A 72,089-nucleotide genomic window follows, 5' to 3' on the forward strand; every position below is an offset into this window, starting at 1 on the left:
GGCGAGGCTGACCAGATGCATTTGAGTATTTGCTCCACGCATTAGATATTTTCTTCTTCTGGTTCACACTGATAACTGGACATGATTCAGCCCTTTGCAGCACTGTGCATGTTGGCAGGAGCTACACAGCTGTCAGCCTGCTGTTAAACAGTAGTCAAAACATGTTTAGACATATATATATTGGGGTTTGTGATTACAAAGCTACTCTTTGAGTTTGCAAAGAAAATGAGCATTAAGGAAGCAAAGATGTTAGTAGATTAGATAACCAAGAGAGGAATGTGCTGACTGCGAAGAATATGCAAACTAATTTTTTTCACGGTGAAGAAACAAAGTCACTGTGATGCATTTGCCCACTGTCCGGGTTCTGAACTAGGTAAGAAACTCAGCCACAGCTCTGCCTCACTTGGCACAATGAAGTTTATTTTAATTTACTTTTCCTGACTGGGTGACGGGCACTGATGAGGGCACTTGACAGGATGAGCACTGGGTGTCATACTATATGTTGGCAAATTGAACTTCCATAAAAATATATTAAAAATAAAAAAAAGCAAAAAATTTTTTAAAAAGAAAAAAATTAATTCACTTTTCTGCTCCTCTTCCAATATCAGCCTCCCACCCCCAGGTGGAACAATTCTTCCCAACCAGATCAGAAATCTCTCCAGTCTGGCCAGAACCCTGGCAAAGCCTCAAGGATCTCACACAGCTGCCACCCTCCCTACAAAGTGCCCCAAGCAAGGGTAACCCAGTGGAGTGCCAGTAAACCAGTTCTCTCACAGAGGAGGAGGACCTACAACCCCAATTCATAGTGTCTGCCCATTTTGGAGGTGCAAATACTCCCACTGTGGCCAGTTTCAAGCAACCAACAATGTAACCAGCAGCTTGTAATATTCCTGGACATTTAACCATCCGCCAGTATGAGCAAACTTCGGCACAGCCCTGTAAGGTCCCCTTGACCCCAGCCACCCCAACAGCTTCCAGGCTTAGGCAACAGTTGGTGCCCTGACCCATGCACAGTCTTCACATTCACCGCTCAGCCTCTGGAGCTTGTGGAACAGTAAGAACCCAACGTGCTCCTTAATCAACATCTTGTTCAGAAAGTGTCACTTGCCATAAATACAGGCTTTTAACCTGTCTCCGTGGCAGCTACCTTTGGGAGTAGGGACAGGGAATTCATCATAAACTTCAGAGCTGGTGGATTTCAAGGGAGCAGGACAGGCTCTTGGTCCACAGGAGCTTTGGCGTGAGCACGTGTCTCGAGCCCCTTCGTAGAGGACTGGGCAACTATCCAGCTTCCTCCATGTCCACCACCATCTTGGGTACCCGGGCCAGGGAAAAACCAGCCTGGACTCTGTTTCCCTAAAGTACAGGAAGGAGGCTAAGAGAACATGAATCTCAGAGGTGTGGAGATTGGAGATGTGTTCGGGTTCAGAGTTGGAAACCCATCAGTAGTTATTAAGAGGATTACAGGAAATACTTTGTAGGCATTAAAGCTGCTGCCAGAGGCGAGAGAGGAAACAAACAAGACATAAAAACGGGGAGAAGGAAACTGTGACAGGGCAGAGACAGGTGGATGGAGATGGTACTGAACCAGGTTCCGCTAAGCCTAAAAGCCTGAGATGGTCATTATTTCTTTAGTGATTCCAAGCTCTTGGGTACAGTTCAAAATCCAGCCAGCCAATGTTCAACTACCCCATATCTCAAGTCACCATTTAATTTTTCGTGGTAGCTGACAACATACCCCCCATTTTGTTCAAGCTCACAGGCTCCAACAAGTGCTCTAACTTGACTCTGGCTTTGTCTAGGCCATTTCCTCTCATGAATGTTCTCCTCCCTTCTGGGTCACTTTCTCATTCTCCACAATCATTCCAGTCCTCACCCCGCCCGGAAGGCATCCCTGGCTAACTGATTGGCTTGGAGCATTTTATTTCCATCTTGCTCCTGCAGTTCCATCTGGAAATATGTTTATGTTGGTGATCTGAGGACGATTCTGCAACTGCTCAGCAGTGTGACTGACCTTAGACAAAGTCATGGTCCTTCCCTGACCTTCATTTCTTCAACTCTACAAGGAGACCAGACTTTTCGTTTTCTTGCAGCTCTGACCCCCCATCGGTTCTGAGTGATGGTGGCCATGTAGAAAAAGATGAATGGATGGAGGAAAGCACTAAAGACAGAATGACAAATGGACGAAGTGGCCAAATGCGGACTGAGAGCAATGGGTGATGACAGTGATCCCTAGTTGTTCCAGTATCCCCTCTTCCATAGTGACAACTGGCTACGAAGAATAAAGGCTGTAGATACCAATGTATTTTGCACTTGACTAGATTCTGCCTAACAGACAGAAACAAAAGTGACATGTAGCAGCTTCGGGGAACCTCCCTTACAAGATGGCTTGTAATCCTCCTTTGTTCCTCGTTCTTCTTTATTCTATCCTTCTCTATTCTACTCCTGCCTGGAATGCGGATGTGATGGCTGAAGCACTAACCTCCATCTTGGTCCACTGGGATGAGAACCACAGAGGGCTGGAAAGAACCCACATCACTGAGGATTTCATAGAAGAGAATCTCCCTACCAGACCTAAACTATATCCCTATGGACTCTTCCTAAGTAAGAAAGAAATAACTCTCATTTTTTAACCATAGTTATTTTGAATCTCTGCTACTTATAGCTAAGCCTAATCCCAAATGAGACAAAGTTTTAAGGTTGAGGAGGAATTACCCTTAGGCCCACACAGTCTGATGGCAGAGGTGACTGATGGAGGGGAAAGGTGATAGAGGAAGAGTTGACAACAAGACCATGCTTTCCTCAAGCCAACTCCCAAGTTCTTCACCACAGAACCGGCTTGGGACATCTCTGGGCAGTTTTTCAGGCCCATCCTTAAAACATGTCTTCTGGAAGCCTTCCCCTTTTTGACCAGCCCCACACATCCAGAATTTCCCTTTCCTCAAGTTTCTGGGGGCACTTCCTATTACTTAGTTGGCCATGGTCAAAGTACCTGGTATTGTTTTTGGAAGTATTTCCATCTTCCCAATGTAATTGGACCAAATGCCCCTGGAGAAATAAAGGTTTCCTCACTTTTCCCCCAAGATGCAATGACAACATCCCAGAATGTCTGGGACAAATCAGATTTCAAGCATTCTGTCCTGGTGACCCTTGAATTTCGAAAACTTTCATGTTTAAACTATATCAGCCAAACAATCTTTTTCATGTGGGACCATAACAAAAAAAATCCCAATTTGGGATTCAGAAAATCCTATTCCCATACCCATAGAGCCTACCTAGGTGCCAAGTTAAAAAAAAAAAAAAAAAACAATGTTTTTTCTTTTTTCTCTTTTCTTGATGGATTGGAAGTATCTTGACGAGGGCCCAAGGCCATTTAAGTGGAAAAAGTGACACAGAGGACTAGGGAAAATGATGAAGTACGACAAGTGGAAGGAAAGTGATTGACGGGGGCAGTATCAGGACGGGGAGAAGATGCTGGGCCCGGGACAGTGACCAATGGACCATCAAGACAGGGCCACGAGCAGCTCTTCTCTGCTAGCACGCAGCCTGCACCACGCAACTGAAGCCTTGCCACCACAGGAAACTGAAAAGGTGTTTCTTTAAATTATAAAAGTAAATGGCCTGATTTTCCTGGCAAAAGTGGTAAACTGAGTGCACACATCTAATTTCACTTTCTCCCCACACTCCACTGAAGTACCACAACGGGATTGTTTACAGAGGCATAAACCCACAAGGGCAAGGCAGAATGGGAAAGGAGAAAACAGCAATAAAATTTTGGAAGCGGCAAAGTGGATGGGCAAAGGATAATGAACTTGACAGACTCGAGACATCCAGCTTACTGCGCGTCGTGAGGGAAGCTGAAAACCAACCTGATTTATACCACAGGAGCTTCAAAATGCCCCAGAATCGGCAGTACTGGGGATTTGGGGGTGGCTAAAATAAGAGAGAAGGAAGACAGCGGTGTGAGTGGCCACAGCTTCTTTTTTTTTTTTTTTTTTAAGATTTTTTATTTATTTATTCATGAGAGACACAGAGACAGAGAGAGAGGCAGAGACACAGGCAGAGGGAGAAGCAGGCTCCATGCAGGGAGCCGGACAAGGGACTCCATCCCGGGTCTCCAGGATCAGGCCCTGGGCCAAAGGCAGCACTAAGCGCTGAGCCCCCCGGGCTGCCCGAGCAGCCACAGCTTCTGGAGCACCCCCACCCCGGGCACCTGGGTGGTGCCCATGCCCGCGCCGGCTGCCCCCAGGACGCGCACTGCAGCAGGTACCCGCAATGGCACTTACACTCCTCCAACCCGGGGCCACCGCGGCCATCCCCGTCCCCATCCCTGTCCCTGTCCCCGGCACAGCAGACATCTGACAAGAGCCTTGGAAGCGCAAAACAGAGATTAAAAGCAAAAGACAAAAATTAACTACAAACAAACTGAAAGTGTGAAGGAAGAACATGGTATGACCAGACCCTGCTGGAAGGAGCCAGTGTTTCAGGCCCATGTCGTCGGCTCCCTGGAACCGTGGCTTGCCCGCCAGTGCCTAAGAAGGCCAGCTTCACAGCCCTAAACGTCACAGGCTGTCACAGGCCGAGGAGGCTCACACAGTGTGTGCACAGAGGTTCTCCAGGCTGAGGAGCCCAGGCTTCCCCACCTGCAGGGGAAGAAAGGCAAAACAAAACAGCTCTGCTCCTTAAACTTGGGTTTGCTTGTTTTTCAAAAAAATTGTATTTATTTATTCATGAGAGACACAAAGAGAGAGACACAGGTAGAGGAGGGAGAAGCAGGCTCCATGCGGGGAGCCCCGTGTGGGACTCCATCCCAGGACCCCAGGGTCACACCCTGGGCTGAAGGCAGACGCTCAACAGCTGAGCCTCCCAGCTGCCCCCTTAAAGTTGTTTTTAAGACTGAGGTTCCTTATACAATTTTGTTTAAAAAGTAACTCGTTCTCCAATTTTTTTTAAGATTTTATTTATTTATTTACTCATGAGAGGCAGAGAGAGAGAGAGAGAGAGGCAGAGACACAGGCAGAGGGAGAAGCAGGCTCCATGCAGGGAGCCCGATGCAGGACTGGATCTGGGGACTCCAGGAACACGCCCTGGGCCAAAGGCAGACGCTAAACTGCTGAGCCACCCAGGGATCCCTCTCCCCTTTTTTTTCTTTTTAAGGCTGCAGATCACAGATCATATCCAGGCCCTTTTTTCGGAGACGAGGAGTCCAGGAGCTTGTTTGCAGAGGGGCTCCCGCCCAGATCTGAGACGGCCATGCAGCAGCTCCAGCAGATGCTGCCATCGTCAGATTGCCAGGCAGGGGTCCCTGGGGTTCAGACAAGGGGTGCAGTCTCCCTAAAGACCCCTGACCTGTAGCCTTGCCACTCCAGTGGTCGCTCTGGGGTGGTCCCTCAGGCCCCACAGCCTGGCAGCTCCTGCTTCATCCCCTTGGCCTGAGACTCCCCCCGCCAGTCCCAATGACACCTCATTGGGCTGCTGCTTGATGGTGAGGGGCTGGGCACACCGGCCCCCCCGAGAAGGTGGATGCGGGGGAGCCAGACCCCTAAGCCCACTTAGGGATGAGTCCTTTCTGACTCCATATCCGTGGCTCCATCAGCCTCCTCCCACCCCAGGGATAGGCGAAACCCCCTGCCCCCAGGCCCACCCTCCTGACCTCCCTTCGTCTCCTCCCATTTCTGGGCAGCTCTCCCAGTCTGCCCCCTCGAGGCTGGGTGAGACTGGTCCCTGGCCCTCTCTAACAGATAAGGCAAATGCAGTCACCCTTATCCAGGAACTTGGTCTCAGAGCTCACTTGGCAGAGGATTCCACCTCTCTAATCCAACCAGAATCTTCCACATCTAGTGGGAACCTCAGACCAGAGAAAACAAATGCTAAAATAAAAAGGCTTCCCTTTGCTCTGAAGGATCTGTCCCTGTCACACAGATAAAACACGCACACTCACATTTCCCTCCAGCCCTGGGTCCCCTTTCCCTGTGACCTGCCGACACAGACAGGTGTAATTGCTCATGCTGCCTTCCAGCCTCATCCTCACCCAACTGACTTCGAGTAGAGGAAAAAGTAGAGGTAAAGTGATAGACGTTTAGCAACATCCTCCAAGCCCCAGGCCACCCCTCGGAGAGGCAGGGGTGTCCAGTGATGAAGACTCCTATGTGTGGCCACCCGGCGTGCAACCCCCTGCCTCACTCTCTGCCTCTGTTCAGCACAACTGTCTGGATCTGGCTGAAACGAGAACACAAGCACCTTGAGGGCAGATTCATGTGTATGTTGTTCAGGGCTATTCCCACATAGACAGAGCCGGGTCCGAGGCATGTACTCAATAGAGAATGAGTAAACAAATGAATGCAGGACTGGTCGAGCCAGTCTTTCCCTCAGTCTGTCCCTCCCCCCAAAAGCCTTGTCCACATGAGTCCTGGTCCCCTCTCAGAGTGAAATCCTCTTTGTGTCTCTCATGATGGAACAGGACAGGTCAAGGGCAAGAGAACATGCATGAGGCGGAAGAGGCAAGGCGAGAAGAGCTCCCCGCAAGACCCCGCCAGGCTTCAGTGATTAATGGCTCCACCAAAGTGGCTCCCTTTAAGTCCCAGGACCATTTGCTCAAGGAGAAGGACAATCTGGTGATTTAGAAATGAAATAAAATGACCAGAACCTTCCAGAGAGTCCAGAGGGAGCTGGAGTCAGGGAATTAAAGCCTCCCTCATAAAACATCCTCAGCCTCAGACTGTGTGGCCTCAGAGCTGGAATCCGCATGGTCCTGGCGGGTCACTGCCACCCTCAGCCACTTCCCCAGCATCCGCGGGTGGCGAGGTCCCTGGGGTACGCTGGCGGAGAGCACTCTGTGAGGATACACAGTCTCCAGCACTGGAGAGGACCGCTGGCTCTCCCCGGCCCTGTCATGTGCTCAGCCACTCTGGCCAAACTCTTCGTGGGCCCACCCGAGGCCTCAGGTCACCACTGCAGGGGAGACCACAGCATCCCGGGGGCACCCGGGCAGTTTGGCTCACACAGGTGCCACTGCTCTCACCATCTCACTTTCTGAACACAACCTCTCCTTCCCTTTCTTTGTTTTGTTTAAAAATGTAAAGAAGAGACACTGGCTTAATTCTGCCAAATTCCCGGGATTTTGTCTTGCAGTAACAACAACAATAAAACACAATAACCCAACCAGGACAAAGAGTTTTCCTTCTACCCAATGATCCAGATCAGTTGGTGATTGGTAGGAATGGAGTTGAGATGGGGGAGGAAGCGGGGGCATAATACAGAGGGAGAGACAGCCAACCTAGACCGCCCCCTCCCCAGGGGTGGCCTATGTCGTCCTTCCTACCTTCCATCTCTCTGTTCTTGGTTGAGCCAGTAGGTCATGCTTCCACCTACCCCCAATACACACACACACACACACACACACACACTCCCTCAGCGTGAGGCTTGTGTCCCTCATGAGTATGGATGACCCTGGAAAGAGCCTGGCCTCAAACCAGGAGCAGGGGGCAGCAAGGTTAGCCACTAACACACAGGCAGCAAGGTGTTCCGGGCAGGCAGCTAAGTGTCCTGCCCTCCGGGGAGGACAAAGGTGACATCGGAAGGGCAGGAGAGCACACAGGGGAGGGAGAGAAGGATCACAGGGATGAGCTGCCCCTCTCCAGAAGGCTAGCAGCAGTGGGAGCACCGCCGCCCTCCCTCAGAGGACGCCCCCACCGCTCCCGTCCATCTGGCCTCCATGCGCACCTGCAAGTGTTCATGATGTCACCCTGCCGGGCATTATGGAGATTGAGATGCGGAGACCCGCCCATGGTCAAGGCTGGGGGGACAGGGTGGCTGGTACAATCGCTGAACCTCGAGAGGGAACGAAGGCAGTGCTGGGGCTGTGGAAGCACAGAAGGAAGTGGGGAATTTTTAATGAAGATTTGGGTGGGGGGGCTGGGTGGCTCAGCGGTCGAGCATCTGCCCTCAGCTAAGGACACAATCCCGCGGTCCCGGGATCCAGTCCCGCATCGGGCTCCCCGCAGGGAGCCCGCTTCTCCCTCTGCCTGTGTCTCTGCCTCTCTCTCTCTGTGTCTCTCATGAATAAATAAATAAAATTCAAAAAAAAAAATTCAGGGAAGCTCACTAAGGATATGACATGGGAACTGAAACTGAGAGAGAAGAAAGTTTTGCAGGATATTATGCGCCAAGGGCAAATGGCAAGGGACATTCAATAGGTTAAACATGGACTTCTTAGGGCCACCATCACAAATCACCTCCAACAAGGGGCTTAAAATAGCAGAAATTTCTTCACTCACAGTATGGGAAGCCTGAGATCCAAAAATCGAGATGCAAGCAGGCTTGGTTCCTCCTGGAGGCTTCAAGGGAGGACTGTTCTGTGCCTCTCTTCCAGACATGGATGGCTGCCAGCAATCCTCGACATCCCCTGACTTGCAGGCTCATCACTACAATCTCTGCTTCCAACTTGACACAGCCGTTTTCTGTCTCTCTGCATCCCCCCTCTTCTAGTAAGGACACCAGTCACTGGATTTCATGCCCACCCTAACTCCAGCATGATTTCATCTGAAATGATTGGATCCTTAATCCCTAATTATATCTGCGAAGATTCTATTTCCAAGTAAGGTCACATTATGAAGTTCTGGGTGAATATAAATTTTAGGGGCGGGTGGGGGTGGGGACACAGTTTAACTTACTAGAGGTGATAAACAGATGTAATGGGAAATGGTGTGGTTTCTGCTGTGGGGTCTCATATTCAATTATGCAGATCTCTGCCCCACGTGTTTAGGTGGCCCAGATGTGCATCTGCACCCCAGCTGGACATGGGCACGAAGGTGGTGGTCATTCAGCCCCTGTACCCCAGTGCCCAGCTTTTGGGAAGCGACTCATGGATTCCACCCTCAGGTGTAGGCTAGGCCAGAATCAAAGCTCCAGGCAATTAAAATTCCTCCTCAAGTCCTCAGGTTTCTGTTCACTCAAAGCTCAAACTTCAATTTCAACACTTCTCAGAGTTTGCTAAGAAAACAAGGGATGCTCTCTCAAGTCCCACCCCCCCAACTGGGTACAGCGCGTTCTGAACAGAGAGAAGCCTTCAGTGAGGTATGAAATGAAACAAATCCGCAGGCAAACAGCAAAGAACGCTGGTGTATTTTTAATATGCAGGCACCATTTCGGGGATTGTGGAGAAAGTTTTGCCTTTTCGTATTGAAAAATCAGCGCGCTGGAAAGGGAGCCAAAGGGAGGGGGTAGGAAATACACAGCACTCTGCCTTCACACAGCCACTTCTTAAAGAAGCAATTGATTAAAGAGAAAATGCAGGAAACCAACTGTTCACCCTCGCCAAATATTCCTAGAGGCTTCAAAATCACTCAAGGTAGTGGATTTTTTTCCTATACTGTGTCTACAAAATCTGTCACCTCAACACCCAGTGTTCAAACAGGGCAGTGTCTTGAAAAATGACTTTGTTCTCTGGATCACTCACAGTCCTGGCCTGACACTGCTTCTATTTTCTGCACCAGTGTAAACCTGCTGCAAACACAGCTGCAAGAGGGCTCAGCCTCACAGCTGCCAGGAGCCTGGGAGTGGGGCCTGTGGAGGCTGAGAAAAATCAAGGCCATTCCACCTCAAGTTTAGCATTAGCACAAGTATAGCCATCTTAAGATAGGCCCCTGTGAATAAGAGCTGAACTTTACGGGGGAAAAACTGCAGAATGTCCTCAATGTCCTCGGGCAGGTAATCCCATATCAGAAAGACAACAGAGCCCAGGCCCATGGTAGAAAGTCCCATATTAGAATGAGAACAGAGCTCAATGCTCTTAAGCCCCATATCAGAATGTAAACAGAACTTGAGAAATTCTTCCATCCCTTCTGAAAATCCCCTAGACCAGCCCATAAAAAACCCAGCTGTAACCCACTTCGGGATCCAAGTCCCTGTTCCGCTGTGTCCTGTATACTTGGACCCAAACTCGAGCTTGCATCGGTGTCGGCTCCTTGATGGTTTCTCAGATTCACAATCTTGGGCATAACATGGCCTTCACCTCCTCAGACAGCCCGTCTCAAGCCAACAACCCTCTGTCCCCACCCCCTCCCACCTGTGACTAGAGTAGTACAAGGACTCATTGCCTTTCACTGGAACAGTCTGATCTGGGATTTCCTACTCCACAGAGGACAAAGGGGAATGTCCACGCCACAGAATGATAGATCCTGGAGCAACCTTTAGGACCATCTATGCCAAATCCTTTCTTCTACAGATGAAGAAACTGACACACACAGAAAAGAGTGACTCAGTGGGAGCTAACTGACATTTACCATTTGCTCGGGCTGTTTAGCAATCCAGTTCCTTCTTTTATTGGGGGAATTTCTGGCCCTCAGAGTCTAGGCAGGGTGTAGAGCCCATCTCCCACTATAGAAGTTAAAATGCCAGATTATTACTCCCTATGCTTCTTTTGTAGCCAAGGGCATAGGCACTTGACCTAATCTTTTGCCAACCAGACTCTCCTGCTCCATATCATGATATAATGATTGTGGGATAGTGATTCAATGGAAAGGGGACAGAAAAAGATTTTAGCCCTAAAGACATGATTTTGGACATTGTTTTATAACAATGATTATAATGATTCAGTGAACTATCCAATATCCTTTTCATCAACCTTTTTTTTCCTCCCTGACTTAGCCATGGTCTCTTTCTGTTGTTTGCAAGTAAAAACCTTGGCTAATATCAAAAATGGTACCAAGAGTTGGGTAGAAACAGACCCTTCAGAAATTAGCAGGAATCAGGGATGGTCTGGGGCATGCTCAGGATTGATTGTAGTGAAAATTTAGCTAGGATTAAGAGGTGTGACTCTCCCAAAACATGGTAAACAATAGAGAAAACTATTATGTTTTTTTCTGTAGTCACCTATACCTATTGAAGTCAAGGTTTAGGATATAAAAAGAACAATATAAGGAGCATGAGAAGGGCACCTGAGTGGCTCTGTGTTTCAGCGTCTACCTTTGGCTCAGGTCGTGATTCCCGAGGTCCTGGAATCAAGGCCCACATCGGGCTCCCTGCATGGAGCCTGCTTCTCCCTCTGCCTATGTCTCTGCCTCTCCCTCTCTCTGTGTCTCTCATGAATAAATAAAATCTTTAAAAAAAAATAAAATTAGCAAGATGGTCCTTAACCTCCACGTGTTTGAAGTCCTTCCAAACTTCTTGTTGTGATTTAGTTCTAATTTCAAGGCATATGGTCTGAGAATACGCAGGGGACGATCCCAATCTTTTGGTCTCGGTTCAGACACATCCGTGCTGCTCATCTGCCCACAGGACGGCATGGTGGCCATCCCCAACCCCTTCATCCAGCAGCAGGACTCCTAGCTGGCGCAGAGACTCGGGCAGGGCTGTTGGAGGACTCAGAGCCCCTCCCCCCCATGCCCACACTGCGTGCCATCATAGGAACAGAACTCTCCTTTTTGTATGGGTTATGTTTTTGTTTTCTTAATAAAACTGCAAACCTCTAAATAAATAAATAAATAAATAAATAAATAAATAAATAAAATTAAAAATCAAAAGCATGAGAAATTCAAGATCTGAAGATGAAATGCTTACTTCTAATAGTGTTAGGTGAATTTTTTTAAAAGAAAGAACAACAAAAAAAAAACCCAAAATTCCTAAGTTCTCAGTCCAAGACAAAAAAAATGAAAACCAAGGATTTTCTATGACTATACTAGAATAATCTCTTTTGTTCACAGCCACAATATTGAAATAGACAAAAATCAAGCTCAAAGTTTTATCCTGCAGGTTGTTGAATTACAAGATTAATTGAATTTGCAGCCTTGCATTATTGCTTTGGTGAAAATTAGAACATTGATCAGAAAGCAGGTAGACTTGGGAATTGAAACAGAGATTTATGGGAAGATTCAGATAACTCAGAGAGCATTGAATTTCTAAACTTCATTGATTCTTATCTCTCTTGTCAGCCAAAGCAGCCCCTCCTTTTCTTCTCATCTATCTACTTCTTCCTTATTTAAAAATCCCAATGATCTAACATGAGGGTGTTACTTTGCAAGGGGAACCCAGTTAGTTCTCTCTATCCTCAACCCCCTCTTCCCCTCATTGTCTCCACACCAACAACTATAGTTAGATCTCAACATGTCCCTGGGACAGGGTAGGGGGAAGGCAGGGAAAGGGGATGAAGTCCACATCTAATATATGAAGGGAAAACACTACAGACAAAAGTATGTGTCTTTGATCATTGATATTAGCAGAAACCTGGAGAGTAGATTCTAAAAGTGCTATACCAACAAGGGAAAACTATAATTTTAGGTCAGCTGAGTTTACTGATATGGTGGCATCTGCCAGTGACTCTGCATTTGATGTACTAGCTTCAGCATCTAGAAGTCAGTTTAACTGTTTGCTGGGTAGGTTGACAGAAACCTGGACTCATTTGTGTTCCATACTAAATGTAGTTGAGATGCCAGAAATTACAAGGTATAACTTGGAGTAAATTTGAAGACCAAGGAAGATAGGAATGTTGGAGTATATTTATTATGATTGTTTACTCATCTCCTAACTATGCCTCCCAAGAGAACTGAAAACACTCTTCTTTTGTCAAGACAATGGTAAATACATTGTTAAGGGAGTGCCAGCATCTTTATGAAAAGCCAGAGCAGTTGTTATGTCAGCTAAGGATACTGATGGAGAAAAGCTGTAGTTGGAAATGAGATGCACAATTTCAATTGGATTGGATGTCATAAGCAACACAGGCTTGGGAACAGCACTAATTGCCAGCCATAGTGAGTTTGGCTATCACAATAGGCAGCTGGTCAGCCCAATAATCAGAATAGTCTGACCCATAGGGATCATTATATGGCAGCTTATGGTATCCCAAAAGAAACAGAGATGGACACACCAATAAGGTCCTTATTTTGATTTGACAGACTTAATAAATGGAGGCTTGACTTATGCCATCATGATGAGAGTTGCACTCTATAGCAAAACTTGTTAATATCTCACCCAACACCCTTTTATGAATCACCCTGCTTCCTCCTTTCTAACAGAAGTCTGAGGTTCCTGAAAGCAGATTCCTTACTCCAAAAAACAAATTATAAGGAAGGGTCCCTCTTCTCTTAAACATTACCTGATGTATATGGTTCTGGCAGCCAGGGTGGCAGACAACTTGCAGCCATGAAGGGAAATAAACCAATATGCTGAGAAGGGCAGAGCAAAGAAATGTAAAGAATCCAAGTCCTTAATGACATTTTGAGCTGTTGAATTAACCAACCATGCCTTCAGACTTCTCATTATATGAGATGTATCTTCTTATTGTTTAAGCCAGTCAAGATTTTCCATTACTGAAACCTAATATCCTAATGCTATGTGGTCCCTCACCCAATCCTCATACCTAAGTCAGTTCACAGATTCAGTTTTCCATGTATGAAGGGGAAGCTAAGTACCCTTGAGTAAGAAACCTGCAGTTATAATAACTATAAATCTTTTCCCCAGAAAAGATCCCAAACTGCCCTGCAACCAGTTACCAGAGGATCTGTATACTAGGGAAAGGGAAATACCTAGAATTCCTTCCAAGATTACTAGACACTGGCTTGGCTCTATGAGAATAGCAAAATCTGAAGATTCACTATTCACCACAACACTATTGTGGTGTCAGAGCAGGTACCAATGGGTGACAGGCAATAAATGGAGTTTTACCTAAGTCTACCTCATGGTAGGCCTACTGGGACCTCAAGCCCAAACCCTTGATCATTTACCCAGTTCCTGAGCAGATGGCTAGAATAGACATATTGAGTGACCAGCAGCACCCTCACACAGGTTCTTTTACTAGAGGCAAGGGAATGAAGGCTCCTGGTTGAGAAGAGTCAAATAGAATCACCTGGAGTTTCCTCCCACTGCCAAATGGTAAATAAAATGCAAGCTTTCCTCGATAAAATATTCACAGAGATTTAGTATTACCCTTAAATATCTGAAAGATGCAGAGGTAGTGATTTCTCTTACATTCCAATTTAACTGGCCAGTTTGGCCAATTCAGAAGACAGCTGGACCTTCACAAATGGCCATGAATAATTATAAACAATCAAATGGTAGTTCTAGTTATAATCAGACCTTCAGATGTAGTCTTTCTACTGAAACAAAACAACATACTATCCAGCAAATATTTTTTTTCTCTCTTCTTAAGCATAGAACACCTGAAGTTCACCTGGTCAGGACAAGCCTCAACACAATCTGGCTGTAGGAGTTTGCTGACCCTCAGACATGTACCACAAATTAGTTTCCTGAGAACTTGATCATCATACATCCACAGGAATGTTGACATGACAGGATATGAACAGCAAGAAGTAATGGTTCACTAGATGCCCTAGTGAGATACATATATACCAGAGATATGAGGGGAAAAATGTGAAATTATAGGTGACTTCTATTATAGGGGAGAAGGCCAAAGGTGGACTACAGTTATTTCCTCTAAAATAAAAGAAGACAAGTTTTCCTACCATGTTCCTCTTAAAATCAAGAAAACTGGCATAATATTTCAAATGTCTCTTTGCATTTTAGAAGCAACATATATTACATTTTGACTACTGCTCCAGTTCATTTGCCAGGAGACCAGAAGGCTACAAGCTTCTAATAGAGTTCAGAGGAAGAAAACGTTCTCTAATTAGTTCAGGTTGCAATGTAAGCATCTCTTTAGTTGGTCCCTATCATTTGCAAGATTTAATGCTACTTGAGGTGTCTTTGGAAGATCAAGATGTTGTATGGCATTTGAAGCAGGGCTAGAATTATGGAATAGGTCCTTGAGGTTTTGGAGAAAGCAAGGTCCTATTAGGAACTTTGTAAAGTTACTATTATCCTTTTAAGAAACATCTCTTAGCTTGCTACTAGGCCTTCGTTGAATGCATGGCCACTAGACACCAGATAATCATGCAACCTGAGCTACCAACCCTGAACTGGACTGGATGTTACCTAAACCACCCAACTATAAATCAGGCAGGCCCACCAACACACTGTTATCTATGGAAATGATATAAGCATGACCAGGCTCAAAAAAGTCTTAATGGTACAAGTGAGTTTTGTGAAGTTATATTCCTAATATGCCTGTTCCTAATATATGCTACTCCTCACTCAACTCACTTGCATAGCTGAGGTGCCATGAAGTATACAGGATGAGGCAACATACTTCTTACATGCCTAGAAATCATAAGTCTAAAAACCAAGGGGGTGGATGTGGGGATGGCACTATCACACTAAATATGTTAGCTAAGTTTATGCTTCCAATCTTTATGACTCCAGGTATTGCATACTTAGAAATTTTAGCATCCTAGAAAACCCAAAAGACTCCACCCCAAAATTGCTAAAACTAATATAGCAATTCAGCAATGTGGCAGGATACAAAATCAATGCCCAGAAATCAATGGCATTCCTATACACTAACAATGAGATTGAAGAAAGAGAAATTAAGGAAGCAATCCCATTTACAATTGTACCAAAAAACTATAAGATACCTAGGAATAAACCTAACCAAAGAGGTAAAGGATCTGTGATCTAAAAACTATAGAACACTCATGAAAGAAATTGAGGAAGACATGAAGAGATGGAAAAACATTCCATGCTCATGGATTAGAAGAACAAATATTGTGAAAATGTCTCTGTTACTTAGAGCAATCTACACATTCAATGCAATACCTATCAAAATACTATAAACAATTTTCAGAGTTGGAACAAATAATCCTAAGATTTGAGCAGAACCAGAAAAGACCCCAAATAGCCAGGCAAATGTTGGAGGGGGAAACAAAGTTGGGGGCAACACAATGCCTGACTTCAAACTATATTACAAGGCAGTGATCATCAAGACAGTATGGTATTGGCACAAAAACAGACACACAGATCAATGGAACAGAATAGAGAACCCAGAAATGGACCCTCAACTCTATGGTCAACTAATCTTCAACAAAGTAGGAAAGAATATCCACAGGAAAAAGGACAGTCTCTTTAATAAATGTCATTGGGAAAATCAGACAGCCACATGCAAAAGAATGACACTAGACCATTCTCTTACACCAGACACAAAGATACACTCAAAATGGATGAAAGACCTAAATGTGAGACAGGAATCCATCAAAATCCTAGAGGAGGGGATCCCTGGGTGGCTCAGCGGTTTAGTGTCTGCCTTCGGCCCAGGGTGTGATGCTGGAGTCCCGGGATCGAGTCCCGCATCGGGTTCCTTGCATGGAGCCTACTTTTCCCTCTGCCTGTGTTTCTGCCTCTCTCTCTCTCTCTCTCTCTCTCTGTCTCTCATGAATAAATAAAATAAAAATCTTAAAAAAAAAAAAATCCTAGAGGAGAACACAGGCAGCAGCCTTTTTTACCTCAGCTGCAGCAACTTCTTGCAAGACACATCTCTAAAGGCAAGAGAAACAAAAGCAAAAATGAACTCTTGGGACTTTATCAAGATGAAAAAAAAAGCAAACTTCTGCACAGCAAAGTAAATAGTCAAGAAAACTAAAAGCAACCTACAGATGGGAGAAGATATTTGCAAATGACATATCAGATAAAGGGCTGGTACCCAAGATCTATAAAGAATTTATCAAACTCAACATCCAGAAAAACAAACAGTCCAGTCAAGAAATGGGAAGGAGACATGAACAGGCATTTCTCCAAAGAAGACATACACATGGCCAACAGACACATGAGAAAATGCTCTGCATCACTTGCCATCAGGGAAATACAAATCAAAACCACATGAGATGCCACTTTACACTGGTGAGAATGGCTAAGGTTAACAAGACAGGAAACAGCAAATGCTAGCAAGGATGTGGAGAAAGGGGAACCCTCTTATAATGTTGGTGGGAATACAAGTGGGTGCAGCCACTCTGGAAAACAGTGGCACACCCCAATGTTCACAGCAGCAATGTCCACAATAGCCAGACTGTGGAGGGAGCTGAGATGCCCTTCAACAGATGACTGGATAAAGAAGATATGGTCCATATATATACAATGGAATATTCCTCAGCCATCAGAAAGGATAAATATCGACCATTTACATTGATGTGGATGGAACTGGAGGGTATTATGCTGAGTGAAGTAAGTCAATCAAAGAGAGACATATGGTTTCACTCCTAGGTGGAATATAAAAAATAGGGAAAGGATCATAAGGAAAGGAAGGGAAACTTAATGGGGAAAAATCAAGAGAAAGCAAACCATGAGAGATTCTTAATTCTGGGAAACAAACTGAGGGTTGCTGAAGGGGAGATGGGGGGCATGGGGTGACAGGCATTAAGGAGGGCACGTGATATGATGAGCACTGGGTGTTATATGTTGACAAACTGAATTTAAATTTAAAAAAGAAAAAGAAATAAATTTTAGCATCCAAAGAAGAACATGCCTACCAGGAAACTACAAATAGCTCACTGAATTGAAATTTGAGGCTCTAACTTAGCCATTTGTGGTTCTTAATCCCTCTGAATGAACAGGCTAAAAAAATGGGATTACTATGTTGCTTAGAGTACTTGCTCTAGATCATCAAAGGGAAATAATATTGCTGTAACACATTGAGTCTGGAAGAAGTATGAATTGAACACAAGAGATACCATAAGGCAACTTACGGTACTTCTATTTGCAATAGTAATATAGATTGCTGGACAAATCGTTGCAACTCAGTGCATATAAAAACCACTTAAAAAACCACTTAAGGATAAAATCCCTCAAAAAAATGAATATTTGCATCCCCTACCAATATTTAAGAACTTGGACTGAGTACTGAATGAAAACAAAAAGAAACATGGGCAAGTTAATGCAGGAGGAAAATTTAAATACAATCCATAAAGAAACTGAATTTCAACTATAGTACAAGCAAGGCTAGAAGTATCTATGTGAATCATCTTCTATGTTGTATTATGCACATATTTATACATTTTAACTTATGTGACTTTCTTTTCTTCACCCTTCCCCCCCACTTTTTCATATAGTGTATGTTTGTTGTGATCAGGTTCACAATTTATTCTGTAAATTACATAATATTAATGCAAATTCATGCCAGTGCTAGTGGAGCAATAGATATCAAGCAAAACTAAAGTATGTTTTTATATTCCACGTATGAGTGAAATCCTATGTCTTTCTTTGATTGACTTACTTCACTCAGCATAATACCCTCCAGTTCCATACACATCAATGTAAATGGTCGATATTTATCCTTTCTGATGGGTGAGAAATATTCCATTGTATATATGGACCATATCTTCTTTATAGGGATCCTTAGCTTGAAGCTGGGCATACTATCTGATGAGAATTTGGGGAGGAAATAAGCTGTTTGGGGTAAAGCAATACCGGAATTACCTTAGGGTCTTTTTCTTTTAGAAGTACAAATATAGAAAGAAGAGTGTACATTGATCTGGAAAAGAGGTGAACTGTAAAGGACATAGGTCATTCTTTTTGGACCACTTCCTACATTTGGAAAAATCCACCTTCTTATGAGTCTGCCTCCCATTGTAACAGCGGAAATAACAGACACTTAGTTTCCCAGACTCCCCATAGCCTGGATATAGATGCGTGACCTAGAGTTGATCTATCAGAAGCACCCACTCTGGACTTTGAATCAGGAGCTAATGATACAAAGAAACCAGCAGGTAGTAAGGGATGTTCCCTCTGGTATTACTGGTACAATTGACCTCCTGGCACAGCCATGTCAGGGATCCTGATGGAGGGTATCTAATTTAAGAGTACATTTCTGGCTGAGTAGCTTTGATCTTGATACTTCAGCCCTCCTGATGGCCCAATATCTTTTAGATAAATTATTATACAGATCAAATTAGCAAAAGCTAATTTTGCTTTACATGAAATAAAAAACTACAATTGATGCACAAGTCACATAACGAGCTGGTGACTGTATTTTCATGAATCAGATATCTATTTTTGCATAACAAAACACTCCCCAATGTAGTGACTTAAAACAATAACAATTCATCCTTTCTCATAACTCTGTGAGTTAGTAGGTGGTTCTTCCGCCACTCACTGCAGCTTCATTCAGCTGGCAGGCTGGCCTGGGCTCTGCTGAGATGGCTGGGTTGGCTGGGCCTCTCTGTGCGTTTTCTCATACTCTAGGAGCTAGACCAGGCTTATTCACAGCACAATAGTCTCAAGGTTTGAGAAGGTTGAGAGCTGAAGGTGCAGGGCCACTTAAGACCAAAGCTTGGAAAGCACTCTGCCACATTCCATTGGCCCAAACAAGCTACAAAGCCAACCCAGACTCAAAGAGAGGGCAAATAGACTCTGTCTATAACAGGAGACAACATTACGCTGCAAAGAAACATGCACACAGAGACGGAAGAGGTTGCTGGGGCTATCTTTGCAGAAAATCTGGTGTTCATGGAATCTCATGACAGAAATTTACAGAATCCAGCACAGCAGGATCCAGGTGCTCAAGCATGATTGTCAGAATTCTATTTTTTTTTAAGAATATTTATTTATTTGAGAGAAAGAGAGAGAGAGCTCAAGCAGATAGGAGGGGCAGAGGGATAGGGAGAAGCAGACTCTCCATTGAGCAGGGAGCCCGACATGGGACTCAGTCCCAGGATTCCAGGATCATGACCTGAGCCCAAAGCAGATACCCAACCAACTGAGCCACTCAGGTGCCCCTGTCAGAATTCTCTCTTCTTCTCTACACTTGATTGGAAAGACAGTCAGCAGCAGCTCCGAATTATAGGGACCCTTACAGACAATGGCCATGGCACAGCTCCATAAAAACCACTTAGTATGAGTACCCTACAGGAAAGAGGGACTCTCTCAACCAGAAGAGAGAGGGAAAAGTGCAGCAGAGACAATGGCAGAGGCGAGCCTTGAGTTTAGATGTCATGTCTCCTGGACCTGGGCTCTCTCTACTATAATAATTGCCTATAATGCTTCACATTCCAGATGGAAGGAGAGGAAGGGGACTGGGATACTAATACCCTGGAATCTCTGTCCCAGTCCTTCAGCTTTGGGAGGATTTGTCCTAACTGTTGAGAGGAGTGTCCCATCTTAAGGGAGCCTGGAAGGCAAGAACTTAGAAGGTGATTCATACCTGCATATAATTCACAGCCTCCTGATAGTCTGTTTTTTCTACATAGATTGGGAAATTAGAAGGAAGATATTACTCATATTACATCAATTATACTATATTACTTATATCAATATAAACTAGCTTCTTTAAACATTGAGATTTGATTTTGAGCCCTCTCCATCCATCTATGTTTTTCCTCTGCAAACTAAAGCTTCAGAGACAGGCAATCCAAGTCTCCACTTACTTGGTTTGGTGACTATTGGCAAGTCACTTATTCTCTGTGAGACTCAGCATGCTCATCTATAAAGTAGGGTTGAAACTCTCTACCTTTTAGGGGAATTGTGAGGATTAAATGAGATAAGGTACACTTTATCAGTTTACCTCCCTGTTACCAAAAGAAAGCTCTGAACCTTCCATCTTACCCACCTTAAACACACATTCAAGTCCTCTCTATCTATACACATCCCTTCCTTTCTTTATAATATTCACACAATTCCTGCCCATCAGAAAGCTCCTCCTTACCAGATCCTTCCTACTCCATGACTCCTGAACCCAGTGCCCCTATCACACTCATGTTCTCAGTTTAGCCTCCTTCTTCTTGTATTCAGTGTCCTTCCCTCTACATGGGTTCTTCCCCCTGGGAACCTCCATATGCTCACCCTGAACATAAGTTGGAAGGGGAGGGTGGGGATGAGCTCCCTCATGTCTCCAAGGAGGCAGCATCCTGTATGCAGGGAGAGCCCCAGACCCTTCGGCACAGTGGCAACCTGACAGCAGGCACTCGCCGTGTCTTTCAGAGTTCAGTTGTCTCAAATGCTTCACAAAATCCCCAGCCAGTGAAACAAGATCTCTTGCCTACTTCTTCTCAATAAGGCCTTATTCCATGTCTCCAGATGCTCCCTTTGATCTGAGCTGATGCTTTCCCCAGTCTATGGGTAATATTAGTCTCCATTAAATCCTGCTCCAGATCCCTCTAGAGCCATGTTAATTAAACACTGAGTTGTCACCATATTCTCAACCCAGCCTCCTTCACAAGAGCTCACTGACCCAAGAGCCCTTTCCATGTGCCAGCAAGCTTTGTTCTGTCCTACTTAGACAATTTTAACTGCGTGTTGGCTGGGAACCAGACACAGCGAACTCCATCCCTCACTGTCCAAGGCGGAGATAGTTCTCTCAATGCTCTTCAATCATCACTTTATCGGGGACAATTGATGAAATGATAAGCAAACATTCAGCAACGTGCAAAGGATTCACTCATTCATCAACAAATGCTTCCTGAACAAGATCTTCTATGTGCCAGACACCTTTGTTGTTGCTGGGAACATAGCAGGAAACCAGAGAGACCAAGTCCTTGTTCTCATAAAAATTACATTCCAGCATGGCCTTAGTAAGACCAGGTTTTCAATCTTGGCCATACGCTAGAATATCTGGAGACTTTTAAAAATCCTAATACCTAAGCAGCATTATCAGACCAATTAAATAAGAGTTTCTAGTATTTTTTAAAGATCTTCAAATGAATCCAGTGTGAAACTGCAAATACTTCCTCTGATGCCTGAGATTATCAGTCATAAGCCCTTTAAGTAGCCTGGGATGAAGTGACTCTCACCTGAAGCTTCTTTAATTGAATCTCTGCAAGGAGGGGAGGGACTACCCTGCTATGCTTTGTTCTTACCAGGCTGCATCTCAGTGATTCATTAACAGGAATGTGGACAAGCTATTGAGAGGCTAGGTTGGTCCTGTAGCTCTGTCATAGGAGAAAATGAGAAGGTGTCATGTGGGAAAGAGAAGATTCTGGGTATAGGTAGTGCTTTCTTCAAATTTTTAAAAGGTTGCTTGTGGTTGAGGGCCCAGATGTGTTCCACCAGTGGACAGGAGCCTCAGTAAGGCAGATGCCAGCCCCCATCCTCAACACACAATTGGATCACAATTATCCAAAGATGCAAAGAGCAGCTATGTGAGACAGTAAGGTCCCCATCACCGGAGACTGTTCAGCTTTGCCAGGGCCACTGCACAGTGTGGACTGGTGTGGAGGGAAACTAGCACTGAATTAGTCATGACCTATCTGCAAGTGAGAATGACCTGTATTTTATAGACTTTGGGGGAGGCAAGTGGGTGGCTAGTAGTAGTGGTCAAATCTCCTAGAAACAGCATAGTTGGGTGGTGGTTTGAGGATGTATCTAGGGCAGTCTTCTCCCTGACAGTCATCCCCAAATAGATATTGAGTTAACCGCACAGATTTCAGATTCTATAGCAGTAAGTATCAGAACAATTATTCAGACATGGGCCTTAAGGAGAAGTATCAAAAAAAGAAGAAAGAAAAGAAGAACGAGAAAGAAAAGTAGTAGTAGTAGTAGTAGTAGTAGTAGTAGTAGTAGTAGTAATATCATATGACAGCTAAGAGCTAGGAAGGACCTGGAACCAAACAGCAGAGTTTAATTCCTGGTTCCACCTCTTGCCACCAGTGTGACTTGGACAAGTTACCTAACCCCTCAGTGCCTTGGTTTCTTCGTGATTCATACAATGAAGAAAACAAAATTACCTACCCAGAATCAAGAGAAGGATTAAATGAGTGAATCCTTAGTGTGTGTAGGGCTTATAAGAATGTGTACCATTGAGTACTTGCCCAGTACCTGTGAGCTATAATCTTTTTCAGGAAGGATTGGATTTTGTCATTTTTCCCTCTAGTAAATCATTGTCATATTTGTTACTACAGTAAAGAGATACCCAGTTTGGCCCTCAAGTGGGGCTTAACACCATGCCTGAGAGATGCTCTATATTTACCAAATACCCAGAATCTACCAGTGAAGATTAAACAAGGTATAGCTCTGGATATTGAAGGTTGCTGTTCATCCTGAGCTGCCTTCGAGTAAGCACACACACATGGCCACACACAGACACATGCATGCACACACACACAAAATGCACCAACTAAAATAGTTTCTTTTTTTTTAAGGTTTTCATTTATTTATTCATAAGAAACACAGAGAGAGAGAGAGGCGCAGAGACACAGGCAGAGGGAGAAGCAGGCTCCCAACATGGGACTCGATTCTAGGACTCCAAGATCACGCCCTGGGCTGAAGGCAGGTGCTAAACCCGCTAAGCCACCCAGGCATCCCTTTTTTTTTTTTTTAAGATTTTTATTTTAAAATAGTTCCAAAAGTCTTTTCTCTCTCCTTTTGATCATTCCTCCTTCCCCCTCTACCAAAAAAAGAGAAAAATATCATACCACTCTCCAAAGAAGTAATAAAATCATTATTTCTTGAGCTGTGACATTGGCATTTCAAGTCCTGAAGAAGCTGTACCTGAAAGAAAAGGGAAAAAGTTGATCGGCTCACATCTTCTCTCATCTGAAAGGGCTGTTGGCTCTGATAGGCAGGCAAAACTTCTGGCCTTGAATATATCACAACATCCCTGGATGACTAGAAGATCTCTAGGGGTCTGGACCACTGCTGTCATCACCCTGTCCATATAAAATTGTCCAGAGCACAAAGTCTGCAAGCTGACAAGTGGTCTAACCACCCCCACCACCACTACCACCCTGTCACCCAGTTCAGTTCCTTTTGCTCTCTCCTGTAGTTTAGAGATGATGAGGGGTCTTCTGCTAACAGGATACTTGTTCTCAGGGCCAATCAGAGCCTGGAACTAGGGGCTTTGTAAATTGGTGATAAATCTCTAAGAAGCATGCATGTCCTTGGATCAAGTGATCCTTTCTTACCAAAGCCTGGGTCTGACTCTTGGACCCAAGATGTCCTTATCCAAGGACAAATGCTTTATAGAAGAGAGGTAAGTTCAAGAGTTATTCCTTACCCCTGGAGCTGACTTGAGAACAACTCTGACCCTTAGGGAAATTGACAGCAAGAGGGAAATCTGGCTCTGGGGTCTCAGCACATTCAGAAGGGTGAGGTGTGAGAAGCAACATAAGTGATAGCTCAAATGGCTTTGAGAGGTCTTAGTTCTGGCCCCAGTTCTGTTACATAATATCTGATTGACCTTGGGCAAGTCTCATCCCCTCTCTGGGCACAACTTCCTTTTCTATAAAATTAAAGGATGCACTAACAGATATTGGAGAAGCCTTCTAGGTCGGTTGTCTATGAGGCTGAGAACAATTGCCCACCCAACTGGCCAAGTGCTCTTGGGAAGTAAGGCAGTTAGCCAGGTGAAGAGGTGAGAAGAGGATTAGATGAGACTGGTCCATAGCCCAGGACACCAGGAGGAAGGGGCTGGATGGAGTCCTCTCCAAGCAAAGATGTTTGTTCAGAGTCTGACTCCTTCTTACTCCCTGGCCAGGGTGTATTCAGCAATTTGCCTGATAAGCAGGTAAAGAGGGTGTAAGTGGCTAAATACTCATCTGCCCCTTACACGAGTCTGCAAAGTCACAGCAGAGCAATGTTCTCAGCCTCTGGGAATCCTGCCCTGGACCTAGAGGAGAGAGTGAAGCAAGTGAAGGATCTCATAGGCCGGAATGCTGAGCTTGATTCCAAGTTGAAGCTGTCAGAACTACAGCTTGAATTCTGAGCAGCCCTGGTCTCATGGGACCTGCGGCTCCTCCTGGCTGCCTGAGAAATTATTCACTTGGATAAACCCAAATTAGACTTAGGAAAGAAGCACATTTCTCTATAACCCGTCTCCCAGTTGTCTACAGAGTTTCTCTACGGCCCCACACTTCCAAAATACCTTTCTGTCCCTGAACGCCCTACCCCAAGCCCTTAAGTCATAGCCTTGGAAAATTCTCGGGACTCCAGATTCCTCGAATTTGTCAGAGACACTGAAGGACATACCAGAGTCTAAAGGTCCTAGAGCTGGTTGTGTGAGATCCATTCGTGAGTGGAGATAGCAGGCGTGGAAAAAAAGAAACCCATGGCCTGTGCAAATAAATACCAGACCTTTCCCATCCCAGTAAAGTGGATACATTAGGAAACCTTCCTAACTTTCCTACTTTGCTGCTGCACCTTCTCTTAGTGAAATGTCCTCCATCCCTATTTGCAGTAAACAAAACAAAACAAAAAACAGAACTGAATGTAGGCATCGCAGGGTCAAGGTAAAATTGACCATGTCTACCCATCCTCCCCTTCCCTGCCCATGCCTGATTGGTCCAAAGGTAGAGACACCTGACCCAATCTGGCCAATCAGAGTTTCCCTCCCCTGAAGTTGAAGAGCAGCACGTGGAGACCTGGGGTTTGGAGCTTGTAGCATTCATTGTCATGCCAACAAGATCGAGGAGGCTCTGCTAGTGAGCACCCTGGAACCACCCTGGTTGTACAGGTTTTCCTTTGATTCTGTGAGAAACCATGATGGTCTTCATCTTGAGCTACGTGGAGTCAGTTCAGTTGTTTGCTCCAGAAACACTTACGTGATGAAAGCTTCCTTAAATACTGTCTTTCTCCCAATCCCAAGATTTACACACTATTACAATTACCTCTTCTCTTTGGCCAACTTTTCTTCTAGACCAGGATCTGCTCCATAGTGCCATGGACCATGGACTTGTCGCATCTGCATCTCTCTACTACCTGTTCACCTGACTGACTGACTCCCACACTTCCCTCAGGTCCCAAGTGAGAGAGACATCAAGATCTCTGCTAAGCCTTCCCTGACCACCACACCCTGCACCCTTTGTCTGGGTTAAGTGCTCACAGAATGTGTTCCCATAGCACAAGTTACTTCCCCAAAAGTGGTGTGTTAAGTACTTATATATCTTCCATGAAACCATAGCTCCTTGAGGCAGGAGCTGTTGCCTGTTTGCTGTTCTATGTCCTGTACATAGTATGGTGCCTAGAACACGGTGAGCACTCAGTAAATATCTGTGGGATGAATGAAGACATATCCTAGCCTTCTCTCCTCCTTCCCATAATAAAATAATAGAAATTAAATTACCTGGTCCAAATTATTATTCATCTCAGAATGCAATCAGTCAGCAAATTAATACTAACCGATATGCCAAAAACTATATTAGGTGGCAGGCAACTGGGATAAAGATACAAATATAGGCAAATGAGAGGAGGCGGGTTTCTTGTGAGAAGTGTAATCTATAATCTAAATTCCATTTTGTGGATGAAAGATCTAAATGTGAGACAAGATTCCATCAAAATCCTAGAGGAGAACACAGGCAACACCCTTTTTGAACTCAGCCACAGTAACTTCTTGCAAGATACATCCACGAAGACAAAAGAAACAAAAGCAAAAATGAACTATTGGGACTTCATCAAGATAAGAAGCTTCTGCACAGCAAAGGATACAGTCAACAAAACTCAAAGACAACCTACAGAATGGGAGAAGATACTTGCAAATGACATATCAGATAAAGGGTTAGTTTCCAAGATCTATAAAGAACTTATTAAACTCAACAGCAAAGAAACAAACAATCCAATCATGAAATGGGCAAAAGACATGAAGAGAAATCTCACAGAGGAAGACATAGACATGGCCAACACGCACATGAGAAAATGCTCTGCATCACTTGCCATCAGGGAAATACAAATCCAAACCACAATGAGATACCACCTCACACCAGTGAGAATGGGGAAAATTAGCAAGGCAGGAAACCACAAATGTTGGAGAGGATGTGGAGAAAGGGGAACCCTCCTGCACCAACAGGTGGGAATGTGAACTGGTACAGCCACTCTGGAAAACTGTGTGGAGGTTCCTCAAAGAGTTAAAAAAATAGACCTGCCTTACGACCCAGCAATTGCACTGCTGGGGATTTACCCCAAAGATACAGATGCAATGAAATGCCGGGACACCTGCACCCCGATATTTCTAGCAGCAATGTCCACAATAGTCAAACTGTGGAAGGAGCCTTGGTGCCCATCAAAAGATGAATGGATAACGAAGATGTGGTGTATGTATACAATGGAATATTCCTCAGCCATTAGAAATGACAAATACCCACCATTTGCTTCAATGTGGATGGAACTCGAGGGTATTATGCTGAGTGAAGTAAGTCAATCAGAGAAGGACAAACATTATATGTTCTCATTCATTTGGGGAATATAAATAATAGTGAAAGGGAATATAAGGGAAGGGAGAAGAAATGTGTGGGAAATATCAGAAAGGGAGACAGAACATAAAGACTCCTAACTCTGGGAAACAAACTAGGGGTGGTGGAAGGGCAGGAGGGCAGGGGGTGGGGGTGACTGGGTGACGGGCACTGAGGGGGGCACTTGACGGGATGAGCACTGGGTGTTATTCTGTATGTTGGTAAATTGAACACCAATAAATAATAAATTTATTATAAAAAAATAAAAATCAAATAAATAAAAAAAAATTAATAAATAAATAAATTCCATTTTGCCTGATCTGAAGCAAGCTGTGCCTCCATTTTCTGGATCTTGCAAATGGATGTGTAAGAATGACCATTAATGATTTATCGGGTTTGCAACATTCTTCTGAATCAATGGGCAAAGACTTCCAGAACAGTGCTAGATCCAAATGAGGTAGAAACCTTTGGGCAAAATGCCACTTCCGGGCTGGCTAATGCTTGGGCCCCTGACTGCTTGCCTGTATGGAAGAGCCACCACACAAGATTGCTGGTTGAGGCTCCAGGCTGGTGGATAAGAGAGGGGGCTCTGAGTCTCCTTTTCCAAAAGGACCTATTGATGCTATCTGTGCTCCTCTGGCAGGTGTTGAGAGGTGAGAGGGACCGCTCTCCCTGCCTCCAGGCTAGCAATTACAGAGACCAAATTGTCCTCTGCGAGAGGTGTTGTTGTCAGGATGTCATTTCAGCATAAAATAAATTGCACTGCCCATCAGCCTGCTGGAAGGCAGCGCTCACTGGCAGCTCCCACCAGCTCCCAGAAAGAGCCTACTCAGATGTGAAGACAAGTCAGCCAGCTGCAGCCAGCGCTAGCAGTGACCCTCCAGGCCCAGAGAGCAGGCTTCTGTCATGCAAGGGTGTGGCGCATGCCTGAAAGGGCACAGCTTCCATCTAGCACCAGCAACAGCCCTGCCAGTCTGGTCTCCTCTTTGTTGAGCCCCAGCAGAGAGCAGGATAAATGATTCGGAGATGTTTGGGCTCACCCTGCCATCATCACAGGGCCTGCTATGCTTGATGTGTCCATGGGTCCATGCAGCTGTGTATCTGCGCGTGGGAACCTCCAACACCACCCGGTTCAGTCCTCCACGTCCTGCTTGGACTGTCTCAACAATTTCCACAGGTCTCATTCTCCGCATGCAGTTGTGTTTCAGAATCATAGATCTGATCGTGTCAAACTGTGGGAAATAAAGTCTAGCATCTCTGGCCCCTCTCAGCCCCCATTGTAAAACTCACCTGTACTCCAGCCAAACTGGACACGTTTCCAGGGTAATGTGCATCCCCATTTCAAATGTTTTGGTCCCAGAACTTTAAGGCTCCACTCAGATGTCCCTCCTTTAGGGAACTCTCCCATGCACCCTCACTCTGCCATCCCAGAAGCTGGAAGGTACCTCTCCTCCTTCTGAAAAATAAAAACCAGCCAGTGTGACCAATGGCTATCCCATGCTTTACAGGCCTTGTCACATTTATCCAGCATGTCAATTCTACTCTTACCTCTTTTTTCCAAATGAGAAAGCTGGGGTGTAGGTGGTTTGCCCGAGGTCACAGAACTCCTCAACTGCAGGATCAGAACTTGAACCCAGAACCACCAACTCCAAAATGTGTACCCTTCATGACTGTGCAACACTTTCTCTCTTCAGCCCTGACAGGTAAGCAGGGAACGATGAATATTTCTAGCAATTTCCATCACTTTCCTAAATAAGTTAGTAATCTAAGCAGGGATAACTTTATGATAAAACAATGCAGCCTTACGTATCAAGGCCCTTCACTTCTTAGACCCCTAGAGGCTCCAGGAGAGACCCTGGCAATGTATTTACATGATCTTATGTTTTGATGAAACTTTCTAAAGTAATATATTTTAACTCAAATGTCAAACGCATTATCTCTTTCCATTCCAGCCTCCCTTCATTACACAGCCCTTCACCGCAATGGTGCCAGAGTGGCCATGGCATCCAGCTCGGGCCGCATTGAACTGGGAAAGCTTTCAGTTGGGTTAGTTACATTTGACTAGTTCACAGTCTTACATTTAATTAAGTTACTGCTTAGAAAAGAGTCAGGGAGTACGCTTTCCAGCCACTGCGCCAAGTCACAGCGCCATGACATGGGGGCAGAGCCAGATGGCCAAGGTGTGGTAAATGTGCTCGTGCCTCCTCACACTGAATTTATCCCAATTCCAAAGTTGTGCTGCACTGACCTGTAGCATTAACTCAGAAACAAGCACATGTGTGTGTGTGGCCTTGTGTTATGAATCCCAACTAGCATTTATGACAAATTTTGATCCTCTGGGTCAGAAGAAAGACAGGATCCTCTCTTTATTCTCTCTTTTAAAAACCCACACTTGAAAACTGTTGTCATATGAAGGAGCATCAAAGACTATGCAACCAAAAAAAAAAAAAAAAATGCATGGAGAAAGTACTGTAAGAGGTATGCCAGGCAGCTAATCCATTTTTTTGACTCCGTTATTTTTCTGGGGCTTGTGGTGTTTGTGGTATTGTCAGCTTTTAAAATATACAATTTACTATGATCTATTTTCTTATTTGAAATAAATATTTGATTTTATGACTAATTCCTTATTCACAATTTTGTTTTGTTTTGTTTTGTTTTCCTTAAATAACCTTTCCATCACTAAAGGCTTCAAGCCCCTAAAAATCTAGGTCTGTCCCCAGAATCGCAGTAAAAACAGCACTCGTGCTATACAAATACCTCTTCAGGTGCCCTGGCCCCTGCTTCCGTCCAGGTGTGCACCACAACCCTCCATGCCCTTCCAGGTGGCCATTCTGGGCCACGGCTGCAGTGTTGCTGCCTACCTCTCTCATGGTACCTCCTCTGTTTATTTATACTTATTTATGTTCCTGTTTTATCTCTTTCCAGCGACCACCTAGGGGCCTTACATGTACACACTCAATAAATATTTCAAGATGCAAGTCAGGAAGTGAAGAGCAGACCAGGGACACATGGCAGGTGGGAGCCCTTAGGTCTACATGCAGGTGATGGCACAATATGTCTCTGATGTTTATCTTTTGTATCCTCAAATTGTGTGGGCAAAGGATGTCCTTCTCTCTTTTCCTGTGCCTCGGCCGCTAAGTCTCTTTTTGTCTCTTTGATTCTCTCTCTCTCTTTTTCTCTCTGGCCCTGATGCTAACAGGAAACTGGAAACTGCAGAGACTATCACAGCCCCAAATCTTCCCATCCCCAGCAGAAATTCCAGGAGAGGCACTTGCAGACAGGGAGCATTCCAGGGAAAGGATAAATCTGACCCGAGATGTCTCTCCATCAGCAGGGTTTAACACAGAAGTAAGCCACTAGGCCCAAGCTTCCTGACAGTAGGGGCCAGCGTCGCTAGGTGAGGTGACGGGTGAGGCGTGAGGGGTGAGGTGCTCTGTAGAGGGAAGCCCAGAAATGAAATTCATTTCAAAGATCATGGGGTTTGGACCCCACCCAGGAAATAAGTCTTCCTGCCAGCTAGATGGGAATGAAAAGGACGAGTATTCAAATCACACAATTACGGTCTGGTTAGTTAATTGTTGCATTCATTTAAATGGATTAGACATTTTAATTAGCAGGGTCTGGTTGTTTGCCGAAATCGAATTTTTGGCATGTGGGTGTTAATATGCACATGTGTGTTTGTTCTAGCGGAGCCCAGCCTGGAGCAAATCTACAACGATTGCTTTCTCCCTAGACAAAAGGATCTGGCAGGTCGGAAGGAACCAGCCTTGTGTCCCTAGACCCCACCTCTGAGCTGGAAGGAGAGCCACGACTGTCTCACCTGGCTTCTGCAGGGGCTCTGCTGGAGGAAACATCTGTGGGCTCAGAAGCAGCAGCAGCAGAAGGGGGTGTGGGGGGAGGCTAGGGACGTGTGTAAAGAATAACGTTGACTGCAGAGCCCGCCTTTGGTTTACCCTGGATGTGGAAACTCCAGGTCTCACGGGTTAGCCTGTGGCGTGCACGCCCCCAGGGGGCAGCAGAGCACCAGCCCTTGGGAAGGCAGCGCCCACCCACCCCACCCCCGCCCAGCCCAGCCCCACTCCATCAAGGCCCGCAGCGCACCCTGGCTACACGGGGTCCTCAGTGGCAGGAAGAAGAGCAATCTGAATAGGACAACAAAGCTTAAACCTTCCTGGGAACCTGGGAGGCCAGGGCCAAGAGAGCAGGACAAGGATGGCTCTTCTTGGGTTCAGGGCATGGAAGAGGAGGGTCAGAACAAACCAGGGCTACAAACAGGTTGGCACTAGTCTCGGGAGGGAAGACGGGAGTCAGGGCCTACAATACAGGGGTTAGAATTCCTGAGCGGACCCAGCCAGGTGAGAAATCTGTGGTCTGAGCAGAATCAAGGGCGGGTTGGCCAGGCGCCCCCTCCCCGCCCCCGAGACACTGACCATAAAGAGAATTAAAACATCTCTGGAGGTATAAGAAGGTAGGGAGGATGTGTTGGCCAGAACTCCCCAAGGGAGAGGACTGTAGGGGCTGCTGGAATATTTCACTGGCCTCGTTGGGCGGGGGTGGGGAGGGGGGACAATTTATGTGCTCAGGGGTAAAGGAGGCTGAGGCAGGGCATACTCACCAGACCATCCTCCTTAACTGCGGGCTTTTATCTCACGATGTCGGGTAGGCAAGTGTATACCCAGCCCTCGGTTACTGGAGACAAGGGGAGAGGCAAACCTGCCACCAACAGTCCCACCCCCCAAAGCTCTCCGCTTTACGTATAAATAAGTGAGCCAACTGGAATGAGGTCCTGCAGCAGGCTGTGCCCCTACAGCCCCAGGGCGGGCGGGAGCTTCCTCTGTGCTCGCCCCACTGACCCGCTCGTGGTCTGGAGGAGCAGGGGCCATGGCAGGGCCCGATCCTTTTTTTCAAAAAGCTGAAGGAAACTTCTTCTGCCTTCCCCACCCTGGGTAGGGAATCAGCCTCCCACCCTGGAGGCAGCAAGAAAGAAGGCTTCGGTTCTGGAAATGTCTCACTGTCACATTTGCAACTGAGCCTGAACAGCAAACTCTTCACTCCTCCAGTAACATTGGTCTCCCATCCGTTTTAGAGAGATGGCGATGACACCGCTCGTGGCCACGAGGTCATCCCTGGGCAAGGGGAAGAGCATCTCATTTGCTTCATCTTTTTGATCACGGGCGCAGGTAGGAGAGTGGAATGTCATGCAGCTTTGTGCTCCAGCTGACAATAACAGGTGTTTAACGTATCCCGAGTGCCAAAAACCTGCGAGGTACCTAGGAACCTCTCCCCAGCTTAGAAACTGGACTCAGACAAGCACAAAACAGTTTCAGGGGAAGGTAAACTCCCAGGATCATTTTATCCCAGGCTTGTGCCTCCGGATAGTCATCGTACATAGAATATTCCAGAACGAGAGGAGTGTGGCCAAGTGTCCCATTTCTCCCTTTGGTCACTTTGGAATGAGGCTTGCACTCAGTGAATCGGATCTTATCAAACGAGAAAAATCTGACCACCTCTGCTGCTCCACCTCCCTACCCTTGCCACCACATCCCACTGAGATCCCCCAGGGATGGAAGGGGCTGACCCACCAAGAGCCCCTGAGTAAACGCTACCACTCTGCCCTCCATGTTCCTCTGAGGGATGACAGGGTGGACAAGGTCATGGTGACAGGCTTTCACGGCTGTGCCGTCAGGTGTCCCAAGGGAGACAGTCCAATTAGAAGGATTAAGACAGAACATGAGAGACTCCTAACTCTGAGAAACGAACAAGGGGTGATGGAAAGGGAGGTGGGCAGGGGGTTGGGGTGACTGGGTGACGGGCACTGAGGGGGGCACTCGGTGGGATGAGCACTGGGTGTTATGCTATATGTTGGCAAATTGAACTCCAATAAAAAAAAAAAAAAAAAGAAGGGTTAAGTGAACCCCCAGCTACTGGATGCAGTCACATTGAGGACGAGCGGGGAGAGGCCTATTTCTCAGATTAAGAAGGGCAAGGGTGGCAAGAGGAGAGAAAGAGAGAGAGAGAGAGATTGAGAGAGGAGCTGCAGGAACCCAGTTAAAAGGAGTCTCTAACCCGTGGGAGATTGTTTCCTCTGAGCCTTCAATTGAAAGCAATTGAAAATGGAAAGTCTGAGAGCCTCAGGCGGGGAAGCTACTAGATGGAAGTCTGTTGTCCACTGGGGACGAGGACCTCTGGGGAGCACAGCAGATCCCCAGCCTGGGAAGGGGTTCACAGGCCCGAGAGGGCAGAGGCTGCTCGAGCACGGCCCCCGAGGGCTGGAGACACCTGCTCAAGCCTCAGCCGTCCCAGGTGCTCTGAGAGCCTGAGGGGAGGTGCTGGGACTGTAGGGGTAGGAGGACCTTCCCCTCTGGTACCAGGAGGCAGCAAGCCGATCCTGCAGGCTTGGGAAGCACCGAAGCCAGGCGACAGCACGAGGCAGTGGGGGGCGGGGGGGGCGGATGAAAGGCGGCCTGTGGGAGGTTCTGTGGAGTGAGGGTAATAACCCCTCCAAGTCTAGAGCTTTCCAGTTTATAAAGACCTCTCACATCCTTTACATCGTTTGAGCCTCCCGGCAGCTCTAAGAGACAGCAGGGTGGCTGTCGTCTTGTACAGGAAAGGAGGCTGCAGTGTACATGAGTCAAGTGACCTGCCCAAGGTCACAGAGGCCACTCGCAGCAGAGCAGCGCAATTCCAGCCACTCGGGAGGGAGCTGCAGCCTAGCAGGCAGATCCAACCTCGCTCCTGTCCTGCCATCCACCAGGCCCTCTGCTTTCCAGAGCCTTTTGTCCTTACCTGTAAACTTGGGGACTAACACCTTGGGCAGTGGAGGCAGATGATACGTGTGTGGGGCCAAAACCCAAAGAGGCCACCAATGTAGCTACCCTTCTTGTTTCTTCTGCTGGCGTATAAGCAGCTGGTCACTGCCGCCCCCTGCTTCCTGGCCGTGTGGCCCTGGAGCAAGCTACAGGGTCCGGTCCAGGGCAGGCTCCTTCTGGCTCAGGGGAGACTGCAATGCCTAAGGCCTCGGGGAGGTGTGCAAGTCAGGTGAGAAAGCGCAGAACACACCCAGGCCTGTGGCTGTCTTAATAAACGCAGCTTTTCCTTCCTTCCTTCCTTCCTTCCTTCCTTCCTTCCTTCCTTCCTTCCTTCCTTCCTTCCCTCCTTCCCTCCTTCCTTCCCACCTGCAGCGGGAGGTGGCTACCTCCCTGGACCTGCCAACAAACCCCAAGACCCTAGTGCAGTTTCCAGGCCGCCCCTGCCTCCTCCTCCGCGAAAGTAGCAACTGCTGTGGCTGTTGTCTTCACTTACCAAGTGCTCTCTTCTCTGGCTCAAACACCGTTTTCATTGCTTTACCTGCATTCCCTGCTTTCATTCTTACACAATTTAAAGCTACAAGCCCCATCTTATGGACGAGATGAGTGAGCATGAATTCTGGAAACCCGCCCCGGCTTTATAGCTCACAATGGCAGAGCTGGGACTGAGCTCTAAAGTCAGAGCTCTACACCAGCTAACTTCTGACCACCCTGTGCCGGCTCCCACCAGCCTGGGGGCAAAGACCCGACCCTTCCCTGGGTCATAGCGCCACTCCCCACAAGGAGGGGGCACAGAGCCAGAGGGAAGCACCCTGGCCCAATTTAAAAGGCCAGATTTAATCATTTATGCAAATTCCAGGATCCTATTTACCCAAGAGGGTCCAGGTCAAGTTTCATTTGAGAAGCTGGAGAATGTGGATGATCCTGGAAAGCCGATTAGCACACAAACGGATACTATCCTCTGCCGGAAAAGCCAGGCAGGCACTGAAAATATTAAGAAAATTTACTCTGTGCGCAAACTATTCAATTAAAGAGTCAGCCAGTGACTTTAGGAACAAGAATGAAGAGGAAGGGGAACACCAACGTTCCCACCTAGGGAGGAAAGATTTCAGTGTCAGACCTCCTTTCCTGGCAGCTGCTCAATGGGTCAGGGTAGATTAGGTGTCTCATGAAAGCCCCTTACCTGGCACAGAGCCCAGATCTTGTAAATGCTCAAAAATAGCTGAATGAATGAATGAGTGAATGAATAAATAGATGGATGAATCAGTCAATCAAACAATTCCCTTATCAAGAGGTAGCAAAGAATCTAGAATGCTTTCCAATACCCTATAATCTCAGGAGACACACAGAGAACCCCAGTCCTTAGGGTAGATTTGAGAAATAACTTCCTTGACAGAGTAAAACAAGAACCAAATGATGACTAATGAGGGAGGAAATTCCAACTCCAACAAAGAGATTCCTAAATCTCAAGCCAGGTCCAGAGGACCACAGGGGAATAGATGGAATGACATGTACCATCTGAATCCTAAAACGATGAGAGAAGTTGTGTAGGAAAGGTTCAGTCCAAGGGGGATATAAGATGTTAGGGCTTGATTGTCAGCATACTTTTCTAGATGTTGAAGTATTGGGAAAATACTTCAGCAGGATATGTAATAAATAAAAAGCAATAAAGAAAATAAAAAGCAGGATGGCCCCCCATCCCTGCTTCTACTGCCCCAGCCTGACTCCCCACCCCCCAAATGTCTGGTACTCTCTACCAAGCAACAGTTCTTCAGGACGAGCCTGGGGCACGGCCCGCATGGGCCACACCCACAGTCATTCTCATCAGGATACCGCCAACTTCAAGCCCATATTTTTAAAAACACTTCTCAGAGCTGATGGTCACTTTATGAAACAGTGATAATAATCACAATTTATTTGTATTTGTTTTTAAGTTTTTATTTTAATTGCAGTTAATTGACATACTGTGTTATATTAGTTTCAGGAGTACAGTATGGTGATTCCATACGTCCATACGTCACCTGGTGCTCATCACAAGTGCCCTCTTTAATCTTCATGGCCTATCTCACCTACCCTCCACCCCCCTCACTCCTGATAACCATCAGCTTGTTCTCAATGGTTAAGAGTCTGTTCTGTGGTTTACCTCTCTCTCTCTCTCTCTTTTCCCTTTGTTCATTTGTTTTGTTTCTTAAGTTCCACATATGAGTGAAATCATATGGTATTTGTCTTTCTGTGACTGACTTATTTCACTTAGCATTGTACTCTCTAGCTCCACCCATGTCGTTGCTGTTGGATATATATATATATATATATATATATATATATATATATATATTACATGATATATATACACATATATATGTAAATATATACATATATATCATACAATAGCTATAATTTAAAGGGTGCTTATTATGTTCCAGGAGCTGGGCTAGGGACTCACATGGATTATTCTATTTTATCCTCAGAAATAACCCCATGGGATTGATATACAAGTAGTCTATTTACTTATTTGATGCAGGTAACATTTAATAAATGAAGGAGCCAGAATTTAAAGGCCCAAGGCACTGAAAAGATTATGACATTCCCTCAAAATATAATTCAGAAGAAAAACAAAACCAGAGGCACCTGGATGGCTCAGTGGTTGAGCATCTGCTTTCAGCTCGGCGTGATCCTGGGTCCTGGGATCAAGTCCCACATAAGGCTTCCTGCATAGAGCCTGCTTCCCCCTCTGCCTATGTCTCTTCCTCTCTCTGTGTGTCTCTCATGAATAAATAAATAAAATGTTTTTTTAAAAAAACTAGACTATAAAATAAATGTAAAGAGATCCACATGGTCCTTAGATTGCCCGTGACTTTTTTAAATATAAATTTAAAAGATAATCATGAAAATACTAACAATTGGGCAACCAACCAGGATGCCAACCCTGCTCTGTCTATGCCAGGCCTGAATTCTTTTTTTTTTTTTAAGATTTTATTTATTTATTCATGAGAGAGAGAGAGAGAGGCAGAGGCACACACAGAGGGAGAAGTAGGCTCCATACAGGGAATCTGATGCAGGACTCGATCCTGGGACTCCAGGATTATGTCTTGGGCCGAAGGCAAGCACTAAACTGCTGAGCCACTCAGGGATCCCAGGCCTGAATTCTTAACCACAAAACTCCATTGCTAGGTGGACTTTGCTTTTTCCCAGCATCCAGTGCTTCCAGAGCATCCGGAACCTGCCAAAAAGCCCAAACATTTGTCTCTTCTCAGAGGAGATCACAAAGTAGATATTGCAAGAGGTGGGGGGTGATGCAGAGGGTGATTGAAGTTGTTTAAGCTCAAATCTTAGGAAAGAGATTATAGGAATCTGCTGGTCTGCCAGCCACTTGGGCTCCTTATCTGAACCAAAGTAATCATTTGCAGAAGGTCAAACTCATCCATCGCCACAGCCAGGGTGGGACGATGCCTCTCTTTATCTTCTCCAGGAGCTGAAGAGCTTTAGCCTGTGTAATCAGCTTCTGTGAAGGGGCTGCCACTCAGGCTTGGCTAGGTTTATAAATCTCCCTTCCTGGGAGTAGACAGGAAATGAGTGGAGGGCAGACACAGCAGACCGGACCTAAAGGTCCTCCGGAGTAAAGCATCCAGGTATGCTCTGGTGCTGCCTTTCTCACTTTGGATGAGCCGCATCCGGCAACCATTTGGGGGCTCAGCTTCATGGAGTGGCCCCCAACTGAGACACACAAGTCCGAGGTAGTTGGCTGTGAGAGCTCAGGTTGATAGACATGGGTATATCAGATCTGACTTCATTCTTTCTCTCTTTCATGCAAGAGATGTTTGGGCCCTATCTCCATCACCACCATCACCCCTCACCAACACATACCATCCCTTTGAGAAGCGCTCCTGTCACTCTGGACGGAAGCATTTCTGTGCCTGTTTGTGGAATGTGATCCTGCTTCCGTCCACAGCCAAGGGGTCAGGGGGGCTTAACCTCACTGGGATGATCACATTCCTCTTCTACAAACATGAGCATGAAGGACTGGACCACAGGTTGGTGGCCCTGGAGCTTAGAGAGATGACTAATGCCAAGACAGGGTGGCCCTATCCTGCCATCTGTGCAGAAGGGCGGAGGAAACTCATCTCAGGGAAAGAGAAGAGAATAGTGGCCCAGGGAGAGATGAGACCATCTAGCTGGATGACCTTCACAGTTCTTCAGCTCCTGCCTCCTTGGCTCCAACGAAGCCCAGGTACATGTCTCACGCTTGCAAGGGTCTAGGATCATCTACACCCCGTAGAACCAGTCTCCTGGGCAGCCCAGGTGGCTCAGAGGTTTAGCACTGCCTTCACCCCAGGGCCTGGAGACCCAGGATCGAGTCCCACGTCAGGCTCCCTGCGTGGAGCCTGCTTCTCCCTCTGCCTGTGTCTCTGCCTCTCTCTCTCTCTCTGTCTCTCATTAATAAATAAATAAAATCTTTAAAAAAAAAAAAAAAGAAAGAACCAGTCTCCTTCTACCTTAAGCTCCTCTGAGTCGGTTTCCATTATTTGTATTCACAAAAGGAGTCTAGAGAAGCAATTAACATTATCATTCAGATTAAGAATCTACTAATGGTTATTGAATACCTATTATGTGCCAGGCATGGTTCCGGAAACATTGCCAGGACTCATCTTACTTATCATCACCCACATCAGCAACATCATGAAAAAAGTGTTTGCACTGCTGGGGATTTACCCCAAAGATACAGATGCAGTGAAACGCCGGGACACCTGCGCCCCGATGTTTCCAGCAGCAATGTCCACAATAGCCCAACTGTGGAAGGAGCCTCGGTGTCCATCGAAAGACGGATGGATAAAGAAGCTGTGGTCTATGTATACAATGGAATATTCCTCAGCCATTAGAAACGACAAATACCCACCATTTGCTTCAACGTGGGTGGAACTGGAGGGTATTATGCTGAGTGAAATGAGTCAATTGGAGAAGGACACACATTATATGGTCTCATTCATTTGGGGAATATAAAAAATAGTGAGAGGGAATAAAGGGGAAAGGAGAGAAAATAAGTGAAAATATCAGTGAGGGTGACAAAACATGAGAGACACCTAACTCCAGGAAATGAACAAGGGGTAGTGGAAGGGGAGGTGAGCAGGGGGTTGGGGTGACTGGGTGATGGGCACTGAGGGGGGGCGCTTGGCGGGATGAGCACTGGGTGTTATGCTATATGTTGGCAAATTGAAGTCCAATAAAAAAAAAATTTTAAAGAGAGAAAGATTCTTAATCCTAAGGGGGAAAAAAGTGTTTATGAGGAGCCTACTTTTGTATGACACTGGGTTGGACCGACAGAGGGTGACACCAGCTGGGGCCAAGTCTCCTGACAGTTCTCTAGACAGGCATTTGATATGAGGACAAATGTACAGGGCGTTAAATGAAGGCACAAAGAGAAAGTGAGATATTTGCCTCATTATCAGGTTAGGAGGAAGGAGGGAGGCAAGAGCAGATAAGGGGACACAGGGCATTCTAAGGGGAGGAGGGACGGGCTGAGTCCCAGCGGTGGGAGATCCTTGGGCTTGCTCCATGTGGAAAGGGAAAACTTTGAAAAGGATACAAGAGACCAAGAGCTTGTCCGTGTTGGGGCCTGTTTCACCCATCAGCAGGTGCCTGCCTCGTCTCGGAATTCAGGCAGGAAGAACTGAGGGGAGACTGAATCAGGTGGCTGGACAGGCTGAGGGAGCAACCACAAGAAATCTGAGAAATCCACAATGTCACTCTTGACCCACCTGGAAGGTCCCAGGCAGCATCCAGGATGGTGGAGAAAGGCAGTAAGTAGAGAATAGCAGTGAAGACAGGGAGGGCCAAAGGGATCTAAAGGCAGAGGAAGAAAAATCAAGAAGAGAAGGTGCTGGCTGGGGTCAGAGGCAGGGAGGAGCCAAAGACTAAAACTGTGAATGGAGACACAGAAACACCCAGTTATAAAGAACCAGAGATAGGGCAGGAAGGGAAGACAGACAAGACTCTGGAGAGATGCTGCGGGAAGCCAACAGGGCCCTAGAGAAAGTGCGGTGGGGGGGCCTCGCCTGGCTTGCCTCGCCATTGCCTTAAGGGACAGTTTTCATTCCCTGAATCTCTCTGGCTGGAAACTTCAAGAGTTCTTTCCTCTCCTTCATTCTATGTCTGGAGAGCCGAGCCCTGAGCTTTGTCCCTCTCTCTTCCAAATATCCCTGGCATTCTGTACCCCTCTCCCCGACATCACCCTGGATGGCTGGCACTGAGCCTCACCCCTGTCCCCACCCCTGCGCCTGACTCACGGCATGATCTTTATCCAGGTCCCAAATGACAATCATCTCTCCCGTTTATCTCCTGCTTTACAAAGAATTTATGAGACGACCTCTGACCCCCTAATTGCTCTGCAAGTTCATGTTACTACCCCCATCTGACAAATCCATTCATTCATTAAGCCAGTATTTCTTCAGAACCATTCCCAGTTCCATGCTCGGAGCTAGGGATTCAACACTGAACACGACAGGCACAGCCCCTGTCCTGGACCCACAGACATTAGACAACTAATTAGAGTGGTGACAGGTGCCACAAGGGACAAATAGAGGTTGCCCTGAAAATCTGTGACAGAAGGCCTGACTTAATCAGAATATCAGGGAAGTAATGTGTCAGCTGAGCTCTGAAGGAGCAGAGAAGCTGAAGTTTAGAGCAGTTGTTAGAACTGCCCAAGGTCCAGAAGCTACAGACCTGGGCCCAGGCCATCATCCTGTAATTCGGTGAGGGACTCTGCCCTCCGTGCTGCTGCACACTTGGGTGGGCTGCGCTGCTGGGCGTGGAATATACAGAGCACAGCTCTCTTGCCTCCAGGGGAGATGCCCTTCTTCCAGAATGCAGTGGCTTTCTCTGGGCCTCTCACATCAAGCCAAACTCCTCCGCCTGACCCCCAGCCCTCCGTCCATGACCTAACCACTCCACACCAGCTCACCCACCCTGCTCCCTCACTGTCCTGCCACCCGCACACATGTTGCACCCTAGTGAAACTTTCTCTAGTCCTGGCATTGCAGCAATAGATTTCCACTTGGCCATGACAACTGACTTTGCTGCTCCCCTCTCCATCGCCTCGCTGTCCCCACTTGTGGGGCATTCTTGAATTCATTTGTATGTTTATTCATTCATGTGACACCCTAAAGCCTCTGCTACATGCCAAGCGTACTTCCTGCTCGCATTATTTCTCCTCCTTGAATTTTCATTTCCTTTACTCTTCACTAAGCTAGATCCTATTTACCTTGAGCCTTCTCCCCCGTCTCTAAATCCTTGACAGAGTGTAATGAGAGGAGTAGAGAACCCGAAGCCAGAAGAGTGGTGTTCAAGTCACTTCATAGCTTAAATTTTCTTTTTTTTTTTTTTTTTAATTTTTATTTATTTGTGATAGTCACAGAGAGAGAGAGAGAGAATGAGGCAGAGACACAGGCAGAGGGAGAAGCAGGCTCCATGCACCGGGAGCCTGACGTGGGATTCGATCCCGGGTCTCCAGGATCGCGCCCTGGGCCAAAGGCAGGCGCCAAACCGCTGCGCCACCCAGGGATCCCCATAGCTTAAATTTTCTCAGCCGTGATTGGCCCCACCTTTCATATGGTGAAATAATGATTGATGGCGTAAACTTAAAAATGCCGGGGGTGCCTGGGTGGCTCAGTCGATTAAGCATCTGCCCTTAGTTCAAGTCATGATCTCGGGGTCCTGGGGTCAAGTCCTGCATCGGGATCTCCACTCAGCAGTGAGTTTGCTTCTCCTTCCCCCTCTCTCTCTGTGATCTCTCTCTCTCTCTCTCAAATAAAATTTTTTTAAATTTTTTTAAAAAGAGTTAAAATGCGAAAATGAGGTGAATTTTTGTATACTTTGTAAATTGTTGTACCTACTTAAGGAAAGCGAGTTGACTGGTTGACTGCTTGCTCACCCAGAGCTCTCTCTTCTCCAAATCCCTGTTTGTGCATACTCAGCACATAGCCCTAGTCCTTGTGCTAGACTTCTCTCCTCAACTAGATGACAAGCAGTTTGAGGAGTGGGGACACACCATCCTCTTTTGCATCACCTACAGTACCAAAGGAAGAGCAAGGTGCTTAGTAAGCCAGGTTTGTGGATTGAGCTGTCAGTAAGCACAGTATCAAGGGAGGGTTCGCCCCAGTCTCACAGGACGGGAAGAAAGCAAGCAGAAGAACTCCTATTTGGACCCCTGGCCGGCAACCACCCAGAGCAAAAATCTGCAGGGCTGTCGGCAAGCAGAAGAACTCCTATTTGGACCCCTGGCCGGCAACCACCCAGAGCAAAAATCTGCAGGGCTGTCAAAGAACAGCGGTTGCAGGGGCACCCGGGTTCTTCATGCCGTCTGACCTCAGGGTACCCAAGCCCCAGAGCTGCCAGGGGACCCAGCGTTACTATACCTTGGAAGTAAGAACCATCAGCCAATAGGTTGACTGGGGATGTAGCTTATTTTTCGAGCAATTGTTGAAGCTCCTGTTCCCTTTGCCAGCCTTGCTGAAGCTTTTCTCTACCCCTGGGATTATAGCAATAAATTCCCATTTAGCCATGACAAATGACTCTGCTGTTCCCCTCTCCCTCCGCCCGGCCCTGCCTCCTGGTTCTGACTGCTCCCTCTCAGAGGCAGTGCAAGGGCCTTTCCTCAGGTGACACTCACAGGTCCTTGGCCTTTCCACCACTCAGAAGCTGAGATCAGCCCAGAACAGGCTGATGGTGCAGAGTGGGAAGAGGCAAGGGTCGGGGACAGAAGTGGAGCAGAGGAAAAGAAGCGCAGGCTTGCCATGTGGACCAGCCCTCCCTAGGTGAGGTCACTGAGGATGCAGGCAAAAGCAAGAAGAAGAAATGAATGTGAATAATAAGAGGCTGATGGGAGAAGGGGAGGGCAGACAGGAAAGGAGGAAGAGGCAAAGATGTTCATTAGTTGCATTGATTCAAGGGGAAAGGGGAGTGATTAAATAATTTGCCCCCAAGGAAGAACTCCTGCTCCTGCCTTCCTTCCTTGGCAGGAAGCAGAGATAATTTCTTAGCCTAGTAGCTCTGCCTTGCTCCATGTAAGCCCGGGTTTGCAAGAGGAAGGGTGCTGGAGAGCGGGACTCCACGGCCAACTCTCTGCGATGCATGGTAATGAGGGGGCACGGCTGCAGGGACAGCATCCCAGAGTGGATGGCCCCCAACCGTCTCTCTAGGCCTTAGATTTTATACTTGGATCATAGGTATGCTCGGCTGCTAGGCCATCCCATGGCAGCACCCAGTCCCTGAGCACAGGCTGGGGGATTGCGTGGGCTGGCAGGAGCAGGTGGAAGCTGGCATGGGCTGGAAGGGCTCACATCTTCACATGAGCAATGTTTGTGCTCAAGGTCAAAAGCCAACCATGCCAATGTGCAGAATGGAAGGAAGCCGGGTTTGTGCTGTGCCTGCTACATGCCGGTACTCTTAGTCTGATTAACTAAGCAACATTTATTGCACCCCTGAGACCTGCCAGGCACAGAAGCACAGAAGGGAGACAGGGCTCCTCAAGGACACCACCACCTAGACAGGGAGACAAGGTGCCAACAAGTCATTTCCATATAACATGGTAAGGACTGAGATGGGGGATGTGTGGCTGTACAAGGCGGGGCGAGAGGGAGACAAGCTAAGGGCCTCTGGAAGGCTTCCCAGAGAAGAGAAGCTTCTCTGGGGCTACAGCCTAGCCTTGGAGCTGACCGTTCCTCTGGTTGGCTCAGAATGCACCCTGGGTCAGCTGCTCTAAATGCTCCAGCCCCAGCTCCCTTCGCCTACTCACAAATTTCTCGGATTTCACTGTCCTCCGTCTAACTTTTGCAGTCCTAGAGTCCCTGCAAAGGGCAAAAGGAAGGCTCGCATCCCAGGCCCCACCTGCTGGGACAAGGTGGACTCCAGACATGTGACAGAACATCAGGATCCCAATGAGAGCCCCCCTCACAGACCTCCCCTGTGGGACTTTGCCCTGCCAACTCCTTAGCATGTTTACGGCAAGTGCAAGGCACCTCTTAAAAGCAGTGTCTTTCTATGCACCCTTTGGGATATATGGTCTTAGAAGGAAGTGCACATCCAGGCTGAGGAGGTAAGAGGGCCCAGCTGCCCCCACCTCCAGCTACTCCTCCCCTCAGAGAAAAGTAGGAGGGTTCCCCCCACCCCTTCTCTTTCCATGTTCTTCTCTGACTCTTGGCCAGAGTATTCCACTCTCTTTTCAACCTCAGATTTAGTAGCAGCTAATTCAAAGAGTCAGAGCAGATCTCTTTTCTGTAAGAAGTATCTCCAGGAGAACTGAAAATCACTAATTCCCAAAGGAGCTGGAGGAGAAATTAGGTCACACAGTGTATCCCAAATTCCAAGAAAGACTTGGAATGCCCTCCCTGTCCTGTCATGTGATTCCAACACCTGTCTTCTGGGTAAAGATTGCCCCTGAAGGGTCTCACAACTAATTCCTGGAGAGCTTTGCTTTGGCTCTGCTTCTTCTCTCTACGGCAACACATCTGAAGGGAAAGTCTAGGATGAAGAGTCCCCTCCACCCCTCTCACCTCAGCAACATCCCTTTCTGCCCTGATTTTTCCACCCAACTTCCAGGACTGAGCTAGGCTGCATCCCTCGATTTGCCAAGACAAAGCATATAGTTTGACTGCTCCCTCCACCACTACCCCCACACACACACACATAGCAGGGTCCCAGCAAGGCAATCCAACAAACTGATCAATTTTAAAACTTCAGTAAAGTTTAAATTAGAAGCCCTGAACAAACTGGTAGTGTCTTCCCTTCCAATAGTTGTAGCCAAAGGTCAATGGCCAACTCAGAAACAGACTTTTCCATAAGTTCACACACAAATACACACATATATTCACAGAATCCTTCCTTGACTTGGGCTGGGGTTACAAAAGGAAAGGGGTCATTGCTGAGTGCAGCCAGCACAGGCTCAGCCCTGGTTAGGAGTAGAGACATTACCCATACAACAAATAGTTTCCTATATCCACTTCCACTACCTTCCAGCTGAAAATATATTAAAACAGAAGCCAAGCTCCAAAGTGAGATCCAAGTGCTAGAAGTTCAGCAGGATGGCAAGGTCTCCCCTCTCTTGCCACTCACCCTCCCTAGGAATCAAAGCATGTAAGGGACCTGAGATGTCCTCAAAGCCAACCTTCTGAGGCCCAAAGATGGAAGTAACCTAATCAGATCAAAGTTCATGTAGAACCTAACACAGACCCCACCCCCCCCCAGGTCACCTGGGTCTCAGAACCAAGTTTCTGTCCCATCATGTACCCGTTGGTTCTTCCAAAATCAAGTGCAGCAGAGAGGAAAAGAAAGACTGGCGAATAGGACATTCTCAATGACAGACAGAAGAGCTCTTTGGGGACCCGCCCCCAACCCATATGGCAGAAATCAATCAGAAAGCATTTACTGTTCAGCTGCTTTATGCCTAATACCTTTCAAGGCACCGTGGGGGTGCAGAAGAGGAATACACAGGGAAGCACCTAATACAATGTCTGGTCCAGAGACACATCATAGGTGTGCTCATTAAACATCTGCTGCATTGCATTGCATTGAGCCATGATAACAACACTCAGAACTTATTGGGTGCTTACTGTGTGCCAGGAACCCTGTTCTAAGCTCCCAACACACATTCGTCTCCTGCAATCCTCACCACAACTTTAGAAGTGAGTACTTCCACCTATCCCTGCTTGGATGATGAGACTGAAGTGCAGGAAGGCTAAGAGCCTGTCTCCCACCTGCTAAATGGTGGCCGGACTCTGCATTCAGCCACTGGACTATAAAAGATGCGGGACACCCATCTTCTATGTCCAGCTGTGGTATTCAAAAGCTATGTGACTTGAGCTCAGTCAGCAAGTTCCGAGCCAGCCCTGCAGACTAGCAGGAGCCAGGGAGACAGGATTTGGGCCTCCTTGTGGGCAGTGGGAGCATCTGTCCAGGCCTAGAAGAACTCACACTGCTTCCCCCTCAAACAGGGAGAAGTGGAATAGTAACAAAGGTCCTCAGTGGCCTGGCCTTGGGGCCACCAGTCCTGGGGAAGTATCTGGCCTTCCAGAGAAGTGATCAGATCAGCAGGTCCTAGTTTCTCAGAGAACAAGATAACTGCTTCTCAGGAGCCTAGCAAGGCCACCCTCTCCACTGCACCCCTGAAAAGAGCATGATACCCTTCCCCAAGAAGCCCCCAAATGGGTCCAGAGCCCCACTTTCTCTCCTCTCCTCCACCTCCCCCAAGCCCTGGCCAAGCAGGCAACCATCACTGGCTGCGTGTGGGATTTGTGTGGCTGTTTACGGTGCTGGCTTATTATTCTTGAACCTGAAAGCTCTACTGGGTATTAAATCCCAGCATCGGGCTGCTGTTTTTGCTCCTTAGCGATGGTAGGAGAGAGAGATCTTTAATGCTCTGCAAAAAGTGGGGCCTGAATCATTTATGAACAGGCATCACAGGAAGCCCAGAGCCAATGTTAGGACAAGGGCTGCTTCCAGAAGGAAAATGTTTGTCGTGGAAGGTCTGGCTCTGCCCTCATTCTACCAATCCATAGCCCTTGTTAGCAAGATCACATGGATTGTCCCCTTCATCATTTAGGGAAATCTTGGAGATGGAGGGATGTTTTAAGAGGCTGCTGCCCACTATATGAGTACAAAGCCAGGACAGACTATCATCTTTCTGTGAGAAGAGAAAAGCTATGTCCCAGCTGCTATGGCTTATTTAGCTTTAGCTTTATTCCTGTTGGAATGTTTTGAAATGACATGTGACTCTCCAGGGGCTGGCTGACCAGGCCTTGAGGGAGGCCTGCTGGCAGGTGGGCCACTTCAGTTGAAGAAACCCAAGTGGATCATGGATTCCAGCCACTCTCCTCCAACAGATGCAGAGTCAAACAGCTTCTATGATTTATTTTTTGCTTGGGGCCACTAGGTCAACCCCTTCATTAGAAAGGTTATTGGCAAACAGAATGTTTCATTTTAGAATCATGGAATTACAATGCCAAAAGGAACAGAAGAAAAACAGAACCAGACAAATATCAGGAGCACTGGGGGCAGGCCCTTCACCCCTCCAAGCCACCCCCTCCCCTTCCTCATCCCCAAGCAACTTTATAGGCAGGCAAAAGAAAAAGCAACTCTCCTTTTCATAACTGAAAAAACTTTGTAATTTCTAGCCACTGTGGTATAACTGACCATTTCTTATTCATACCCTTGTGGTAATGGAGATCCAGAAATACAGAAAGGGAAAGAGCTACCCCAGAAAGGTCATGGCAGTGCAGGTCCGGAGCCCAGATCACTGAGGCCAGTATCTGTCCAGTCCTTCAGCACCCCTCCAAGCAATACCACAACCAAGTAGATGTCTGGTCTCAGAGCACTGTACAGGAACCTCTTCACCCCGGATGATGAGGTGATTTCCACTGACATCTGGGAGATGTTGGGAAACAATATGGATGTAATGCTGCCAATGACCCCTTATATCCTGGAGAGCAGAGGCCCTCACTTGTTCTCTGGCTGTATCGCCAACGAATTGCAGGACTTGGGGTGACTTCAGTTTCCTTATCTAGCCATGAAGGAATTGATAAGGTGTAAGGCCTCCCAACTCTGTGATTCTGGGCTGGCCCCAATCCCTGGGCCTGGGTAGACTTTGGAGGGACCTGATGTTGAAAGAGTAGGGAGAGGGTGAGCACCAGGATATCTGTCTAGCCTGCCCCAAGGGACACATCCCCATCCTTAGCTGGAGTCTGGTGCCAGCAGCTGAGTACTAAAGACAGTTACCCACAGATTCCTCCCAATCTGGGCCAGACAGTCTCTCCAGCAGCAAATGGAACATTCCAGCAGCAAGAAATTGCCATGTTTTTTTCCCTTGGGCTCAGGGCTTAGGCTCAGAGGACAGTCAGGTAGACCAAAGTGCCACCCTTACCTGGCAACTGGTTTCCCCCCCAGAGATGAATCTTCCTACTCTTCAAAGCTTGAAGCTCCCTCCCAAAAAAACTTGCAAGGAACATTCGCCAAACACCAAATCCAGGTCAATCTGGAACTCTGGCAGAGTTTGAGCAATGTCTCAGGCAGGTAGAGTAAGTGGGGAGAGAAGAGGGTGTCCCAGGGGCTGGGAGGGGCAAGAGCACAGAGCCCTCAGCCCAGAGTAGAAAGTAGGATCCTAGAGGAGATCTTAGAGGTTGTATCCTAGGACAGCCAGAGATCTGAAGCCAGGAGAACCCTGGAAGCACAAGAAACTAACACGCAGAGATCTAAGAGTCTGGGCAGGAAAATGAGGCTTGGGCAAGAAGATTCCTTTAGCAGAGAGCACAGTGATACATAGAAAACATTGTCATGGGAGCTAGAACTGAATGACCCTCTGCCACCTGGCCCCCATCCTGGGGCTTCGGTTTGTCATCTGAGTGTGAGCCTGTCAGGAGAATCCTCGGGAAACCAGGCCATGGGCAGCATGGCGAGCAGGGCTTCACAGCCCATGAGCCCAGAGGCAGTGGGTGCTTCACCACTTTGGGGAAAACATCTGCTAACGTCCCCTTTCTGGGCCTGAGTTTTCTCCCCCACCAAAGAAAGGGACAGGACAAGGTGGTTCCCAAAGCTTCTTCTAGTTCTGACATTTTGGGATTCTGTGATTTAATAAATAAACACATAAAACTGAAACAATAGGAAAAGACAGGAGAAGAGGAAGGGGAGAGAGATAAGCTTGAATAGGAAGAAAAAAGAACAGTCAGGCCAGCACAGGACAGGGAAGAGAATTGCCAACCTCTTATGGCATTTGAGCTTTGGACAGTGGGCTAGAACTTTTGGAGCTGGTGCCCTTGGTTGCATTAAGAGGAATTAACTTGTGGAGGCCTAGAACTTCTCTATAAATTTTCAGCCTATCACGGAGGCTGAGGGTCAATGGGAGCCCTTTGCCTATAAACCTAGAGATTGCTCTACAAGCCCCAGCAGACCCAGACCCCTACTCTAGAGAGCTCAGGCTCAAAGGAACAGAGGACACTCACTCCTCTAATTATATTTTCCACACAAGAGAAACCTGAGAGGTTCCTGGGCCTGTGGCCACAGCCAAAGTCTACAGCACAAGACGAAGTGGGCCAGGGCCAGCCCAACCAGGAGGATTAATGACAGTGATTGAATATTTTATAAGTGGAATATTGTGTATTTTCCAAAACCAAATGGAATGTCATTTTTTTTTTCAAGAGAGATGGGGAATGTCATTGTCCTCGTTTCCCATTCAAACCACATACACCATGGCAAGCAAGATGAATGGGACTGGGAGCTTCCTGGGGAAATGGGGAGAGGCAGAAAGGAAAAGAGAAGATCCTTCTTCACTTTGTCCCATCCTGCCAATCTGGCCCCACATTGCTGCCTCCCTCATCCCCTAGCTCTTGAACTCACTATTCCCTGAACCACTCCCATGGTTCACTGGGGATATGTCCCCTTCCCCAACCCCCATGTGGTCTCTGTACCACATGAAGATTCAACCACAAGGTCACCTAATCCATCCCTCTGTTTCCAAGAGACACAGAGTATCAGATGTGAAAATTTTGCCCCCAGATCTCCCTTCATGCTCTTAGTCTATAAGACTAAGGTTGTGTTTTCTCTAGGAACACCTTCCTTCGGTCTCACTGAAACCCATCTTACTGCAGATGAAGGGCATGTCCTCTAAATGTTGACTTTTGTGGATACTGAACCGTAACTGGCCTCCTCCCTGGGGCAGAAGCTCTGCCTGTGCTTGATGTGAACGTCTTTGGACTGAAGTGCTTCTGAAACCCTGGATCTAGCATCGCCTCCTAACTCATCCTCTTTAAATGCATTATTGGCCTGTGCGAATGGAACTATTTGGTTAGCGCTGGAATGGTGAGAGGCCCCTTCCTTTCTCAATACCCTATTACATGCTCCAAGGCCACCCACTTGCTCTGCTACTTTGCATTTGCCCTGCAATCTTTCATGCCAGTTGACTTTTCATCTCCAAATCCCTTTTCACATTAAACACAAACCCACACACTCTGGTCCCATTTTCCTTTGAAATAAATCATAAGCCCATGCCAGAAACGACTCAGGGTGTTCTCTGGAATTTGTAAACAGCATTAAAGTCTTGTGGGAAATGTCACAGAGTGTTGGTCTGAATTTATTAAGTAATTTCTCAGCTTAAAATATATCTTTCCAGCCTGCTGTCTGACAACATTTACCTCTAATGGAATTTTATCCACTCTTGATCACTAAGCACATTCCCATCCCTGAGTGCAGATTCCCAAGCTCCCCCTGTTTGGTTCTCCAGCTGGGTAGAGATTTCAGACATGCTAGCCGTGCCCTTCTCAGAAGGCAAGCACCAGGACTCTGATTGTTCTGTGTTTCTCAGGACACAAGGACACCATCACACTGTTCACTCACGGATATAGCTGAACTTGCTAACACGTTCAAAACAACCGCTTCCAGCTCACACCAGTGTCCCACCAGGGAATGGCTCAAGGGAAGAAATTTAGTCTCCCCTAATGTCCATCAACCCTCAAGCTACCCCAGACAGACCATCTTGAAGTAAAGCCAGGACTTGCTGCACAAAAATAGCTTCAAGACGAGTCCCCTAGTGTGCCTCCTCCTCTTCTACTGTCATCCCTCAGACCCTGCTTTATAGACATTTCCGCACTGTCCTGGGATTTCGAACTCTCATTTTAGTCAATCAAATTACACACATGGAAGAAGCAACTGCTATGGACAAAGTTAAAGCGAAGTGAAGGAATGAAGAGGCTGCCAGCTCGTATCCTTCCTAGATTGGCCCCAGGCACTGTCCTCCAGCTGTGGCCTCAAGCCTCCTTGGGTTTTAGGACCCAAGCTGGCCAGACAAGGAGTGTTGCAGCAGCAGCAGCAGCAGCAGCAGCCCAGCATCCCTCAGGGCCTAGATTGGTCACGGTGTCCTAATCCCAGCGTCCAGAGCGGTTAATCCCTGGCTTGTCACAACCTGAAGTCGGCTTCTCTGCTCTGCACTACACAGAAGAGAGTACAACATACTGGTCAAAAATCAGACAGAGTTAGAATCTCAGTTATGCTATTTACTAGCTGTGTGACCTTAGACATGCTACTTGCTATTATTTTATTATCTGTCTGGCAGTGTCCCCTTTGCTTCTCTTCTTCTGATTAGACATACAAGTTCCTCAGTGTCTGTAAACCGGTAATGACTGATGGTACAGAGATCAGTAGATGGCTGTTCGTGCTGAGCTGTGGTCAACACCTGCTTCCAAATGGGGGTCTTCAAGTAACCCTGCTTGGGGGGCACAAGGACATTTTCAGCTCTCAATACGTTTGCATTTCTGGAACTGAAAAAAAAAAAAAAGAAGCTGCCCACCCTGCCTTCTTGTCAAGAGACTCCAAGGATGGGAATCCCTGGGTGGCTCAGCGGTTTAGCGCCTGCCTTTGGCCCAGAGCGTGATTCTGGAGTCCCGGGATCGAGTCCCACGTCGGGCTCCCAGCATGGAGCCTGCTTCTCCATCCTCCTGTGTCTCTGCCTCTATGTCTGTCATAAATAAATAAATAAATCTTTAAAAAGAAAGAGAGAGAGAGACTCCAAGGAAGGCATCTTCACATGGTGAGTGAGGAACAGAGAGAAGGCAGCTGAAGATCTTAGGAGATACTGAAGTTCTACTTCTGAGGGCACAAACTTCAGTGAGGTGCCATTAACAAATAAAGTTGCAATGTATTTAAAATGTATAACACAAAATATCAAAAAGGGAGACAGAACGTAAAGACTCCTAACTCTGGGAAACGAACTAGGGGTGGTGGAAGGGGAAGAGGGCGGGGGGTGGGGGTGAATGGGTGACGGGCACTGAGGGGGGCACTTGACGGGATGAGCACTGGGTGTTATTCTGTATGTTGGCAAATTGAACACCAATAAAAAATAAATTTATTATTAAATAAATAAATAAATGAATAAATAAAATGTATACCACAATGATTGATGTGTATACGTCGTGAAATGATTCTCACGACCAAGTTAATGAACACATCCACCACCTCCCATAGTTCCTTTTTTCCCTCTTTCCTGGTGAGAATGCTAAAGATCTATTCACGCAGCAAATTTCAAGGATACAGCTGTAGTCACCACGCTCTACCTTAGATCCTCAGAATGTATTCATCTTCCAACTGGAAGTTGATACCCTTTGACCAACCTCTCCCTGTTTTCCCCACTTCCCAGCCCCTGGCAACCACCACTCCTCTACTCCCTATTTCTATGAATTCAACTTTTTAAGTTGAGACTAGTTTCAAAGGCCAGTCTCAGAAAAGAAGTTACTAGTAAGGAACAGGAAATCTGAGACAAAATATAAACCGATTAAGTCCCACCGGGCCAGGCTAAGAAGCCAAGGTTAGAACTGAAATTTGAAATTTTCTATTAGAAATGTTGTCCTATTCTGGAATATATGCTCTATTTGAATATATCCCTTCTCTATTCTAAGAACATGCCTACAAAGGAGATGGGATAGCAGGTGCAGGTGCAGGTGCTGAGAAAAGTTTTATTTGGGGTTCCTTCCTTTTTATCTGGACTCAAGACAGTACCCAACCTCCTGTTTGACAACATCATCTTAAACATGTTACAATTAATTATATGACTTTTCTTCACATCACATTTTAATTTGGGAAGACGTGGGAGACATCCTTGTTTCTTGAGATTTTCAAATTTGTCTAAACTGGCTGGAAATACATTGACAAACTCAGAGCAGGTTAGTTATGTGTATTCTGAACTCATCCTCTTTTTTTCCCCTTTCAGAGGATGGCTTTCTAATCTTATCTCCAACATTTAAAGGCTATTTTAAGTCAATTGGGAGGCGGAATAAGCCATACAGTATTGGTTTACGTTATACTTTGGATTTTTAAATAACTGTAAGAATTATGATACCATTTAAAATGTTTAATTCTGCCTCTTATGCCCTGAATAAAGCAGTAAGAGTGAGAGGATAGTCCTACATGTCAAGACAGGCACTCAGACAGCAGGAGGAAAGCAGGACAGGGTGCCGGAAGCCCAAAGTGAGGAAGCCTGACCCAGGGAGTCAGAGTGCCTTCCTCAGGACTGTAAAAGTCCAAGTTAATGAGCAAAGCTATAGAAACAATAGAGATCTGGAAGACACGTAGGAAGGTCAAATGCAAACAGGCCAGAGCTGAAGATAAACCTAGGATTAATTATTAATGAATCAAGCCTACCAGCTCGAATTAAATAGCCAATTTTGCATCTGACATTTACAAGTATTTTTGTTAGTTACAACTGATATTGGTACGTGTGTGTCTCTGGCTATGTTCTCAGAACGTAATTCATTTTTATTTTCTCAACATTCATTTGGAAACTTCTTTTTCTTAGAAAAGAAAAGAAAAGAGAAACAATTTTTAAAAACTTATGTGGTATTTCCTGTCTCTGGACTCGGTTCTCCAAGTCATGGCCTGGGAGAGTTGGCTGCAATCTTGGGCTGTATCAGAATCCCCCGGGGGTGGAGTTGAGGGACCCTGGAGCAATACAGCTGGGCATCTGCACTTTCTACAAGCTACTCCGTGAGTCTGAGGATCACTAAAGCTTGAGAACCATCACCCCAGAGACCGTCTCCCTCCACACCACGGAAGTGATATGAGTAACCACTTCTTAGCTCTCTACCTCCCACGTCTCCTTCGTTCATACCTGGGAGCCCATTAAAATAGTAGGAAAGTCACATGATTGGTGAGAACCACTTGAGACGTTTTGCCTACCCTCAAGTTACTGATTTGGAGAACCTACCAGCAAGAAAGAATGTATTCATGGAAAGGTCATCACTAAACACCAGGCAACCAGGGATAGGGGTGCAGGTGGGTGACGTCATATTTGGGCACACAACGGGAAAGTCAGAGAAGTGAGGCTAGGGATGGCTTTATAATGAAAATGAATCTTGAAGGGAGCCCTAAAAGATGGATACTTGGAGGCATGTTGCAGGGTAAGGGAAGGTCGCGATGTGGGGTGCTGGGCAATTATCAGGGTTCCTCTCTCTGCAGTAGTAAGATGCTAATTAAAAGTGGCCTTTGGCTCCCACAGGCACTGTCTAGTTAAAGCTCAAAAAGGAGAAACTTTTTTTTTAAGAGTCCATAAAATTTAGTACCAACTTAATTTTTATTCACTGTGAATCAATGCAGAAACTAGAATAGACCTAACACATTGTTGCTGAGTGTGTTTTGGAAACATGACACATTCTTGGCTGGAATCAGAAAGGTGATAAAAGAAAGTTTGCAGGTCTTCCATCCCACTTTGGTCAAGGTTCTGCCCCTGACTTCTCCCGACAGGCACGTCTCCCGGAATAGGAAGTCAGCAAATCCCAGAGTGATAGATGTAGGGTAAATCAAATTTCTGGGTTCAGTAGGAGGTATATACAGTCCCAGCCCTAAACCAGGATAACCAGGCCTCTGCCATTGACCAGTTTAGAGCTCCCTGACGCCCACTTCTCCTCCTGGTGATGCCCATCCCCACAGGGTAAGGAATCCACAAGACTAAGATGCATGCCCACCAGGTGTCTACGACCATCCTTCTAGACAACTCTGGGTATCTATGCTCCATTGCAGACTCAAAGCCATCTTATGCACACAGTGACCTAGGTAACTCCAGAATGCCAATTCTGAGATGAACCATGGGAGCTTCATGGTTAGGATAATAAGGAGTAAAAAAGGAGAGGAGAAAGGAAATTTCTTAGAAATCTAGAACAATGGATGAGGAGGCACAGAGAATACATTACAATGGGCCACCAGGAAGCTAACAACTGAAGAGAACAAGGGGGACGAGGGTTGGGGAACATGGCCCTGGGGGAATTTAACAGACACCATGGACATAGGAGAAAATGTCCAAGGGAATCTGAAAGGACTCCAGAAGGGCAGAAAACCTGCTTACGAGGAAAGACCTGGAATCCAGAAGAAGGGCCCAGTGATTCCAAGGACCAAGGTTGGCCACAGGGTGTAAAGGTTTGTCTCTTCAGTTAAAGCGTGGTCAAGCTACATTTGAGGCCTCAGCTGAGTGCTTGTGGTTTACTTATTTCTGCTTGCAGGTACCTTGAAATCTGGAATTCCTCTCACTGGAAGGAAAGAGAGTTTGTGCAAAAGAGCAGCTGGTTGGACAGGACTTGTACATTTGAAACATGAGGGACCCATAGTGGGGACCACGGTCCCAAAGGTAAAGACTAACAATGAGAGTCACTCGCCTGCTTCCTGGAGGTGGAGACCCTGGAAGTGGCAGGAGGGGGCTGCCCCTTGCTGCTGGACCCCCTGTGCTTTTACGCATACTTTCATTTATCTAAGTTAAAAGATGGTGTGGGGGTGAAAGAGGTGGGTTCATTTTGTTCTAGAGTCCCCTTCCTTCACCTTGGATTAACTAAAGACACCTGGGATGGCATAAAACTAACACTGAAATTCATATGACAGTACATGTGGAGAAGCTGTGTACCCAAAGCTGAGAGGTGGATTAACAGACAAGTCACAGGCAATGTGAAAAATGAAGAACAAAGAGAAATAGTTAAAGACTGTCCTTGGAGAGAAGAAAAATTAGATGGAAAAAAAAAAATACACAGAAATAGAAGCAGTTAGATTTGTTTTTTTAATGGAAGGAAAAAAGGAAGGGAGAAGGTAGGGAGGGAAGGAAGAAGGAAAGGATAGAGGCAAGGAGTAGGGAAGAAGGGAAATGAGCCTGTGGATAAATAGGGAAGAGAGCAAGGCAGAGGAAAAACAAATGTTCTCCAAGTAAAAATATCTTCATCCACATGAAAACAGGGTATTTTCTGCATTTCATTCAATCTCTTTGTTGGTTGTTTGGTTTGAAAAAGCAGCAGGGGATGTCAAACAGCTGTTTTTACAGCTTCTGTCACTTTGTCAAAGGAGGCCTGTGCAGCCTGACTGCCGGGCACACCCAGGCGGCAGACAGCAGCCTGGGGGGGGGGGGGGGGGGGGCCCGAGACGCTGGAGCAGATGGGCCCCCGCGTGTGCAGGCGGCGGGGCAAGAGCGGTGTGTGGCTCCCACCGCTGTCGGAGCCAGGCCCAGGACCCCTGGGAGCGCTGCTGGAGAGAGATAAGCAAACACTTGAGGCAGCATTTCTCTTTCCTGATTGAGAAGAAGAATAAAAAAAAAAAAAGCACCAAGTTTCTGATGGAAAAAAATAAAAAATAAGAAAGCACCTAGGGATAATCCTCCTTCAGTGGAAACAGCACAGACACAGAAAACTCAAAATCAAGTGCATGGACATAGGGCCCAACTCCACAGTTTGTGAGCTATGTGTATGTGACCTTCTGCTGGCTGCTTCAATTTGGAAAGTCTCGGTTTTCCCCACTGATAAGATGGGGATAGGGCTTCACGGGGCTCTCAGGAGGAATAAATAAGGTGCTAGCACGGCATGCAGCCTAGAATACAGTAGGCCATGTATTACCTTTTAAATATATTAAATGTGTATTTAAATATGTTAAAACTCCATATCTGGCTCCATAGAGAGACAGAGAGGTGAGACAGAGACAGAGAGCCATAGAGAGATAGACAGGAGAGATGCAGAGAGAGATCGCCATCCAGAGAAGTCCTCTAAAGGAACATCTGGTCTCTGACAGAAGCAGAAAGGCCTAGTTGTGCTCCCTGCTCTCCTTCCCTGTTTGCCCACTGCGAGCCCCTTTGGAAATCACAGATGTGGACTCTCCTGCCTCCCTCATCTCCTAAATAAATCCTCCAGCAGCACGACTCTTAAGCCCACCAAGTCCAACAGAGGTCTCCGTGATGGCAGGGGACCCTCAGGATGGTGGCCTGTTCCCTCTGAACATCACCATGCTACTTATGGTACCAGTGCGCGGGGTGGGTGTGGGGGCCACACAGGGGAGAATGAGGAGGACACAAAAGTACCAGATTATAAGGGAGGAGACTAGTGAGTCAAGAGCGAGGTCAAGGCCACAGTCGAAGGTCCAGGGATGGGGGTCATCCACTCAGCCCTTCCCTGGGCTCCTGGCAGCCTGCCAGCACCCTTGTCTTCATCACACTCATGAGATGATGAGCTCAGAGTGCTGTCCACATCCGCCACATCCCTCATGCTATGTCTAGTGGCTGAAAGCAGTGCTCATCCTACTTCAGGGAGGCCTCCGGAGCCTGCTCCCATCGCCACCTTGACTTGGGCCCCCCTCACATTCCCAGGGCCGAGAGCAAGACTTAAACATTAGGAACCAAGCTGACAACTGTGAGAGACAACATACTCCATCCTTGACAATGGCACCATCGTGAGCCTGGAAAGTTACCACTCAAATTCTCAGTCTCCTTGGAGTTCTGCTCTGGCCACGGAGCTATGGGGAGGGGTGACTTCTGGCCCCAGGCTGGTTCTACCTCGGCCCACACTGGGTCCTGTCTCACCCCTGAGGGGCCTCTCACACACACACACACACACACACACACACATACACACACGGACCACCAGCCCACATGTCCAAGCCCTGTCCACACCCGCAATGACACAGGCCATCTTCAAAGGGTATCCTGGCATGGCCACCGGCCCTGAAAGTCAGCTTGGGGCCGTTCGGACAGGAATTCCAGGTTCCCAGATCCCAGGAATCACACAGGACTCCTTGCCCTTTGGGAAGGGTTACCACTAGAAGAGGGCCAGAGTGGGACCCTCTGAAGTGCCAGATCTGGAGCCAAGGCCTATCTTGCTCAGAGGACCCTGCATCACCATCAACATCATGACCCACATCAAACAGCACACCTGGTTCCCCCGCTCCCCACTCCCCAGACTCTCACCACTGCCTCCCAGCCATACTCCTGCCAGCTGTAGCCGGAGTCCCCCAGGTGCTCAGGCCCAAAGCTCCTTTGGGAAGGCACTGCAGGGGTGGCGAGGGAGAGCCAGGCTGGAGACTGGGTCAGCTGGAGCAGAGCTAGGAGTCCTGGGGCAGGTCCCATTGTTAAGCAGTCCCCCATCAGATTTAATGGGGCGTTTCTGCTGTGCTTTTCACAGTGTTGTGGCTCCTAATGGGCTCTCCCGGAGCCGCTACAGCCCACGCTACCTCTGAGCAGCTGCTGTGCTGAGCAGGGGCTCGGGAGGCTGTTGCCTGCACACCACGTGCCTGTTGCCTTCTCTGGAGGCCGTCACAGCCGTCCTGGAACAGGCTCGCAAGGAGGCATCACAGCTTAGTGTAATTCCTTGACTCCACAGCTGCTGCCAGGGAAGCTGGGGGCCTGGGGAAGAGAGCACCAGGCTGCCCGGGGCTGGTGGAGGGCATGCCCAGGCCCCTGGAGGGTGGGCCCGACAAGCTTCTGGCTCCAGCTCCAGCCTGCCTCTTGCCCGGCCTGCTGCTTGCCCTGAGGATGCTGACCCTGCAGAATTGGGGAGGGAGCCCACTCTTTGGAGTGGGGCACCCTGGAGTCAGGGCTGCCACGTCATCCACAGGTCATAGGATCACACCTCCAAGCCTTTGTCTGCCCATCTGTAAAGGGAGGTGAGACTAATTCTCATCCCTGCCCCCCCCCTCCCCAGGCCTGGTAGTTAGCTATAGCTGTGCTAGGTATTAAAATACTGAAATATTTGGGGGGCGCCTGGGGGGCTCAATGGTTGAGTGTCAGCCTTCAGCAGAAGGCATAATCCTGGGATCTGGGCTCGAGTCCCACATCAGGCTCCCCACAGGGAGCCTTCTTCTCCCTCTGCCTCTCAATGTGTCTCTCATGCATAAATAAATAAAATCTTTTTAAAATAAATAAATAAATAATAAATAAATAAATAATTTTTAAAAATTTAAAAAATAAAAATAAATAAACTAAAAAAAAACTGAAATATTTGGTAAAGAGCAGTGGTTCTTAAAAGTGCAGTTTCTAGACGAGCAGCATCCATGTCACCTGGGCACTTATGAGAAACACATGTCCCGGGCTCCCCTGCAGGCCTACTGAATCAGAAAATCCAGAGATGGGCCCTGGTAATCTACGTTTTCACAAGCCTTCCAGGTGATTCCAAAGCAGGCTAAAGTTAGGAACCCCTGGTCGAGCCTCCCCCAAAACTGTCCAAGTGTTCTCCCCACCATGATCTTGGCCCCTTCCCAGGATGGCCCAGACCTCCTCCCAATCCAGCAACTAAAGGCTCAGTGTCTAGCACACAGGGGCCTCCTGTCGCCGTTCCAGCCACTTCTATTCCATTGGGGCAATGCCCATGTCATACCAGTTTTTGAATATCTTTTGTATCAGCGCTGACTACCACAAGGCTGTAAGTCCCAGATACGCAATATCTATATGGCATGTAGCAAAGCACCTGTCGTGAGGAAAGCCCTCGATTGGTAGCAAGGCACCCTGCTGTTATTCTAGGGGCCCCTTGCTAGTCTCTGCAATCTCATACAGCTCTGTCCTGGGCCAGTCCCCCTTCCTGTCTTTCCACTCTCCCTCTGCAGAGAAGAAAAGGCCCACCGCTCGCTACCTGTGGTCACAGATCTCCCCCTGGGGACCCCAACCCACCTGAGGACAGCACAGAACCTCTGCTTCCACCCCACGCATCCCATCCCTTAGGAAAATATGCAGCCTTGAAAAGCTGCTCCCCTAATTCCTGGCGACCACTGATCTTTTCACTGTCTCTACAGCTTCGCCTCTTCCAGAATGTCATAGAGTTGGAATCACACAGTATGCAGCCTTTTCAGATCGGCTCTTTCACTTAGTAACAAGCACTCTAGTTTCCTCCATGCCCTCCCATGGCCTGGTAGCTCGCTTCTCCTTAGCCCCGAACGACATTCCGTTGCCTGGATGTGCCCCGGCCTATGTACCCACTCACCTCAGGGAGGACAGCTCGGTTGCTTCCAAGCTTCCGGCAGCTGTTCATAGAGCTGCTATAAACATCTGTGAGCAGGTTTCCGTGTGGACACGAGTTTTCGGTTCTTTTGGGCAAAGACCAAGGAGCACGATTGCAGGCCTGAATAGCAAGAGCATGTTTAATTCTGTAAGAAACTGTCAAAGTGTCTTCCAAAGTGTCTGTGGCATTTCGCCTTCTCACCAGCAATGAATGGGAGCTCCCGCTGCTCTTCGTCCTCGCCAGCATTTGGTGCTGTCGGTGTCCTGAGTTTTGGCCACTCTAATGGGCGTGAAGTCCTATCTCGCAATTGTTTTCACTTGCACTTCCCTGATGACGTGTGGTGAGGAGCATCTTTCGTATGCCTGTTTGCCTCTGTATGTCTTTGGTAATTTATCTGTTCAGGTCTTTTACCTGTTTTTTTAATCAGGTTGTTCATTTTCTGATCATTGAATTTTCCAAGTTCTGTGTATATTTTGAGTAACAGTCCTTATCAAATGTGTCTTTGGCCAGTGTTTTTCTCCCAGTCTGTGGCTCCTTTTCTCATTCTCTTGACGTGGACTGATGTTTTTTTGTTTTGTTTTTGCAACAAAGAGACAAAGGATAAAACTAATATACATTTAGGGAAAGGTGAGTGTCACAAGAACTCTCAGATACCCCACAGTGAAAGTTCTCCTGAGGCCCAGGGATATAAGCCAGATGGCTCGAACGAGTCCCCTGGCTTCTGTCCCTTATGTCCACTCATCTTCAATGACAACACTGTGTCCTTAGATAAGGAACTCCCCCAGCAAACTTCCCCAGAACAATTTTCTGCTTCAATGGACAAATAATCAGTGCTTCTTAACTCCATTAATACCACTAATGTCTCTGAAAATCTGACCACAGCTCAGGCCTCTCCCCAAGAAAATACACAAACACCCAGAAGCACATGCTATGTGCCCAGGAGTTCACTGACTTCTGAAGCCCATATGACGTCTAGTGACCTCCTACTGAGAGGCTCTGCTGGCAGCGGAGAACAGAGAGACCTAAAGAGCTAACAGTCAAGCTGTCAGGGCACCCAGGAGCAAAATAAAGTCATTTTCTTTTTCCAGCAAACCCCAAATTCATAGTCCCTATCTTCAAAGCCCCACTCCCCACTATAGGCTCTTCCTTTGCCAATGCATTGCTCTTTTGAGATCTAGGGAAGAATCAAAGAAGTAATAGTGGCCAGATCTTGGGGAGGTCAGCTGGCCCTGGTCACACTGACCTCATGCAACCCCAAACCAAAGCAAAAGAGCTGTCCGCCCTCCCCCCTTGTGGCAGTCCTGCTCCACACGTCCCCATGGCCTTCCAGCTGCTCAGCTGGCATTTTGCTGCATGGCGCCTTCATTACGCAGGTTTACACAGGAGGAGGCCTGGGACCAGGGTGAGGCAAGTGACACATTAAGGGTACAAAGTTTTTAAGAAGATCACAAGGGAGACATTTGGCCAGTAGGCCTCCCTGTATGTGGAAACATTCGGCTGCCAGGAGAATGGACAAACTACGGCCCAACAATAATGAGTCAGTTTGCTCCCTGGCCCATTTTTGGTGACCTCTGAGAGTGAGTGTGGGTCAGCTCCCTGCAGAGAAGAGAGAGCAGGGAACCTTGTTAACACCTGATGCAGGGGACTGCAAGGACAGGGTGTTTCTCTGAGCCCGTACCTGGGGCGAGTGAGCAGGCACGTCTACAGTGGAGAGACGGAGGGCCTGTGCCTTCATGGGTGCCAAGAGTGGGCACAGGGGCCTGCGCCGCATACTGGGGAGTCCTCCCTGGGAGAGTTTCTCCCAGCGACATTCTCATGCAGCCTCCATGAGCTCACCCAAGACCCTCCCTTGGGTGCTGAGCGTTCACACATTTTCACCTCTAGAAATAGATCCCACTGCCCTGCAAAACTGAGTTCTTCCCTTGGCAGCTTCCCTTGCCTCACCCTTCCCTGATCTGTCAGCTGCCTGAGGCTTCCCCAGTGTACTCAGGCCCAGGAAATGCCAGCCTCTAGGGGAAGGGAGGGGCCTCCACCTCACTTTTCCTCCCTCTGGCTGTGATGGCTGAGGAGAGGGATGGGGGTATTGAACAGCAAACCAACTGAGATGGCAGGGGGTGGGGAGACCATCACCAGCTACTAAGGTGTGAAGCTGGTGAGCCCCTGAATGCTAACTAGGGTGCGAAATCCATCATTTCACAAGTGGAAGTCCTCACCCAGAACCCCCAGTCCAGACAATTCGGGAGGCAAAACAGGTGAGACAGCAAGCCCTCAGCGTAGTATGAGGCTTCCCCTTCTTGTACCACGCACCTCTCTGTTCTCTTTACCATGCCATCACCCAGACCTCATCCTACCTCCCTGTCGCCGCTACTGTGTCAGACCTTGGGAAAGCAGAGACACACATCTACCACACAGAACACCCTAGAAGTGGAAGTTTTCTCCCTAGCCCTCATCACTCAGGGAAGATGGTTTACAGGGTTAGGAGAGTGAAGGTAATGAGCCTATAAAAAAAATGTCCCAGAGAGAATGGTGAGACTGTAACTAATCCGAAGTCTTCGTGACAAGAATGTGTCACGCCACTGAAGACTTCCAGAAAACAGGATGGAAGTCTGGGAGTCAGCCATGGGGCTTCATGACGTGGTGCCACTCCCACGTCACTCTGAGACATCACACAAGATGTTTTTCCCTTCTGAGCCTCAGGTTCATGACCTAAATATGTATTGAGCAACTTCACTGTGCCAGACACTGGGATAAGCATCGGAGACCCCACTGATAATGGCTGCTTGTGTGGGGGCACTATTCTAAGCACTTTGCATACGTCATCTCATTTCATTCTCACAATAGCCCAGTGAGGTAGAGTGAGGTAGACACTCTTATTAGCCTCGTTTTACAGATGAGACACTGAGGTACAGAGAAATTAAGCAACTTGCCCATGGTCATTCAGCTAGGAGGTAGCAGAACAGAATTTGAACCCAGACTGTCTGATCCCAGACGATGCTCTTAAGCACGACAGTACAGTCCCTCTCAAGACAAAACAGATACACTCCCTGCTTTGTGGACCTTGCAGTCTAGAGTGAGATATGGCCCATGGATAAATCTGAATAAAGCTTTATGAGAACACAACCACACTCATCTGTTTACCAATCACATCTGCTTTCATGCTGCAATGGCACTACAATGGCAGAATTGAGCGGTCGTGACACACATCACGGCCCACACAACTTAAAATGTTTGCTATATGGTTCTTTACAGGAAAAGTTTGCCAACTCTTGGTCTCAGGAAATCGAACTTTCTTGCCTTTCCCTGGGCCATCAGGAGGACACATGGAAGCAACGGTAGAGGACAATGCTTTGAGCTCTTCAGTCTAAGAAATGGCCAACAGATCACAGCTAGAGTCTATCCAGCCTGTCATCCAGCTACTGCTCCACCTTCAGAATAATCAGCCTGGAGGATTTGGGAGCAGCCTGCTCCTACTTGTCCCACTGTGGATCCATGTTCTGGGCCCAGAGCACACAGGGAGGGCACCAATTGGCAAGTGTAATAGCTGGTTACAAGTAGAAAATCCACATAAAAGGAGGGAAAATCCACATAAAAGGGAGAGGGCACCAATTGGCAAGTGTAATAGCTGGTTACAAGTAGAAAATCCACATAAAAGGGAAATCCAGACAACACAGGCAGTGTGGGATATAGTGGTTCTGCCTCTACCCAGAGGGACTGCCTACTACTGATCCATCTAATCGTTTGATATTTATTTAGTACCTACTGTGTACCAGGCCCCAGGGTGGGTGCTATACTCATAGGGAGTTCCACTAGAATACGGTTCAGACAAAATCACATACCAGACAAGGATCAAGCAAAGACCACCATACTGCCCCTTCTTGTTCTAGGATGCTACACTTCCATGGTCTCCAGGCTTTGCTCCCTTGCAAGGGGGGCCTCTGTATTCATAAGGTCTCAGGGGGTACACAGGAGAGGATCAAATCTGAAGACAGCTGCCTCACTACTTGTCTTCCTTCCAGTTTTTTTCCAATTGTACCCCATTCTATGCCAGAGTAGCTTGCTTACCAAATACATACAACAAATATATATATATTTATATATTATATAAATATATATTATATAAATATATATTTACATATATAGGTTATATATATTTGTTATATATATATATAAAACAAATAAGCCCAAAGCCTTTTATTCAGCTTTGATTAAATGGCACCTAATGAAAAAAAACCATCAAGTCCAGAAGCTATTGACTCAAGTGCTTTGTGGATGCAAAACTAGGGTTAGCATGAGCCTGGGCTTATGTGAAAAAGGTTAGAAGGTGTTTACATATCAGATACAAAATGTAGGTTAAATTCATACTTTCTGTGTATCTTGTCATCACAAAATTGAATCTCCATCTCAGTCTCTCTATGAAAAAAGGTGAAGAACTTTCCTATAATATTGAACCATGTAAGAGTTCTAAGGACGGTTGGCTTATAATCAGGAGCCTGTTAAAGTATGCTAAAGGACACAACGTGTGTTGCAACGTTTGCTGTAGAAAATTGTTCACTTAAAGTCGCTGAGCTGGGTTTATCAAAGGAGGTAAAATTTTCTCACCAGCCTCACTATAATTAATCCACGGACTATGACCTCACTGGTCTTGTTATAATTCAACCGGTGAAAAAGACTCAGCAGAGCCTCTCAAAATTAGGGACAGAATTAAAGCCATTACTTTCTGTTCAAAAATGGAGGGGATGGTATTTTGAAAGTAAAATAAACAAGTGGTTCTAACAGATTAACTTCAAAACACCATGAAGAATCTCAATTTTCCACAACAGGGGAATTCTCATGTAAGAAGGCTTAATGAGACTCTGCCTGAGGATTTTTTCCCTCTCTCATGTCAGCACCCAAGCTCATCTTCAGGTCACCACCTGAGACTCAGCCACTGCTCACTCTTACTTCACTCTGAGTCTGAGGAAAATACAGACAGTGCATCTTCAGGACACCCAGGGGGCTCAGTGGCTGAGCGTCTGCCTTGGGCTCAGGTCATGATCCCTGGGTCCTGGGATCGAGTCCTGCATTGGGCTCCCTGCAGGGAGCCTGCTTCTGTCTCTGCCTCTCTCTGTGTCTCTCATGAATAAATAAATAAATAAATAAATAAATAAATAAATAAATAATATTTTTAATAAAGAAAGAAAGTGCATCTTCTCCACCAGCCACTAGTCAGAGCCCTCACTGCCTTCCCTGGAACTCAGCCCCATGGATAGACTCTGGGAAAGCTGGCAGAGAGGCTGCTGCATGGGGAGCTGGGGAGGACTCCAGCTGTTCCCCCACCCAGCCCAGAGCTCCCCCAAGCCAAAGGCCTGCCACTGGAGAAGCAACCTGCTTTTGAATGCATTGATGCATTGTTACCTCCCAGTCAGGACCAAAGAAGTGGTGCTGGCTGCTGATGAGAGTCTGGGGTGTTAGATGCAAGTGTTAATGGAATGACAGGTGGAAAAAGACAAATAGAGCTTTATGCAGGGCGTCGCTCAGGGCAGCGGTCTAAATGGCCCAGCAGAGATGCCAGAAACCACGTGGTAGTTTCCATCCGTAACCAGTCTCCCAGGTCAGGTGCATCTAGTGTGTTCTCCTTGACACATCCTGCACACACCCCAAGAAATAGGTTGGAGTCGAACGCATGGCTCGTGCAGCTCCCAGAGGGGACTCACTGGGGGCTAGGTTTTCAATGATCAATTGCTCAACTGAAAATAGTTGAAACTGTTCTCAATGCCTGGGGCAGGCCAACCTGAGAACCAGATCCGTACTGAAGAAGGACCAAGTCCTCATAGACTGTCAGGCACTGAAAGACATCCAGACACCCCCGGGCAGTCTGCCACCCTCCCCCCATGATAAGAACACCCAACCCAAGATGAAAACCTGCAGGGAGGCCATCTCTACCTCCTTCCCTTTGCCCTTCCCTTCCTTTCCATGGTTGCCTTTCTCAGCTTCTTCCTCCCCTCCTTTTCTTCCTCTCCCCTCACCCTTTCTCCCCTTCTTCCTCCCCAACACCCATCGTCCCCCACCCCATTCCCTTTTCCTGGCAGCTTCTACCCATTGATCAGAAGCCTCACAAGCTCACAGAAAGGAGTTTCTCCCAATCTCAGGAGGCAGACGTGCTAGTGAGAAGGGCCAACATCATGAGGAAACCCAGAACAGAACCATGGGTCCCTTGTCTCAGCCCGACCTGGAAGACAGGACTGTACTCAACCCTGCTGGGAAGGCTGCAGGGAGCAGTGTCAAGGGCACAGCTCTGTCAGAGAGACTGGTGTTTGAATGCTGCCTCTAATAATTACTAGCTGTATGATCCTGGGAAGCTTACTCTACTTCCCTGTGCCTCAGTTTCTCCATCTGTAACAGAGGGAAAAATGATCCCTATCTCAGAGCTACTGTAAGGATTCAAAGAGGTAATGCAGATAAAGTATCTGTCCCAAGACTAGTAATCAATAAAGCGAGTCCCATCCTTTTCCCTTCCTTCTCCTTTCTGTAAGTCAGGAGTGTGGCTCCTTGATTATTCATGTCTTTCTTGCAGAAATAGCTCTGGAGACTGTCTGCTCCCATCCATATTACACCTCACTACACCTGCCTAGATTATAGGACAAGTCAACGTCTACAGAGTGTTCTGTGTCTTCTATCAGGCCTCTCCTGGGCCAGATTAGAAGACCATGGTTAAGAATCCAGTGGGAGTAGTCACGTAGGAAGGGAACAGGGTTCTGGGTGGCTCACGAGGTCAACAAGGTCTTCAGGAGCTTGTTGACAATGGACTCAATTCACCTCCTTTTTTTAGCTCTGGAGTGCTCAGCCCTCAGGCAGCTAACACTCAGCCAGCTGGCCCCAGGCTCACATGACAGCCCTTGTGCTGGCCACTGCAGCCCAGAGTCTATTCTGAGATGGACCTGCTCCTCCAAGGGTGATAGTCAATCAGGACTCCCCTTCCAGGACAGAGTCTGGGCACCCAGGCATGCACACCAACATGCAGTTAGACCATTCGATATTTTCCAAGAGTCTCCCTTGGTCCCTCTCTATCCTTCAGAAGAGACAAGGACCATATAAAGCCTGGGGGGATGTCCCAAGCCATGTTTTCAAAAGCCTTTCTAGAATAAAAGCCATGATAACATTAGGTTTCTGCAGAACTTTGGTCAGTTTACACCTTGTCAAAAAGTACACTAACCGCCATAATGCATGATCCCAAAATTTCAGTGGCTTCAACATAATGAAAGTATTTCTCATTCTCATTACTGTTCCATGCAGATGGCAGAGAGGAGGGGAAACTCCCTCCTGCATAGACATTGGGGGCCCAGACCTCTTTCATCCTGTGGATTGCTAGGCCCTCAAACCTCCAAGCCCTTCACTTCTGGAGCTCAGACAGGGAAAAGGAGTATGCATGATCATGCAAGAAGTTTCTGTGAGTCTGGCCTGCATGTGGAAATATTGGTTCCACCCACACCCAGGGTCAGAACTCAGTCAACATGGCCCCATATACTTCCAAGGGAGGAAAGAAGCTAAGGAGGAAAGGAGACAGGATTTGGTAAACAGCGCACCATTTTTGCTATGAAACCATGATGCAAGTAGATTTTTTTTCCCCAGAGCAGGACACAAAGGCTCAGAATGGCTGACATAGCCAATGCCACCATCAGTAAATGAACAGAAGTGGAATCTGAATCCAAGTCTTCTAGCTCCAGTCCATTATTCATCTCACGGAGAATCCCTCCCTCCTGTGGATGCATGTTGCTGAGCAAGTTACAGAGCCTTAAGCGTGACCCAGGGGGCTCCCATGCCACTTCCTCTCCTTACCTCCAGGTATTTGAAAAGCCAGAGAGACATTACTGCTATCTCCTTCCCACTCACTCCCAACCCACCCTTCCTCTGTACCACGGGAGTGGCATCAAGCCCTCCTCTCTGAGCCCTTTAAAACTCAACCATGAAAATGAAGACACTGAAGCAAACCTATGTTTTTGGCTCTGAGTCAGAAAATATGGCCCTTGACTTGTAAGAGCTCACAGTCTAATGAGAAAGACAGGAATGCAGGAAACAGCTGGAACTAGACTTGATCAGACAACAGCAGAGGTCCCTACAAAGCACTATAGGAACACAGAGTAGCAGGAGATTGCTTTTCTCAGACACTCAGAGCAAGTCACAAAGCATAAGCAGTGGCCATAGTGGGCCACAAGTCAGGAATATCCTAACAGACCAGGTGGACAATGCACCAAAGTCAGAGAGGAGTGTCTGCATAGATGTGAACAGGGAATGGAGATTTGGAGGCAAGACTCCCATAGAAGAGAGGGAGAATCCCATAAGGGGTGCAGAAGGTCTCCCCATACCTGGTTTACTTCTAGGGCCCCAGGGAAGATGGGAGACCCGGAAGACTGGCCTGGTCTGGAGAGGATCCCCAGATTTTTACTCACTCTGTCACCTACCTCACTTCATGAGCCACCACTTGACACAACACTCTGCTATTCAGAGACATGGTTTACACATTTTCATTACACAGAGGAGGAAAACAGATATCTGAAAAGTGAAGCCCTTCACTGTTAAGCAGCAGGCTTAAAATGCAAGTCCAGAGCCTATGCTCTAAACCCAGGTGTTTCCACTGGGGCTTGTGTCTGTAGATGGGGGAGGGGTACCAGGGGGAGAGGCCTTCTCAGTGTCCCTATCAGAATAGAATAGGGGGGGATAACTTACTGCCGATTCTTTTTCCTTCCCATCCTCACATGTGGTTGAGAGCAAATTTTTAGAATCTATTCCTAGGGGACTCTAGTTCAGGAATAAAGGAGATCCATGGGGAGCATCTACCTTCCCCAGCACAAATCATCTATAGTTCCCTCCAAGAAGCTACTGGGAGCCAGAATAAGGGGTGGGGGGGGGCTGCCTGGGTGGCTCAGTTGGTTAAGCATCAGACTTCTGCTCAGGTCATGATCTCAGGGTCCTAGGATCAAGACCAGAGTCAGGTTCCCCGTTCAGCAAGGAGTTTACCTCTCCCTCTCCCTCTGCTCCTCCCCTGACTCATGCACATGCTCATTATCTCTCTCTCTCTCTCTCTCTCTTTCTCAGAAATAAAATCTTTAAAAAAAGAAAGAAGAAGACAGACTCAGTAGCAGAATCAGAGACAGATAATGCCAGAAGCCAACACAGAGGGGAACACCACTTCTTTTGCTCTGTGACTTTCATGAACCCACTTGCCCACACGAAAACACAAGGGCAGCAGCCATCCTCTGCGGTGTCACCCCACAGTGTCACCCCACCTTCACCTCCTCCCTTCCTCCATCCCCAGGGCCTTTTGTTTCTCTTTCTCTGATCTTTCCTTTGGCCCAGAGTTGGATCAAGAAAGCAAAGACTGGTGTTTTCAGTAAGGTTCTCTGAAGGGAAGTGTGCCTTCTGGAGTTGACTAGGGCTCCTTCCTGCTCCTGTAGGAGGAACATTGATGAATGAGAACACCCGGTGCTCTTCCCAAGGGGACCTGAAGTCCAAGCACTTTGGGAACTGCTAGATACAGCACGAGGCACAGATTCCTCAGAAGCAAGCTGATATCCAGGGTAGGGGCTACTTTCCACCCGTTGTTCCCTTAAAGAAGCAGCCATATTTTCCAAATTGGAAAGGAGGCTATAGTCTACTCAAGGGATTTTTTTCTGATTTATTATATTTGTTTATAAGCAAAGCCCTATAAAGGTATGCAGATTAAGTCACATGGAGTTATGCATTGGCCAAATCATATTTATTTGAAAAGATAATAATACATAAATGAAGGACTGTCCCTAAAATCTAACATGTAAGGCTGCCTTTGGTACAAGAGACAATAACTCCTTCTGCAATCTCTTCTCTCCTGCAATGCATGGCAAAGAAAATGTGGTGCCCCAAAACTGGAAAGGGAGATTTGGGGGCAGTTCTCCCCAGATGGCACTAGTAGAGGAAGGAATTTGGGGCTTCTTTAATTGTGTTGAAAAATCCCACCTGCTATGTCTCTCCAATATTGCATTTATCATGTTACATTATAAAACATTTGGTGCTTGTATGTACCAAGAGTTCTTTGAGGCCAAAATCTGCACACTCTTCATTGAATGCCCTGTGCCCTGTGCAATGCCTCATAGGAGCCCAATAAATAGATGTTGGGTGATTCATCTCTGAACTGGGAGACTGTAAGTTGTGCCCACCAGGAAACCAATAGTCTCTAAACTTGTTATGGTCTATGTTCTTAAATTTACTTGTTTCCTTAATGTCAAAGCAAAATTTCTCGGAGAAAAAAACCCACAATCATTCTGGGTTGAACTACAGAAAGAAGGATTTGTCTACACCTGCATGTAGTAATAGCAGTAGAGGCAAGATCAAGGTCCATTGTAAGGGGAGATGAAAGCTCTACATGAAGAAAACTGTCAAGCCTTATGCAAAAACTCTTCAAGAAAACTGAGTTAAGAGTGTGCATCTAAACCTCAGGCTAAAGAAATTCCAAGGGTCATTCAACACAGAAGAGCTGGAAAACCAGTCTGAAAGTGGAGGCACCCATCAAAAAAGAAAACAGTTCATCCAGGAAGATCCAGCAACAAACATGCTGAGAATTTTCATCAAGAGTCCTCGGCTTCGACATGGGGATCTTTTTTTTATAGGTGCAGCCATAGCATCCACCTCCGAGGTGTCTTCAGGGCAATGCAGAGGGAGTGGGAGACCATTATAAGCTGCCTTTGCATGACTACAGGGACACTTGCAAATTTTTTTCCGCCAATTCTTTTTTGCTTGTGCCTCAAGGGACAACACTTGACATGTTTGTCCCTGCTAAACCCAGACAGAGGGAATTTGATGACCTTGCAGACAGGAGCACTATCCACGCAAATCAGGGAAGACAGCTGGTTCTGTTTAGTTAATTAATACAATTCTGTTCCACTTGCAGGAATAAACATCTCCCTCACCAGGGAGCTCAACAACAATAGATGCATCAAGCACTTTGTATACAGTAGACACAGTGGCTACAACCATGTATTAATTAGCTAGGCTACGCTTTGGTAACAACCCCCAAAGTTCAGTGATTGAAAACACAAGGAGCCAGCTTCCTTCTCATGTGACAGCCCAGGGAGGATGTTAGGGTCCTCCTCCACCATTCAGGGACCCAGGCTGCCAGCTTCCACAGCAGCCTCCAAGGTCACCAGGATATCACCATCCCCTTGGGCCTGGTCACCATCTACAGCAAGTGGCAAAGGAAGAAAGGAAAATGCCCGGAGGAGACACTCTCTTCTCTGAGCCTGAAAGAGACCTTCCAGTGGGAAGGATATGGTCTCTTCTAATTGCCACCAAGGCTGAGAGAACCAGCAACCACCAACAAGCAGAAAGCTAAATAGACTCCCTTTAGACTTCCTTACCCCTGATCAGTTGGGCCAGCCAAACACAAGCAGTCATGGTGGCAGGAAGCACACTCCAGGTTCCTGGAGGAAACCCTCTCAGGCTGGTTCCTGGTCTCGTCCTACCCATCACTGCAGTTCCCAACGCTCCTGCAAGGCAGGGTATATTGCCCTCTCCAAAGTCACTTCTTCACTCACCCAGTCAATATATATTTATGGTCCATGTTATATGCCAGGCATGAGGCTGGGTGCTGGGGACACAGGGATAGATGAGTCACACATAGCTGACGTCTCTACAGAGCTGACCTTCTTGTGTGCTGGAGACACAAGACAGAAACCAACCGATCACTCAACACAATTTCCTAGAACAATAAGAGTTTTAAAGGGGGGCAGCCCCAGTGGCTCAGCGGTTTAGCGCCGCCTACAGCTCAGGGCGTGATCCTGGAGACCCGGGATCAAGTCCCACATCAGGCTCCCTGCATGGAGCCTGCTTCTCTCTGCCTGTGTCTCTGCCTCTCTCTCTCCTCTCTGTGTATTCTCATGAATAAATAAATAAAATATTAAAAAAAAAAGAGTTTTAAAGGAAATAAAGCATAGTCGTGGGAATGAAAGTGTAGGATCAGAGGGCTACTTTGCAAGGAGAAGTCAGGGAAGTCCTCTCTGAGTCCTCGAGGAGAGAAGGAACAGCCATCCAGACAGCAGAGAAGGCTTGAGTCCAGGAGCAGGTCCCAAGGCCTGAGGCAGGAATGGGCTTGGCAAGTCTGAGGACCAAAGAGAAGGCCAGTGTGGCCAGTGCCCCACGGGGAGGAGAGTGGCCTAAAATGAGATCAGAAAGGTCAACAGGGCCACAAAGGGTGAGCCAAGATAAGACATCACTGAATCACTCAGCAAGTGATTATGGAGCTCCATTGAGCCAAGAGACTGAAGAGACTAGGGTGAAGACATACATTCCTGCTTTCATGGAGCTTGCCTGTGCCTGGGAGATGCAAAGTCAACAGACAAATGAATAAATAAACAACATCACACCAGATAATGGTCAGAGCTTTGGGGGAGATGAAGTGGGACACAAGAATGGATTGATGGGGATGCTACAGTTACATGGAACAGAAAGGCAAGGTCTCTGGGAACGTGAGCAGGCCTGAAGGAAGTATCTGATGGCACAGCATTCCAGAGAGCTCCTAGGATTGCCCAATAAAGTACAAGATGCCCCGCCACATTTGA

The 72,089-nt window shown here is 47.1% G+C and overlaps 1 long non-coding RNA gene across 1 annotated transcript; it reads right to left on the minus strand.

Annotated features, from left to right (window-relative positions):
• Positions 1 to 22,997: 22,997 nt before the first annotated feature.
• Positions 22,998 to 28,659, minus strand: LOC140600610 (uncharacterized). The gene is made up of 3 exons (XR_012003797.1): positions 28,518 to 28,659; positions 28,260 to 28,425; positions 22,998 to 23,298 (listed from the first exon to the last, which is right to left on the minus strand). It is a non-coding gene; the product is annotated as an uncharacterized lncRNA (long non-coding RNA).
• Between the last annotated feature and the right edge of the window lie 43,430 nt (positions 28,660 to 72,089).

Source organism: Canis lupus, chromosome 12 (assembly GCF_048164855.1).
Source record: "Canis lupus baileyi chromosome 12, mCanLup2.hap1, whole genome shotgun sequence".
In the NCBI taxonomy this organism is placed as follows: domain Eukaryota; kingdom Metazoa; phylum Chordata; class Mammalia; order Carnivora; family Canidae; genus Canis; species Canis lupus.